The sequence below is a fragment of the Mus caroli genome, unplaced genomic scaffold (genome assembly GCF_978045245.1).
Source record: "Mus caroli unplaced genomic scaffold, Mus_caroli_1 scaffold_16, whole genome shotgun sequence".
Taxonomy (NCBI): domain Eukaryota; kingdom Metazoa; phylum Chordata; class Mammalia; order Rodentia; family Muridae; genus Mus; species Mus caroli.
Window position 1 is genome coordinate 36133313 of NW_028227271.1, and position 72089 is coordinate 36205401.

Consider the following 72089-nt stretch of genomic DNA (forward strand, 5'->3'; position numbering starts at 1 on the left):
GGACAGAAGGAAAAGGCAGCACCATGGTTTTAAATATACAGAGTCCTTAGCCGGAAACTCTTTAACCAAGTTTTCCAAAAGACAAGTCACAATACTCCAAGGCAATAATAATATTCAAACAAAATGGAAAAACTGGAAAAATGCTATAGTCTTTTATCAAAGAAGGCAGGAAATAAAGGCAAGCCTTTAATAATCCAATGAACATAGAATCTAAATCTAACATTACTCTGTTTGTGAATGATATTGTTTTTATTGTTGCAGAGTAGAATAAAGGTTATGAAAGACAAAAATAAATCCTTAAGGGAGCTCTGTCCTCAAGCAGCAAGTAGCTTTTCTGAGCTAATCTTTGGTATGCACAGGAAGCCCAGGCTTCCATCTCCATCCAAGCTCCATCACCCATCAGCACGATTGACTGGCAAACTAACCTTTCTTGCACTCAGCTTTAACAGACAGCCTACCTTTCCTAGCAAGCTGAGCTAGTCCTGAAAAGACTTAAGCAGAGGCAGCACAAATTAACTCACCTCAAGGGAACAACAACAACAAAATCATCTAAGCGTGGGATTGTTTTCCCCTCTATTTTCCCCCATAAAATTTCTAAGACTACTTCACACTTCAAAAATAGGGGCTGCATATGGCTTGTACTCCATTTTCCCAAGCTGAGGCAGGAATAAAACGGTCTCATCCACAAATTACTCCTCTCTTCCCGTATGCTTTGTTTTGGTAGATGCTGCAGGTAGCAGGTAGGGCAAGAAGGTAGGTTATTGGACACCACACCCCCATTATACAGCATGATTTTCAATCTTCCTTCTGTGTTCTATTTTCAAAGTTTCACACCAAGGGGGCTAAGCATCAGAGAAAAGGAATGCTAGCAATCATATATATATTACATATATATCTGTATATATATATATATATATATATATATATATATATATATATATATATGTATAATTTAAAATACACTGCAGTATCTCCTAGCACCTATTTCAAATTTAAGTTACTTTATCTCAACATTGTCAATACATCTACATTTTAAGTGCAAAAGTTTCTCTCTAAACAAGTCAATCCTGGAAGTAATCTTTTTTTTTTCCCATTGTGTGTTTGTTTATTTAATATTCAATTTATATTCCAATCCCTAAACTCCTTCCTCCCAGTCCCTACCCCCTTCTCCCTCCCCTTCTTCTCTGAGAGGGTGGAGGCCTCCCACCCAAACCTATATCCCCTCCTGTACCTCTCACCCCAATCCACTCCAACCATGGCACATCAAGTCTCCTACTGAGGCTGGACAAGGCAGCCCAGTTAAGGGAACAGGATCCACAGACAGGCAACAAATTTATGGATAGCCCCCACTCTAGTTGTTGGAGGGACCCACATGAAGACCAAGCTTCACATCTGCTACATATGTGTGAGGACTCTAGGTACAGCCCATGTATGCTATTTGATTGATGGTTCAGTCTCTGAGAGCCTACAAGATTCCAGGTTATCACTTGAGTTTTTGATCTTAGCCATTCTTACCAGTGTGAGCTGGAATCTCAGAGTCGTTTTGTTTCTCATTTCCTTGATGACTAAGGACCTTGAACATTTACCATTTACGTGCTTCTTGGCCATTCAAGATTCCTTTGTTGAGAATTTTCTGTTTAGATCTATACCCCATTTTTTAATTGGGTCATTGGTTTGTTGGTGTCTAACTTCTTGATATATTTTGGATATTAGCCCTCTGTCATATGTAGGGTTGGTGAAGATCTTTTCCCAATCTGTAGGCTGCCATTTTGTCCTCTTGAGAATGTTCTTTGTCTTACAGAAGCTTTTCAGTTTCATGAGGTCCCATTTATGAACTGTTGGTTTTAAGTCCTGACTTTTTGATGTTCTGTTCAGGGAGTTGTGTCCTGTACCAACAAGTTCAAGGCTATTTCCCTTTTCTTTTCTATTAGATTTAGCATATCCAGTTTTATGTTGAGGTCATTGATCCACTTCAATGTGCTAAAACCATTTGTCTCTGTTTTTTTTTTTGGGGGGGGGGTTGGAGAATTTTAAAGATTGCTTTCATTTCCATAGGGGTTATAGGACTATTTAAACAATTTACTTGATCTTTATTTAAATTTTGATAAGTTATATCTGTCTTGAAAATCATGCATTTTGCTTAGATTTTCCAATTTTGTGGAGTATAGGCTTTTCAAGTAAGACCTAATGATTTATTTAATTTCCTCAGTATTCTGTTGTTATATCTCCCTTTTCATTCTGATTTTGTTAATTTGGATAGTGTCTTGTCTCTTTGTCTTTTAGTTAGTTTGACTAAAGGTTTGACTATTTTGTTGATTTTCTCAAAGAACCAGCTCTTGGCTTTGTTGATTCTTTGCATTGTTCTCTGGTTTCTAACTGATTAATTTCAGCCAAGTTTGATTATGTCCTGCTGTCTCCCCCTCTTGTGTGTGTTTGCTTCTTTTTGTTTTAGAGCTTTTAGGTGTGCTGTTAAGTTGCTAGTAGAGTTTGGGAATGTTGTGCCTTCATTTTCATTGAATTCTGTAAATGCTTTGATTTCTTTCTTTCTTTCTTCTTTGACATAGTGGTCATTGAGATTCCATGAGTTTGTAGGGTTTTGGTGGTTTTTGTTGTTGAAGAAGTCCAGCTTTAATCTTGGTGGTAAGATATAAGGCATTATTTCACTTTTCTTATATCTGTTGAGGCTTGCTTTGTGACTGATTATATAGTCAGTTTTGGAAAAGGTTCCATGAGATGCTGAGAAGAACAGTCTGAGAATATCTGTTAGGTCCATTTGATTTATAACATCTGTGTTGTTGTTGTTGTTTCTCTGTTTAGTTTCTGTTTTGATGACCTGTCCATTGGTAAGAGTAGGGTGCTGAAATCTCCCACTATTAATATGTGGGGTTTAATGTGTGATTTAAGCTTTACTAATGTTTCCTTTATGAATGTGGGTGCCTTTGCATTTGGAGCATAGATGTTCAGAGTTGAGATGTCATATTGGTGGACTCTTCCTTTGATGAGGATTTTTCTTTTGATTTTTTTTTATTAAAACTCTATTTTATTAGATATTAGAGTTGCTACTCCAGCTTTTTTCTTGGTTCCATTTGCTTGGAAAAGCTTTTTCCAGCTCTTGCTCTGATGAGTGTCTTTGCTGCTGTAGTGTTTCTTTTATGCAGCAGAATGATGGATCCTGTTTACACATCCATTCTGTTAGCCTGTGTCTTTTTATTGGTGAATTGAATCCATTGATCTTGATTGTTAATTCCTGTTATTTTGATGTTGGTGGTGTTAGTGTGTGTGTGTATGTATGTATGTATGTATGTATGTATGTATGTATGTATTTTAGTTTTGCTGTGAAATTATTAAATTTTTGTGCTTTCTTGAGTGTAGTTTTTCTCCTTGTGTTGGAGTTTTCCTTCAGGTATCTTCTATAGGGATTGATTAGTTAAAAGATATTGCTTAAATTTGATTTTGTCATAGACTATTTTGATTTCCTCATCTATGATGATTGAAAGATTTGCTGAGTATAGATAGCCGTCTGGGTTGATCTCTGTGGTCTGTTAGGGCTTGCAAGACTTATATCTGTTCAGACCTTTCTGGATTTTAAAGTCTGTGTTGAAAAGTCAGATGTAAGGCTTTTAATATTCTTTCTTTGTTCTGTATATTTAGTGTTTTGATTATCATGTGGCAAGAGGATTTTCTTTTCTGGTCCAATGTATTTGGTGTTCCATAAGCTTCTTGTATGTTTATAGCCATCTCTTTCTTTAGGTTATTGGAGTTTTCTTCCATGATTTTGTTGAAGACACTTTCGGGGCCTTCAATCTGGTAATCTTTTCCTTCGTCTATTGCTATTATTCTTAGGTTTTGTCTTTTCATAGTGTCCCAAATTTTGTGGATGTTTTGTGTTAGAAACATTTTATATTTAATATTGTCTTTGACTTCTGTATCAATTTCTTCTGTTGTATCTTACACACCTGTGAAGTTCTCTCTTCCATGTCTTATGTTCTGTTGGTGATGCTTATGTTTGTATTTCCTGTTCTTTTTCCTAAGTTTCCATCTCCAGGGTTACCTCCATTTGTGTTTTTTGTTTGTTTGTTTTGTTTTTTTTGTTTGTTTGTTTTTTTACTGCTTCTATTTCCAGTTTTAAGTTTTGAGCAGTTTTATGCATTTCCTTCTCATTTTAATTGTATTTTCCTGTATTACCTTTTATTTATTGGTTTCCTCTTTAAAGAACTCTACCTGTTTGATTGTATTTTCCTGTATTTCTTTTAAGAAATTTATTTATATATTTCCTCTTTAAAGGCCTCTATCATCTTTGTAAGATGAGATTTAAGGTCATTATCTTGCTCTGTAGCTGTATTAGGATATCCAGAACTTGCTGTAATAGGAAAGCTGGGTTCTGATGGTACCACATTGTTAACTGTGTTTTTGTTCTGGCCTTTAACCATCTGGTTATGTCTAGTATTGGCTGGCGTGATAGTCCCTAATGGCAGCATGACTCTGGTTGCTCTGGGTGGCAACAGGTCCCCACAGAAGCAAGTAGAGCTGCTTATTGTAGGTGTCAGCAGGCCTCCAAAGAGGCAGTCATGGCTGTGGCCCTGGGGGTGAAGTGCAGATCCGGGATTGTAGGTAGAGGTGTGGCTCATAAGATGGAACACAGAAGGAATAGGGCAGACCTCAAGGATGCTAGGTTTTCTGGTGACCCAGCAAGTTGGGAGTTGGGGAACAGGTATCTTACCTGGCTGTCCCAGGTGGCATCTTTTAACTTTACACTTTGAGATTAGCCAAAAGAGTCCAGGTTTCTTTCTTTCTTTACTTTACTTTTCTTTTTCCACCCAATTTTTTTTTAAAGTTTAACAATCTTTAGCTGATCTCTTAAATTTTGTAATTAGATTTTCTGTCTATGCCCATGAATTAGTTAATATTTGAAAGCACCAGACATATGTTCAGCCTGAGAAGTGTAAGTAAAAAAGACCAAATCCATAACTGTCCAATTAAAGCAAGGTGTAGTTGGAGGTATACCAGGGATTGCCCATTTGGCTGTCTCATTGTAAATTGGGATTAGAGAGCAGTACCTTCTGGCCTCTTGAAAGATAATTTATAAGAGAGATATAGTATTTACAGGTGCAAGAAAGTTGGTGTTAAATAATGTTAGAAAGAAGCAACAGGTGAGATTTATGCATTGAACTGTGAACTGTCCTTATTATCTGGTCTTTTGGGTCTGTGGATTGTAGCATGGTTATCCTGTACTTTATGGATAATGTTCACTTATAAGTGGGTACATACCATGTAGGTCTTTCTGGGTCTGCATTTCCTCACTTAGGATGATATTCTTAAGTTCTGTCCATTTGCCTGAAAATTTCATGATGTCTTTGTTTTTGATAGCTGAATAGTGCTCCATTGTGTAGATGTACCACATTTTCTTTATCCATTCTTCAGTTAAAGGATATCTAAGTTATTTCCAGTTTCATGTCATTAAGGATAAACCTGCTATGAACATAGTCAAGTAATTATACCTGTGGTAATAGTCACTGGAGGTGAATGGAGAGAGGGAAATAAGTGGAAAAAGGAGTGAGGAGGGGTATGAGGTTGGCAATCAGATGTATGGGGAGGGAAGAATAACAGAGGTCCAGGAATGAGAAAGGAAATCAAGGGGGGCATGTCTAAAACTACCTGGAGTCCTGGGATAGGGGAGGCTACAAAGGGGCCTATAGGGGTTGCCCTAGCTGAGATTCCTACCAGTGGGGGATATAGAGACTGAAGTGGCCACCTCCTGTAGTCAGAAAGGACACAGTGGAAGGAGGGGATGATTAACCCACCCACAAAACCTTCAACCCAAAATTTGTTCTTCCTACAAGATGTGCAGGGATAAAGATGGAGCATCCAACCAATGATTGGCCCAACTTGAGAACTGTCCCATGGCAGAAAGCCAACCCATGACACTATTAATGATACTCTGCTATGCCTGCAGGCAGGAACGTAGCATAACTGTTTTCTGAGAGGCTTCATCCAGCAGTGGATAAAAACAGATGCAGAGGTCTACAGCCAAATATCAGGAGGAGACCGTGGAATCTTGTGAAAGGGTTGGGGATAGAATGAGCAAGCTAGAGGAGTCAAGGACACTACAAGAATACCTACAGAGTCAATGAACCTGGGCCTATGGTGGCTCACAGAGACAAAACCACCAACAAAAGAACATGCAGAGGCTGGAACTAGGCCCCCTACATATTTGGAACAGATGCACAGCTTGTTCTTCTTGTGAGTCACCTAACAATTAGAGCAGGAGCTGTCTCTGACTTGCTTGTCTGCCATTGGATAACTTTCCCCTACCTGGACTGCCTGGTTGGGCTTCAGTGGGAGAGAAGTTGCTTAGTCTTGCTAGGACTAGATGTCCCAGGGTCAAATGGTACCCAAGGGGGCCTTCCCCTTCTCTGGGGAGAAGGAGAATGGGTAATGTAAGTGATTTGTAAGGGCAGGACTGGGAGGAAAGGAGGGAATGAGGGCTGTGGTTGGGATGTAAAGTGAATAAGAAAAATAAATTATGGGCAAAAAGGAAGAAAAAGAAAGATGCAATGAAATGGAAGGAACACATGTAAGGATATATATTGTGTGTATGTTGTGCTAAATCTAGTATAGGCTGAAAAACATGTTTTATAAATTTATATTAGATCTAAGAAACAGGAACTTATTCTTAATTACAAATTAGAAAACTTCACTTTCACAGAATTAACACAGGACAAACAGGAACTTAAATCTTCTTTAACTACAAACACAAATCATATCCTGCACAGGACAAACAGGAACCTACTGTTAACTTCCTACTATCTTAACTGCAAACCAAAATCTTAGCCTGCAAGTTATATTGTTCCTTTTTTGGTCTTACCTCTAAATCATTTTAAGGAGTAAACTTAAATTTAGCATTTCAATTAAGTTTTGATAAGCCTGCCAGGGGTAAAGTCCAGGAACTGGTTTCTTTTTCTTAAATTTTCCAAAATCATCAGTCTTAGCTTAAAAAAAAAATTAGGCAAAGAAGCAATTGCTCTTGTATAATCCAAAGTGACCCCAGACACATTCATACTGATTACACATTTTCAAGGCATGATAATCGTGATTCTCTACATGCAATGAATTTTTTAAAAAGAAATGCCCAATTTTCTGAGGAACCGCCAAACTGATTTCCAGAGTGGTTGTACCAGCAATCCAACCAGCAATGGAGGAGTGTTCCTCTTTCTCCACATCCTTGCCAGCATCTGCTGTCACCTGAGGTTTTGATTTTAGCCATTCTGACTGGTGTGAGGTGGAATCTCAAGGTGCTTCTCAGCCATTCAATATTCCTCAGGTAAGAATTCTTTGTTTAGCTCTGTACCCCATTTTTAATAGGGTTATTTGGTTCTCTGGAGTCTAACTTCTTGAGTTCTTTGTATATATTGGATATTAGCCCTCTCTCAGATGTAGGGTTGGTAAAGATCTTTTCCCAATCTGTGGGTTGCCTTTTTGTCCTATTGACAGTGTCCTTTGCCTTACAGAAGTTTTGCAATTCTAAGAGGTCCCATTTGTTAATTCTTGATCTTATAGCATACTCCATTGGTGTTCTGTTCAGGAATATTTCCCCTGTGTCCATTTATTCAAGGCTTTTCCCCACTTTCTCCTCTATAAGTTTCAGTGTATTTGGTTTTATGCAGAGGTCCTTGATCCACTTGGACTTGAGCTTTGTACAAGGAGATAATAATGGATCAATTTGCACTTTTCTACATGCTGACCACCAGCTGAACCAGCACCATTCGTTAAAAGTGCTGTCTTTTTTCCACTGGATGGTTTTAGTTCCTTTGTCAAAGATCAAGTGATCATATGTGTGTGGGTTCAGTTTTGAGTCTTCAATTCTACTCTATTGATCTTCCTACCTGTCTCAGGTGTCTCCAATAGAGGAGGTAGAGAAAAGACTGAAGGATATTGAAGGGGTTTGCAACCCCATAGGAAGAACAACAATATCAACCAACCAGACACCCTATCCCTACCCCAGAACTCCTAGGGACTAAGCCATCAACAAAGGAGATTACAGGACTCCAGCTGTGTATGTAGTAAAGGTTGGCCTTGTCATGCATCAATGGGAGGAGAGGTCCTTGGTCCTATAACGGCTCAATGGATGCCCTAGTGTAGGGGAATCAAGGGCAGGGAGGTGGAAATGGGTAGGTGGGTAGAGGAACACCCTTCTAGAAGCAGGGGGAGGGCAGATGTGATAGGATGTTTCTGGGAGGGAGGGAAACTGGGAAAGGGAATAACATTTGAAATACAAATATAAATAAAGAAAATATCCAATAAAAAAAGAAAAGAAAAGGAAAGCAAAGAAAAGAAATTCAACAGTGAAATGGCCCTAGTTTTCTCTTCTGGGGCCCCAGAGACAGAGTTTTTCATTGTTTGTTTGTTTTGTTTTATTGTGTTTTGTTTTGTCTTTTCCCATTACTGTCTTAGAAATCATCCTAGGTTTATGCAAGGTCTGCTTGCTTCAGTTCTTCCTGGGAGGGGCCGTGCTAACAATGACTCAACACATTCAAGGTTACGTAAATCAAGACTCATCTCCCCCAGCACCCTGTCTCTCTTCCAAATGGGCCCACAGAACCCCAGGACACAAGAGAACCTTAAAATTTCCTGTCATGAAGCAGATGCCCGAATAGTTCAAGGGAACTCCAGATTTACTCAGAGGAGCTTCCAATTTGACAAGACCTGTCCTACAGGTAGCCTTATTGCTAGGTTATGGATTTAGACCCTCTTTAAAGCACTTTAAAAATACTCTAGGAAGTTAAGTCACATATTCTCCAAGGGCTAGAAGGACGCTATCTACATATGTCACAGCAGGGAAAAGACAAACTGAGACAAAGGAGACCTCTAACCATGGCTCTCTGAAGCCTCTAACTTTAGGAATATCAGAGCGTACCTCCCTATTTCTGCAGTCCATGCCTGAGTTACAGTCAGGTTCCCAATCTCTTTGTCAGCTCTCCAAACTGCCTCCATGGCCATTTTGTTTCTCTATTTTTGATAATACTCCAATAATGTTTAATGGAAAAACTTTGAAAGAGAAAGGAGGTCACAAATGGCAACTATGCCATGGGTTCAGAAGAGTCCCAAGTTGCTCAAAGGAGTCAAAGGGAAACAGGTGAGCTAAGCTGCTAGGCAGAAACTTCCTCAGGGTCAGAATTTCTAGAAAATCCCAACACAAAGTCCAAACTGTTTTTTCTGTTTCACTGATAAAGGTCAAAAGCAGCTAATGTTGTTGAAGTGGGAAGAGAAAGATGTCCCTGAAGTAAATGGCTCCAGCAATTGCTAGGAACTTCCTACCTTCCTCCCCACCTAGGGTCAGTTCACTGTGGCTGGAAGACACCCTTAAATATGCCTGATCGCTTTCATTTGTGATTAGCATGTTGTTATTGAACACGTTTATAAATTGTATCTGAATTTATGTAAGGCTACCAGTCCTCAATCAGCCAAAAATAAAATATAAATCAGAAAGAGGGGATTGATTCAAAGTTGTCACGTGGGAAATAGGGAAAAGAAATCCTGAAGACCCCTCAAGTTTTAGGATTTTATTATTTTTAAGTGTCTTTAAAGACTGAGCCAAGTATAGACAAAACCCAGCCTCCACTTCTCACAGGGATATCTCTTCATATTATAGACCATAGTGGGAGGGAAGAAAGGACTCTTAAATATTCCAAAATTCAGGTGATATGGTATCTTATCTTTTTGGAGAGGCTGGAAGATGCTAGAACACATACAAATAGTTAAATCCTTTTAAATGGTTTTAAAGCATTTTTGAAATAAGGTAAAATATAAATAAAAGCAAGTTGACATCTATAAGCACAGATAAACTAAAACTAAATAGTGGCTCCTTTACAAAGAAAAATAGCTGCTTGTAAGTGGTGATAAATACCATTTTAAAATCCTGTGACATTTTCTGTACAAGGGATTTCTTTCAAATAGGCTTTAGGCAAAGTTCACCTTTTCATTTTAGGCATAATCAAGTGGTACATGTAAGCCTGCATGATTGCTTTCTGGTTACCAAAAGTATCTGTCATCTCATTTGATTCCAACAATGGAGTAAATTGTGACCATTTACCCAGTGTGTCATATGTGCACATACTCGTGGGCGGCAAAAGATTCAGGTTCAAAGAGATCTTAGTTCTAGCTTTAAGAGGCTCAGATTCTAGTTGCATCATGGATATTAATAAGACTCTGTAGCCAGAGAAGGGACTGGAACTGGAGAGGCAGGAGTGTGTGTATGTGTGTGCATGTGCATGCATACTTGCATCTCTCTCTCTCTCTCTCTCTCTCTCTCTCTCTCTCTCTCTGGTGTGTGTGTGTGTGTGTGTGTGTGTGTAGGTTGGAGGAAAAATATGCTGAGATGGAAGCATGAAGAAATATGGAAATTTGGGAAGTAAAACATGAAGGGTGAGGTTGCATATGTAGAAGTAATCAATAGGATTCCTGGAGGCAGGTATATATATATGGGAGTAAGTGACAAGGTATGTATGGCTGACCACATCCTGACCAGTGATCTTAGTAAGACATAGGGGCCAGTTTTAAGTTCTGAGATCAGTGCAGAGTGTTGAAGTTAGGTAGATTCTAAGATGGGGGTGGTAGAGTGGGTATTAGGTGATGGTGGTATCAAAGGGTGAGTGCTTACATGAAGAGGCATGGCATGAATGGAGCTTGTGTTCTGATCCTCTGTATTCTACGCCATTTGCTTTCCTTCTTACTGCTAAGACTTTCTTTTCTCTAAGGCGATACCTCCCCCATTCAATTCAGCTGTGTCTACAGCCTTTGTGGGTGGAGGAACTTGCCGAAGAGGAACTGTCTTGCCAAGAGGAACTGTAGATATGTCACAGGCTGTTAAAAGGTCAAAGTAATGGCTTCTGTGGGCCTGTCACTTGAGTTTTCTCATTTTCCTGTGAGTCCAGAAGACACTCAAGGCAGCACCAGACTTCAGATTGCCTTTCAGAGGAGTCTAGAACCCATCGTAGACTTCTGCAAATCCTTGTTCCAGGGCTCCGTTCATAGAGTCAGATGGAGGGAATGGCAATCTCCACTCCCTTTGATGCCAAGGTGGCTGAAAAAGGAATTCTGTGAGAGGGAAGAGTACCTGCTACACGATGCCATGTGTCTGTGTCTCTGCATTCAAAGGTCTTTGAGTGGTTTTGAAACATAGGATCAGTTGCCAGTCTTCCTAAGTTGAAATTCTGACTTTGTTACTTAGTCTTCACATTGAAATAGGGTATTTAATCAACCCTCAATTTTCTCATTGGTAAAATCGGGATGACACAGGGTCAGTGAATATGAAATGCTTGCATATGCATCAGCCAGTTACCAGGTATGAGAGCCAAGCTTTGCTCTCTACTTGCAAAAGCACAGAGACCTGTGTTTGGATTTGTCAGTCTAAGAGCCCATTGTCCTTAAAGTCCAGAGATGTGGTTTTGAATCACCTTTTCTGTGGGTGACCTTTGTGACTTGGGATGTATTACTTAATCTCTTTAAGACTTGCAGTGTCCTTAAAAGATCATAGCCACACACACTAGAACTATCTCTCAGTTGAAAGGATTGATTGTGACAGTACCAGAGACGTGCTCAGAATGCAGCCTAGCTTAATGTGATTATTTGTGTGTGTGTGTGTGTGTGTGTGTGTGTGTGTATGTGTGATTATGTCTGGTAATGCATGCTTTAAATGGCTTATTCATTCATTTACTCACTCACTCAAGAAACATCTTTTGATCATTTGTTTTATATTTTGTTTTATCCATTGACTTTTGGGTCAGAGATAAATAAAAATTTATTTTCTCAAGTAATTCTAATCGTGATCACTTAGATTCCATCACAGCCCTCTACAAGAGGGATTTATTTCTTAGTTTTTCAATATGGAAATCTAAGGCTAAGAATGGTGAAGTATTTTAATTATAGTAGTCAGGGTCAAACTTTGGAAAACTGGAAATAGAGCCAGGATTCCAACCAAAGACTTCTGAGCGTGCCTTTTTTGATTGAAGTCAGCATGTCTAAACCCATCCGTGTGAATGACAGTTACAAAGCAGGCTAGTGTCTGTCATCCTCATTTTGAATTTTTGCTGAGATTCTTGCTGTAACAGTGAGAGCATGTTCTTCTTCACACACATGAGGATGCTGAGGACACAGGATGTTATAAGCACCATAGTTTACAGACCTAGAAAGAGGCAGAGCCAGGAGACAATGCAGGAATCTGTCCTGTGCTCCATGGGGCTGCCTCTATGCTGAATATCTTATCCAATGGCCACTTCTGCAATGCCACTACCCTCTCCTGACCTAGGCCCAGATCTGCTTGTTGATTCCCTGGCAGTGAATTTCTTCCACAGCTTGCCTTTGAGGTTGGGAAGAAGAGTGACAGACAGGAGTTTTCTCCTCTCTCTGTATGTTCACTTTGGCCAAGCTGACTCATGATATTCATACAGGGTGGGGAACCAGAAAGAGCTGACTCCACCAGCAGCTGCACATGGTCCCAATCAGCACCAGGAGGTGCTGGGGGGGGGTCTTCCTTCCTTTGCCAATCTACAAACAGATTGACATGAACTTGGCTGGCTTGTCCTCTCCAAGTCCGGTGGGACAAGAGATGGGGCGTCATTCTCCCAACTTCTTTTCCAGATGGTTGAATCCAAGACAGAAAATGAAATGAGCCTGAAAATATGCTCCTTGGAAGAGCCCCAGGGTTCTGGAACATCATGATGGCTGGGCAAGAATGGTTCTCTCCCACGGAGTCAGGCTCGGTGGGACAGCCAGTGAGAAGAATAGATCATGCAATGAGAATGAAATTGCTTCTGGACGCAGGGCTTCAGCTCTGTGGTTTCAGCTCCCATCAGCCAGCAGCATTGCGGCTTTACTCAAGCAGCACACTGTGCCATCCACTAAGCGAGTGCAAGAAGAGTCGGCAGAGGCGAAGTCTTCCTGATGAGTCCACAGCTGCATTTGGCAAGAGCACATTAGCTTGTGGAATCGGGCCGAAGAAGAGCCTCAAAATAATAAAAGGCAAGAATTTTGTTTTTTTCTACAAAGTGAGTATGTTCTACTTATTTCACAGGTGAGAATGGTTTGAAGGTTAGCCATACTGAGGACCTACTGTGTGCTTACACAGGCCTATTAAGGATCTCGTCATTCTTTTAGAAAAGATGTTGTCATCAAGTGAATACACACTCAGTTACAGAAAAATCGATGTTAGGTTACCCTGACCTAAAACAGCCAATCCTTGGCTGGGGTTTAAAGAATCAGAGGCAGAGTTCTGATGATAACAACCGTGGCCTTGGATTCAGCTCTCTCCATAGTCGGACTCTTTCTTAAGATATTTCAATGTCTTTATTCAATCAGTATGAAGGGTGAGTGAGCTGAAAGCAGACTTGATGCAAAGGACAGAGCCAACTTCAGACAGTATACTTTTTCCAGCACCAAAGATCTTCCTGCTGCTTCTGAATAGCCCTCCTGACCCCTGTGGCCAGTGCTGCCATGCTCAAAGAAAACGAAACACTCAATCTTTCTAAGATTTGCATGGGCTGGAATTTCCAGGAAACACTCTTTCTTCCTAGGAGCAGCTCTTAAGCTGTGGGGAATATGAGAGGACATATAAAGACCTCAGCCCTCTTCTGCCTAGGGTTGGGATGATTCTGAGGTTGGCTTTTAACTGTACTCCTCAGTTTTTTCATGGGACTAAGCTCTAGTGGCTCACTTTAGCAACTGTCTTAAAAACAACTCTTTCTGGTCCCTGATCCCATCCTGAATCATGGTCCGTATTCCCTATCAATGTACCTTGTATTGACAATAGGCAGTTTGTTCTTCAATTCATTATGTAAAGCAACACTCACCAAACTGTCATGCATGGAATGAATCCAGTCTGCTGCTTGATTTAAATAAATAAGGTGTGGTTGCTTCAGTTATTTTTCTAGTGGCTGGAAAGAAGCAACTTAAGAGAGAAAGGATTTTGATCTCATGTTTAGATCCCACAGCTCATTACACCAGAGAGGGCATGGGTACCGAGGGACGACCATGCTTCATCTGCAGCAGCTGCAAGGTGAGAAAGCATCTCTTTCACATCTGGGCTGATTGGGAAGCAGAAAGCATGGGATCTGGATCGAAAGCAGGGCCTGGCCATAACCCTTTAAGGCTAACCCCTAGGGTTCCACTACTGCTGGCCAGACCCCACACTCCCAAAGGAGCAGCACCAGCTGGAAACAGGACCAGATGTCTAAACTCGGGAGCCTGCAAGCAGGGATAATGTCATATGGTGACCAAGGCCATGCATGGAGGGGATACTGATGAAATCACTACAATCACTAGTTCACAATGATGATGAATGGTTAAAAAGCCTTGAGAAGAGAGAATTTTTATAAAGGGAACTGACTTTGGAGGAAGAGCTGAAACCTCTAGTCACTGCTGAAGGAGAATCCTAAGAGTATACTCACTGCCTCACCTACTTCCTGTTTATTTTTGATGAAGTAATAATAATTATTCCCCAAAGCTCTGTGAAAATGTTGCGATCCTTGCACCTCCATGGGCTTTTCTTAATCTTTAAGCCCCCGACTCCCACTCCTGTTATGTTCCTTCCCTTTCCCAGCCTTCATAGGACACAAACCTCTGGCTCCTTTCATTTATCAGCCTGGGAACTTCTGGAAGACTGAGCCCAGGCCTCACTCCACTCTCTCTGCTAGCTCCTCTAAGTTGAGAGGCATAATATTTTCAGCTAGCAGCTCAACCAATGCTCTTTAAATTAAATAATGTTACAATTCACCCACACCTGCCAGCTTTCTCTTTTGGCAACCAGTGCTGTATGCAGACAGAGCCAATGAGGCTGGAGGCAATCCAACTGCCATGGCCTCTGGCTTACCCACCACTCTCCCCAAGCTAGTTGGCTTGGATGTACATGAACTTGATCCTATGACCTTGAATTCATTATCTCTGCATGCCAGCTCCCTGAGTTAGTCAATTTGAGACAGATGGATGTTCGAAACCAGTCACTGGCATCTTCAGCAACCATTGCCTAGAGTTTAAATTTTCTTCTAATTGATTCTGATTATCCCTGCCTTGGCCTATTCAGGGTGTGAGGCTTGAGAAAGGCTTTCTCAGTTCCCAGAGGCTTTTCCAAAGCCTGGAGGATAATCTAAACATTTAATCTAAAGATTTCCAGAAGGGCAACTTTTCATATGCACCAGGAAGTCTTCTGAAATGTGTTAAGCAATCACCCCATTCCTGCTGATGGATGAAATGCTGGCATCATTATCATAATGTCGTGCTGTATTATTTTGGCTGAAGATTATATTGGGTTTTTGACAAGAGGAGCAAAGTGGCAAATTGCAATAGACCACAAGAGAAATTAGTTATAATTCATTAGATACAGGCACCCCTTGAGAGAATAATAACAATAACAGTAATATAGACAGCCCCCTACTAAGTTTCTCATCAGGATGTAGGACTCAGGGTGGATAATGTTCAGATTACACTGCTGGGTTGATAGATCAAATCTTGACTCCATTGATGAATGAACATCAATCATGCTGGCATATCTGATGGAGCCAAATCACCTGTCAATTTGATGGTTGCTTTGAAAAATTTATCATCCCTCCAAGAACAGTCACTCATTCCAACACCTGCATCTCAACAACCAAGGCTGTCAATGGGTTTTGAACACTTTTGTGTATGTGTGTGTGTGTGTGTGTGTGTGTGTGTGTACCAGTATCCCTACTCTATGGAAATGACCATTTTCTCCTGAGGGTTCGGCAGTGATGGCTTAGAGTTGCTTTGATCCTTGCATGTGTGAATCTGGGCCAAACACTGTGCAATTAAAGAATTAATTTGTGGAAGATGTCTTTCAAATATAAATATGAATTTTGTCTCATTTAGCTCAAGTAGAAAGACAAAGCTGGATTCTAATGTACAAGGCTTTAATCTAAAACCTATTGCTGAGAAAAAAAGGAAGTTTGGTGTGATGTGTGCATATATGTATATGAGTGTGTGTGTGTGTGTGTATAGTGTAAGTATGTGTGAATATCCATGTGTACGCATATATTGTATATTTATGCATATGCATTGTTGCATGTATTTGGTTTTAGTGATAAGGTTATGTCTATTGACATACATGAACTTTTAGTTTTTCTCTATCTGTACCCCTGTGTGCATGTATGCACTCATACACACATATATAAATATACTCATACAAACATAGAACATATACATGTACATATAATTATACAAATATACCAGTACATTTTCATAATTTATTCATTCATACATGCAGTATAAACATATACATGTAAATATGCCTTCACATAGTATTTACATGATACACATACATGATAAGCATATATTTGTCTACTTACACAAGTATACATGTGCACATAAACAAGTATACAGATATGCACACTTATAGATACTATACACATATGTGAGTCATACATATCACAAAATCATGCCTATGATGCACATAACACATCTTTTCCTACATACACATATGCTCACCCATGCATCTGCACACTCATGCATATACATACACAAAATATATGCACATAAACCAGTGTACACACACACATACACATACAGAGAGAGAGAGAGAGAGAGAGAATGCATGCATCACTCTGATCACTCTGTCTGGACATGATTTTCTTTCCTGTGATATTTATACTCTCCTCTCCATGCACAGCACTGTACCCAGATAACTGTTTCTTTCCTCTGTGGTGAGGCTGCTCAGGAGATTCTGGTCTCAATGAGTTTCTATTTTTCCCAGCTAGTTGGGTCGGGGGGGATTTATTTCTCTCCCAGGGTCTTTTGGCCTCCTGATTTCCACTATCAGTTTATTGCACCCTTCAGCATGTCTGGACTGCCTATGAGTCTTTTCTCCATCAATAACTTGCACGATCCTATTCCTAAGCATATCTGCTAGCCTGGAGGGAGAGAGAAGTCAGCACACTCAAAAGCCTGTTTTATATTTTCAGCTGCATTTGGTGCCAGTCCTCAGATAGTCTATTAACATTTCCAAGCTTGTCAGAGCATTTCTAGCTCAACAAAGGAGGAAGTACATGGTTTTTAAAAATAAGGAAAAATTGAATCTGGGTGTGCCAACCCATCTTCCTAGTGCTGTCTTGTCTAACAACTTCAGGCCTGCCTTCTCTACTGATCAGCTGCCTGCTCCAACCAGTGTATCCTTCTCTTCCAGACCTTGAGTTCTTTATCTACAAAAATGATCAGGTTCAATTGCTAACAGTTCTCTGAGTTCTATCAAGCTTTTGGTGATCTTCGATTACCTGCATTAAAGTCAAAAGTTAGGGTTTCAAAGAGCAGTTGTAGGCTTGCCTCATATCCCTTCATTGAAAACAATTATGTGGTCCTGGTGGAGAAGGGGAAGAGTAAAGATTTTCTTTGAAGAACTTCTTACATGAGCACTGCTCCTCTATTACCTCCCAACTCCTTCCATGTCCCTCCATTCTCTTTCAAATTCATGAACTCTTTACAGTTTTTGTATGTGTGTGTGCATATGCACATGCACATATGTGCACACATGCAGGCACTCATGTTTTCATTTTATGTGCATGAGGATTTTGTCTACATGTGTGATTACATGTGCATGTCTGATGCTCACTGAGGTCAGAAGAAGGGCAACAGATCTGGAATTGAAGTGACAGCTCATTTTTAATCTGAAATATGATGCTGGGAATTGAACCCATGTCCCCAGGAAGAGAAATAAGTGCTCTTAACTGCTGCTTATCTCTAGCGCCCTCTACCCCGGTATACAAGCTCAGAGAATCATTGGCAATTGAACCTGGATATTTTAAAGCAGGCTGAGCAGCATCTTAATTGCAGTTGTGCTACATTTCAAGTGTGAAATCTTGGTTAAGGTGGCTAGCATTTCTGGACTAGGGAAAATAGAAACACCTTCTCAGACTGAGCAAAGTGGGAATGCTGTGAAGTTCATTACAGCTCACTTCAGTGTAGAAACTACCCTACACATGGGTCAGTAACATTGAGAGAGAGAGAGAGACAGAGAGACAGAGAGAGAGAGAGAGACAGAGACAGAGACACAGAGACACAGAGACAGAGACACAGAGAGAATATGAGAGGATTTATACCTCTTGGCATCAGCAGGAAATCTTAGTTGCTTTCTAACTTTCTTTAATAACTCACTATAAACTTTACATTTTTCCATTATCTAAAATTTGAAAAGTGATGTCTTTTAAGCATGTTCCAAGTCTTCTGATATTGTATGTTTGCTGCCTACAATGGTTAACAGAACTGGCTGCTCTTCTGGAGGACCAAGATTCAATTTGTAGCACCCACATGGTGGCATATGTCTATAACTTCAGTTTCAGGGACTCCAATGCCCTCTTCTGGCATTTGTGTGTACCCAGTATCCAAGGCATTTGCTGCCTACAATGGTTAACAGAACTGGCTGCTCTTCTGGAGGACCAAGATTCAATTTGTAGCACCCACATGGTGGCATATGTCTATAACTTCAGTTTCAGGGACTCCAATGCCCTCTTCTGGCATTTGTGTGTACCCAGTATCCAAGTAGTGCTCAGACACACATACAGTCAAAATACACGCACACACACACACACACACACACACACACACACACACACACACACACTCACTCACACACACACACACACACACACACACACACACACACACAAGTAAATTTCCATCTTCTTCTGTTTTTTAGTAAATTATCTCTGAATAAACTTACCCTTTACCTCTACTATCTCCATGCTTAGCTCCTAAGACTAAGGATATGATCTTATGTTGACTCAATATTATTGCAAAATTCTAGAACTGTAGGAAAAATAAAATGTCTCCTCTGAAGTTTATATCCATGCTTTCCTAATTATTATAATAATGGCACAGAAAATGTGCTCTTTCAATCTTGGTCCCAATCCATGAGCTTGCTTGCAACGATGGCTGAGCCTCCTTCAGTCCTCTTTAGCGTGCCCATCAGGCTCCTCATTTGTTGCCCATGACAGTGTTAGATTAGATTTTTCCAGAGCAGCTACCAAGCCAGGAATCTGAATGCAACTAGATATTTGAAATATGATTCAAGGGAACATGATTAGGAGTGGGCAGAGGGAGCAGGAAAAGGGAAGAAAGAGAATATATAAGCATGTTACCAAGCAATTAGCCGGTACAGCAAGATTCAAGTGATGACGACAACAATGCAGATTCTAGGAACTCTAGGAGACAAAGTAGAAAATGCTCCATAGTTACCTCTATCTTTGGCTAAGAAACTGAATGCTTCATTGTTGAATGGAGACTGGTCCAGGGCATTCGCTTCCCAGTGTTCCTGGTAGCTTTTAGTGCTGGTAGGTTAAGTGCTGAGAGCAAATGTGATGAGTAACTACTACAGCTTCTTGGGATCCTTTGAAGAGTCTAGACTGAGGTTGTCTGAAAGGTTCCTCCATTATAATTGGTGTCAATGTTTTCTCTTGTCTAGATTGGAAAGAACTCTTAGCACATCATATCAGGAGGGGCACAGTACCATAATTGGTGACAATGGCTATGCTAAGGTGCTGTCTACCAGATAATTTCATTTTTAATGATGTTTATTTTCTCCTAATAAATAATCTGAAAAAAAAAGTATACTGAGATATTCTGTTATACTTGCAGACAGGAGCCTAGCATAGTTTCATTCATGGAGGCTTCATCCAGCAGCCAATGGAGCCAGATGCTGAGATTCACAGCCAAAGGTTAGGTAGAACTTGGGGAATCTTGCTGAAGAGGGGGAGGAATGATTATAGGAGCCAGAGGGGCTGAGGACACCACAAGAAAACCCACAGAATCAGCTAACCTGAACTCACAAGGGCTTAAGAGACTGGACTGAAAGTCAAGGAGCCTGCAGGGGTTTGACCTAGGTCCTACACATGTTATGGTTGTATAATTTGATGTTCTTGTGGGGCTCCTAATGGTGGAAGTACAGGACTGTCTCTGACTCTTTTGCCTGCTTTTGGGACCCTTTCCCTCCTATTGGGTTGCATCTTCCAGCTTTAATATGAGGGGAGGTGTCTATTATTACAACTCGTTATGCCCTTTTTGGTTGATATCCCTGAGATGCCTGCTCTTTTCTGAAGGAAAACAGAGGAGAAGTGGACGGAGAGGGGTCAGGGAGGACACTGTTGGGGGGGAGGAGGAAGAGGAAATGACAGGATATAATATGTGGCAGAAGAATAAATAAAAACAATAAGAGGATAATTAAAAGAAGTACATTGAGAATAAATATATTTTCCCCATTAAATTCCTAGCCAGTGATGTTAACAGATGTAACAGTGTGACCTAGGAAGTCCTGGAGACTTTTCCCATTGAGAGCATGGTCTACTTTCTCTCTCTTGTATTTTTTAAAGTATTTTAAAAATGTATTTTATATGCATTGGCATTTTGACCGCATGTATATTTGTGCACCCTATGCACGGTGCCCATGGAAGACAGAAAAGTACATAGTATCCTCTGGGACCTGAGTTCCAGATAGTTATGAGCCACCATGTGGGTGTGGGGAATTGAATACAGTGGTCAATTTAATCTCTGATCTGTATCTCCAGTTCCTCCCTTGTGCCTTCATGAAGTTGGGGTGGCTTTACTCATTCAAGTTCAAGAAAATTCTGTACTGTTAACTCCGAGGCTGCCTTGCTAAGTCACAAAGCTTCTGCTTTGTCATCTGAGGGTGTCTGTCAGGATTAGGAAACGGAGGGGCTGCTGCTGTGTGAGAGGGCTGACTGCCTAAGATTGCTGTGTTGTATGGGCCTTGAGTAGCTGGCCATATTAGTTACTGCCCCATTACTGTGATCAAACACCTAAAGGGAATCAACTTAAGGGAGAAAGAGGATTCACTTTTGTTCTTAGATTGAGAAGTAGAGTCCACCACGGTGGGGAAGGCATGTTGTTCGGTGTGATTCTCAATGGTATGGAGGCAGCTTGCTCACATCTGGATGAGTCAGAAAGTTGGGGAGAGAGACTGTTGCAGCTGGGGCCAGACTGTAGCCAAAATTCCCGGAGTGACCTACTTCTGCCAGTGAGGTCTTACCTGTTAATGGTTTACAATCTCCCCATTCAGTACTACCAGCTAGGAACCAAGTGTTTAAAATACAGGTAGGTGTCTGTGAAGGGATATTTTACATTCAGACCAGTACACTACTCAAAAGATGATCTTAGCTGCCAGGCACTGGGAAACATAGACTGTCCTCACCTAAGTGAGCCTCAGTGGGTTGTGCAGCCTGGGCACCTTAAGGATGTTGACACCAGACTGCAACGGTATGAATGTCTGGAAGGACAGCCTGAATAAGCACATTGTGAATTTATGATCCACAAAATTCAGATGAAATTTAAAACCTCAGTGATCTGGAAAAATGGCTAGAAGCGATAGTAAGTGGGATAAAATCAATTGGTGATTTTTCCTAGAATCAATTATTCTGTCAGTTACTGCTAAAGGGCCATTTTTTAATTCAGTCCATCTTAATTTATTACATGGACATTGCAGGTTACTCTCTCAGCTAGCTGGATCCCTCTTACTGCCAAATCCTCAAAATCATTTTCGAATTACATCTTATCATACTATTTCCCCAAAGGGCTACAGGGAGAGAGAAACCATTTCTTATTAATCTCTAACTAATAGTCTAGGGGCTACAGTGTCAGCTTCTTCTGAAGAAATGGCCTTTTGTCCTTCATTTTACTAAGTACCAGTTGTAGATCCCATCAGTAAACACCACAGATCCTAGAAGCGCCTCTTTCCCTTTTCTCTGATCACACCGTCTTTATGTTGTCACATCTAATTCATGTCATTTTCTCAATTGAGGGAGGTGCCTTTAAAATGGCCTTTTTGAAGGGCAACTATCATAAACAGACCATTAACCAGCCCCTGGTCCCCTTCCACCCCCACTGTATCTGCTAACCAAGGACTCAGAAGCTGGCCTCCCGGGTCTGAATGAATTGTCTTTATAATGTGTATCTGGCTATCTTTTGACAGGGTTAGCACATGAAAGTGACCTCAAATTATGCTTCTTCTTTGTAAATTAGCTGGGAAGATGTATGAAGGAAATAAAAGAGGATAGGACTCTCCAGATCTGTTAGGGATGTGTGCTACAATAATAAATCTGAGTTTTAAAATAGCTGGTGGGCTTGAAACTCTAAAGAATCTCAAGGGGAAAATATCCATCAGTTGGAAGAGAAACTTGTGTATTATCTGGAGCAAACAAATATCACTTCCTCTCATGTGGCTCACATGCAAAAAGTCAGGCTTCTGTAGAGGTATACCTTATAGTCAGTAAGCAGAATTAAGAACCTACTATGTACTTGGCTTTGTGATAAGAGTTGGGAGGAGTGGTTTAATTTAGAAGATGTGGGGCTGGAAAGAGCACAGTGGTTAAGAGCACCGTTGCTCTTGCAGAGGGCTAGGATTCAATTCCCAGCATCCACATGGTGATTCACAGTAATCTATAACTCCAGTTCCAGGAGTCCCAGTGCTCTGTTATGCCCTATTCAAGTACCAGACATGGACATGGAGTACATGCATACACACAGTCAAAAAAATCACACAGACACAGGACAAATAAATCTCAATTTTAAATAACGACAAAAGTTGTTTTTTCTTGGCTTCAACAAATAACCCATGTACCTGAGGATACACACACCGACATTGGGGTACTTCTTTACATTCTTCTCTTATCTCTCCTTTCCTACCTTAGATGTCCACCTTCCAGCTCCAGTCCTAGTCCTAGTCTAAGCCCCAGCCCCAGCCCCAGCCCAGCCCCAGCCCCAGCCCCAGCCCCAGCCCCAGCCCCAGCCCCAGCCCCAGCCCCAGCCCCAACCCCAGCCCCAGCCCCAGCCCCAGCTCAGCCCCAGTCCCAGTCCCAGCCCCAGCTCAGCCCCAGCCACAGTCCCAGCTCCAGCTCAGCCCCAGCCCCAGCCCTAACCCCAGCTCCAGCCCCAGCCCCAACTCAGCCCCAGCCCCAGCTCAGCTCCAGCCCCAGCCCCAGCCCTAGCCCCAACCCCAGCCCCAGCCCCAGCCCCAGCTCAGCCCCAGTCCCAGTCCCAGCCCCAGCTCAGCCCCAGCCACAGTCCCAGCTCCAGCTCAGCCCCAGCCCCAGCCCTAACCCCAGCTCCAGCCCCAGCCCCAACTCAGCCCCAGCCCCAGCTCAGCTCCAGCCCCAGCCCCAACCCCAGCCCCAACTCAGCCCCAACCCTAGCCCCAGCCCTAACCCCTACCTCAGCCCCAGCCCCAGCCCCAACTCAGCCCCAACCCTAGCCCAAGCCCTAGCCCTAGCCCCAGCCCCAGCCCCAACTCAGCCCCAGCCCCAACTCAGCCCCAGCTCAGCCCCAGCTCCAGTCCCATCCCTAGCCCCAACTCAGCCCCAGCCCCAACCCCAGCCCCAGCCACAACTCAGCCCCAGCTCAGCCCTAGCCCCAGTCCCAGCCCCAGCCGCAGCTCCAGCCCCAGCCCCAACCCCAGCCTCAACCCCAGCCCTAGCCCAACCCCAATCCTAGTCCCAGCCCAGCCCCAACCCCAGCCCTAGTCCTAGCCCCATTCTAGCCTTATCCCCAGCTCCAGTTGCAGGGACAAAGAAATCAAGTTCAAAGCTGGATGACCTTAGATGAATTATTCATTCTTATATACCGTCTGTAGCAGTCAAACGGCATATCTAGCAGATAAATGCATATCGTTCCTGATGGTGATTTGAAGACCAGTCTCCACATGTTAGATCTAATATGTGACTACGCATAAATAGTAAAACCCCATAAAAAGCTAGTTTCAACCTCATTTTCCTCTTCTGTCCTGCCTTTCTCTCTGTGAAGGTCATAGGGCTGAGTGCCTGTATTCAGTTTCATCTCATCTAATACAATAGAGAAGGCTATTGTCTACAAGTCAGCGACCTTGCTCCCAAGGGACTGATAAAAGTATTGAGCTCATGGAAGGCTGTAGGGATCTATGAATTCATGCATGTAAAATCACCTTAACAGGGCCTCAGCATTTGCTCACACTATGGCTTTCCTTTCATTCACATATATTACAAGCATAATTAGCATTCTTCATTTATGTGTCTCATTTATACTATTCATTACTGCTATTATTACAAACAAATAGGTTCTGTAGGAGGAGGATGCATGAAAGGTGTGACCTGATTTAGTTTTTCTTCAGCTAGATTACAGCCCTGCTTATGGTGTTTCTTGTTATAAATGGGGAAGTGAGAAGAATTAACAAGGTATTTCAGAGTGGTCAGGTTGTCACGTTGTGTTCAGTTTGCTTAAATATCAGTAAATACCCACTCTAAAATGTTTTCTAGGGAGGAGGAGGCTGCGGTGGAATCTGCTGCCTATGGACCACACAGAGCACCGTTCTTCAGGCTTTCATGGTCAGGTTCTGCCTACCATCCCAACTTTCCACACTGACATTTCTTCTTGACCCAGGGGTCAGGTCTGAGCCAAGGAAGGCAGAGCACTTGAAGGAAGAAAGAGAAAAGGCTTACTTCCCTTATGACACCACATTTTTGGTTATCACCTATCCAAGGGGAGTGAGCTACAATGTTAGCCACACTTGCAAAATTTTATTTCCAATATCCTTGTTTAAAAAAAAAAGTGAGAGGCAACAGTAAAATTAACTTTACTAACCCATTTTATTAAACCCAGTATGCAAAGATATTATCAAATCAGCTTGTAGACAGAATAAATGTTACTGACTTATTTTATGGTCTTGTTTCTGTATTAGTTTTGAAATCTGTGTTTGTTTTACAAATCTTAGTGGGGGTTCAGTTTTTAAATGGTCAGAATATTGTTCTGGAGAACTGGCTACTGTTCTGGAGAGTGTAGCTTTGGAGGTAGTCAGAGCAGGAGGTTCAAACCAAAGTTCTAACTGGTAGTTGGGGGTCTCAAGCAAGTGGCTTATTCTCTGAGTCTGCCTTAGTTTCTTCATTTATACACTGAAAATAATCTCATGCAGGTATTAAGAAACATAGAAATAGTAAGACACTGTGCACAGAACCTGGCATGTGGCAGGTGCCTAGTAAATGCTCATCTAGCTTTCCTGTATAACTTTCAGAGGGGGTTACAGTTACAGTTCACAGGATACGCAGCATATAGAGGATGGTGCTTTTGCTCCATATTTCATCTTCTGCTCAGCATTTCTTCTTCTCTCATAATTATATCAGCAGAAACATGCAGGGAAACAAAGAAGCACATGTACAAACAAACAGAAAGTAACATACAGCATGCATGTTTCTGATAGAGCAATGGGTGGTCATGAAAGGTAAGAGAACTTTTCACAAGGACTGGGCCTTCAGTCCTATATCTTCTTGCCTTTGGCATTTCTACTTTCTGCTTCCTGTTTCTAATAGGATGAAGAAGCTCCTTTACAGCACACACGGACTGCCATGTTCTCTTTCACACTTGTGGTATGAGCACTGTGTGTCCTTCAGAAACATGAGCCTTGTGTTTATGGTTGTAGGTTTCCTATCTGTCAAGGAGAGTGTTTTACACATACTTTAAATGCTCCAAAGATGAGCACTAAATGAAATTGCTCAGCCCCGGAGTTGTTATATGTCACTAATCACTGTCCTATCGTTTCTAGAGCCATGGACAAATTATTCTACCTTCACCTGCCATTTTGTATGTATAACATTACATCTGAACTGCTTCCATTACTGAGGGGGTTCTTAAAGGTACTGGTAAATGCTCCTTTGATCCTCCTCTAGCTTTCCTGTGTAGCCCTCAATGTCCCTGACAGGAGAGACCAGGTTTATGGGAAGAATAGAATCTTGTTAAAAGGCATTTGCATAAATTAGTGTCATACAACACCTAGGCCCAGTTCTGGGACTCATGAGAGAAAGGTAGGAGGAAGGGAAGGAAAGACAAAGGCTGCTAAAATGTGCTTCTCCCATCTCTAATTTTGTCAAGATCCAGCCTCCATATATATCCCTGTTAGCACTTCTGAGTGGAAGCCTGCCTTCCAGATGGCTGGGGAAAGGATTATAAGGCAGCCACAAATAATTCTTGAAAAAATTCTCATTAAAAGTGAATGAAAGCATCAATTTTCAACATACCCATTTCAAACTCTAAGAATTTTTAAAGGAAATTAGATGTATGGGATCTGAAGCATACCAGAAGACATTGAAAACTCTGAAACTAGCTCCTCATTCACCCACACGTTGATGATGTGTTCTCTCCCCGTGTGAGCATGGCTTGGGTGTTGTAGAGGTCATGTCTCATGAAGGAGGATCTCCATGCCCACATAGAGATAGGATCTCTATGGCACTTGTAATGGTATCCACACGCAGGGACATTCTAAGGGATAATCTTATCACAACTAAAAAGTGTATCAAATTGCATTTTTTCTGGATAGTATTATAAATCATGGTACAGAGCTTCTTTTCTGCCTCAGACCATTTATTTTCCCAGGGAAAGACACACACAGCCTTATAATTTTAAATATGCCTTAAACAGCATAGCTGGGCAGCTGCCTGCCCTCCATGCTGTAAGATTCTACTTTTTGATCAATAACCCCAACCCATTACTTACTATTTTATTGACTATGTTCCATCTGGGCTGCACTTAACTCCAACTGAGCAGCCCTCTGGGCCAGTTTCTCTTGGCCCTTAGTCTATGGTGGCTCTCCTTTTTCCTCCTGCTCATTCTGCCTTTATCCCATGGTGGTTCTCCTCCCTATCCTAGTGGTCCTCTTTTCCCCAAGCCCAGGAAATGTCAATCCCACCTATGTCTCTTCTGCCCAGCTATTGGATTTCATCATCTTTATTCACCAATCAGAATTAATTTGGAGGCAGAGACCCAGAGGCTATACACAGACTGCAGGTCTTGGGGGCCACACAATAGACAGTAAAAGACAAAACCTCAACGTGAGACTTTTAGGACTTGCTACTCCACGGGTCTAAAAAATTCCCTTGTGCTTTTTTAGCCACTCAATGGATCTGGTATTAAATCAGACTGATGCTTTGAGTGGCTGCTGAGGTAACAAAGCCCTAAGCTCATGGTAAGGCCCATGCAGAGATCCCGTTCTGTTTTCCCTCCACACTGTCTTCCTCTTGCTCTACACATCCTGTTAGAAAAATGTCCCTATGAGTCTACCTCTGATGTCTCTTGTGCATTTTCTTCTACTCTTTTCTAGCTCCCTTCCTCACTCCATTGTGGGTAATCTCAAAAGAGCCTCTTAGCCCATCTCTCTTCCTTATTGTCCTCTAATTTGCTCTCTGCCCTGTTAGAAAACTGACTTGATAAAATGCACAGATGCTTTTGAGCTTTAATATGCATAAACAAATGGTCATTTGTTTATGCATATAAAATGACAACAAGCTCAGTGAGTTAAGCCAACACATATTTGTTGCCTCACAATTTTTGTGAGCTTAATATCTTATCTCAGCACAGGAGCTGGGCATTTAATCCCAGCACTCGGGAGGCAGAGGCAGGCAGATTTCTGAGATCAACCTGGTCTACAAAGTGAGTTCCAGGACAGCCAGGGCTATACAGAGAAACCCTGTCTTGAAAAACCATATATATATATATATATATATATATATATATATATATATATATATATATATATAACGGATATCTCAGCACAGACCTGCTGGAGACCTTCTATATCATGGTCTCTCAAAGCTGTAATTGGTTTGGCTAGGACTAGGATTTTGATTGAAGAGAATTTGTGTAACATGTAATCTTGAAGAAGAGCCCAAAGAAATTAGGAATGATTTCTTAGTAACTCTATACATCAAACTCAACATTTCATATTATTTCTTACCTGGTCTGCTCCATACATGATTCCTGGAACTCCAGGCCCAATTAAATCCCTGATGTACTCCTAACATGCTGGGGTATTGAGTCTAGCAGCAGCTTTACCAATGACCTTCTCACTCACTACATTGTCTTTCCTTCTTTCCCCCAGGAATCAACTGTGTAATCAAATCACATTATTTTGTGAATCCTTTATTCCCCCCTGGATAGCAGAGTATCTGTACTTCATCAACATATGAACTATGGCCCTACAGGATCCCCCTTCCTCCTTGTTAATATATATGTCTTTTTCTACTAGAACAGAGTCTATGTCTTTTTTTTCCATGTCAGTTGTCAATCTAAATAAATGACACCTATATGTGCTTAGTTGTGGTTCTGTAAAGAATAAATCATGGTGAAAACTATTTTCATTGTAGAATATAAGTGCTATTGTCAGGGAAGGTAACCAAAGTAAAACTCAGAGAAATTGCAATTTATCTCACAGCCATGTCACAAATGCTGACCCTGAACTTTTGTTTCATTTAGACACCCTTGGGGGACAATATTGGTTTTTTTTTTTTTTTTTTTGAGGAGAGAATAGACAGCTATTCTCTAGATCATTTTGGTCAGAGTTAAAAAGAACAAGAGAACTCTCAGAAAACTCAAGGTCCAGTGCTTGGTTGGTCAGTGAGCTGCCTGCTTATTTGGAGTAAGGGGTACATGACATCATGTCCCAAGAAGCCCACATCTGTACCGTCTGGAGGGGCTGATGGGGCAGACACTACTCATACATTGCCATCAGTATTTCCTCTGAATGGTCCAATTATTCCACGGCTCCTCTGTTGAGTGGAAACAAGTAATAAACAGGGATGAGGGGAAGGAAAAGGCTCTTCAGCTAGTTAGCATGCTGTGTGGTCCCCAGGAACAGGGCAGCGATTCATGAGTCTTCCGAACCATATGTTAATAGGACTCTGTAATCAACTTAAGAAAGGAGCAATCTCATGAATGCTTAACTTAAAGTAGCTTCATAGTTTTAGAGCACAGAGGACCCCTTTTCCTATGTTAAACACCATTGATTTTTTTTATTATTTTATTTATTTTATTTAAAAATTTATTTGTTCTATTTTTATCTCTAGAAAATCACATAGCAACTGTACTACCAGAATGCATTATAGACAAACTAAAAAGCATATTATATAAACCTTAGTGGATCTGTCTTTATTAGCTAATTCTACCCATTAGTCCTTACATTAGTATGCATCTACTTTTATTCCACTCTGGTTATTTCAATATTGATAATTCTATGCTAGACTCCTTCAGAACTTAGGATTTTCAGGGTAGGTTTGACAATAAACCTAGCATGGCAATATATTCAGACATATGTTATAGTATATGGCAGGACTTTGTAACACTAATGAGGAAGCTTGGCTCTTCTCTCTAGGATGGAAAAGACTGAGTAGAAGAGCTAACATGAGTGGGAAACCTACTCTTCAAAATTTCTGCCATTTGTTGACTTGTAGAGCATGCTATATACCTTTACTCCTAGCTTCTTTTGTTACCCCGACCAAAAGTAACACTGGGACGAAAGGATTTATTTCAGTTTACTGGTTATAGCTCATTATTGAGGGAAGTCAGGGTGGAGACTCAAGCAGGAACTTGAAGCAGAAACCTCAGAGGAACTTTAATTATTGGCTTGCTCACAGACTCAGGCTTAGATTTTAAAAAATAAGACAGTCCAGGACCACCTGACCAGAGAATGGTGCTATTGGGAGGGAGAGCCTCCTACATTAATTAATAAATAAGATACTTACAGACTCAGCCTCAGACCAATGTGAACTGGACAGTCCCCAAACTGAGATTCTCTTCTTAGGCAAGGTAGCAGTTAAAGCTAGCCAGAACATTTCCCATGCATTGTTTCAGTTAATCATCACAATGGCTTAATAGAGTGGAACTTGCATTACTGGTGTTAATATAGATGAGGGAGATGGCTTTATCAATGTTACCCTGGATACGTGCTCAAGGTCTATGGGGAGAAACAGTGATACTTTGAGAATTGGAAAGTTAAAGGTTTTCATAAACCTAGGGATTCTGACACTGTTTCTTCTTTTGGGGAGTTGGGGAGTGAGGCAAAGTATTACTGTGTTTCCCGAATGGCTTGGGAATTGCAATCTTTCTGCCTCAGCTTCCTAAGTACTTGGACTACAAGTGTGTATTACTATACCTAATTCTGTTGTGAATAGATATATAGACAGACAGACAGACAGACAGACAGACAGAGAGACAGATGATAAAAGCCTAGTTTTGGAAAATGAAGACCAACTTGTGCCCAGGAGTACACAATCACAGTTTACAGCTGAATAGCCACGTGTTTGTACTCAAAAGCTGTAGTGTTCTTGTCTTTCAAATAGAAGGAATATCAGACCAGATTTAATACATTAATGTGAAGATTGGGTTATATATTTAGAAAGAATAATAAAAACCATCAAGCCAACTTTTGCTCTATTTCAGAGATCAGCAAGCTGCATGATAAATATACTTTTCCGGTAACATGGCTATAGAAATACCTATTCATTATTTATTGCCTATGGCTATTTTCTCTATATAATCACTGAATTGAGAAACTGTAGCAGACAGAATGGATCTACAAATCCCAAGTATTTACTATTTGGTTCTTTAAAAAGTATTGGTCAGGAGTTAGGGAAGCAGAAACCAGCCTGAGTAGGGCCACAGGCCTCATCCTGCCGGATCAGTGTCGGGGTAGCTGGAGCGCAGGGTTGCCTGACACCCGCCAGCTACCCACGACCCCCACCGCAGGATTTTGGGACTGCTGGTGAGTGGAACACAGCTTCTGCTCCAGTCCAATCACGCGGGACCTGAGACTGCTCTGGTTGGGGAGAGAGAAATCCGGCCTACATAGGGCCACAAGCCTCTTCCGGTCAGAAAAGCACCGGGGCAGCTGGGGCGCAGGGTCGGCTGACACTCGCCAGCTACCCACAACACCCGCCACAGGATCTTAAGACTTCTGGTGAGTGGAGCACAGCTTCTGCTCCAATCCAATTGCACGCGGGACCAGAGACTGCATTAGTTAGGGAAGCAGAAAACCGGCCTGAGTAGGACCACAGGCCTCTTCCGGCTGGACCAGCACCGGGGTACCGTCAGCTACCCACAACCCCCACTGCAGGATTTAGAGACTGCTGGTGAGTGGAACACAGCTTCTGCTCCAATCTTTAAACAGTGACAACGATAACAACTAACCCCAGAGATTACCAGATGGCAAAAGGTAAACGTAATAATCTTACTAACAGAAACCAAGACCACTCACCATCATCAGAACCCAGCACCCCCACTTCGCCCAGTCCAGGGCACCCCAACACACCGGAAAAGCTAGACACGGATCTAAAAGCATATCTCCTGATGATGGTAGAGGACTTCAAGAAGGACTTTAATAACACACTTAAAGAAATACAGGAGAACACTGCTAAACAGGCAGAAGACAATAAAGAGAAAGCACAAAAATCCCTTAAAGAATTGCAGGAGAACACTGCTAAAGAGTTACAAATCCTTAAAGAAAAACAGGATAACATAATCAAACAGGTAGAAGTCCTTACAGAAAAACAGGAAAACACATCCAAACAGATGATGGAAATGAACAAAACCATACTAGACCTAAAAAGGGAAGTAGACACAATAAAGAAAACCCAAAATGAGGCAACACTGGAGATAGAAACCCTAGGAAAGAAATCTGGAACCATAGATACGAGCATCAGCAACAGAATACAAGAGATGGAAGAGAGAATCTCAGGTGCAGAAGATTCCATAGAGAACATCGGCACAACAATCAAGGAAAATGTAAAATGCAAAAAGATCCTAACTCAAACCATCCAAGAAATACAGGACACAATGAGAAGACCAAACCTACGGATAATAGGAGTGGATGAGAATGAAGACATTCAACTCAAAGGACCAGCAAACATCTTCAACAAAATTATAGAAGAAAACTTCCCAAATCTAAAGAAAGAGATGCCCATGAACATACAAGAAGCCTACAGAACTCCAAATAGACTGGACCAGAAAAGAAATACCTCCCGACACATAATAATCAGAGCAACAAATGCTCTAAATAAAGATAGAATACTAAAAGCAGTAAGAGAAAAAGGCCAAGTAACATATAAAGGCAAGCCTATCAGAATTACACCAGATTTTTCACCAGAGACTATGAAAGCCAGAAGATCCTGGACAGATGTTATACAGACACTAAAAGAACACAAATTCCAGCCCAGGCTACTATACCCAGCCAAACTCTCAATTAACATAGATGGAGAAACCAAAGTATTCCACGACAAAACCAAATTCACACATTATCTCTCCACGAATCCAGCCCTTCAAAGGATAATAACAGAAAAAAACCAATACAAGGACAGGAACCACACCCTAGAAACAACAGGAAGGTAATCCCTCAACAAACCTAAAAGAAGACAGCCACAAGAACAAAATGCCAACTTTAACAACAAAAATAACAGGAAACAACAATTACTTTTCCTTAATATCTCTTAATATCAATGGACTCAACTCCCCGATAAAAAGACATAGACTAACAAACTGGCTACACAAACAAGACCCAACATTTTGCTGCTTACAGGAAACTCATCTCAGAGAAAAGGATAGACACTACCTCAGAATGAAAGGCTGGAAAACAATTTTCCAAGCAAATGGCATGAAGAAACAAGCTGGAGTAACCATTCTAATATCTGATAAGATTGACTTCCAACCCAAAGTCATTAAAAAAGACAGGGAAGGACACTTCATACTCATCAAAGGTAAAATCCTCCAAGAGGAACTATCAATCCTGAATATCTATGCTCCAAATACAAAGGCAGCCACATTCATTAAAGAAACTTTAGTAAATCTCAAAGCACACATTGCACCTCATACAATAATAGTGGGAGACTTCAACACACCACTTTCACCAATGGACAGATCATGGAAACAGAAACTAAACAGGGACACAGAGAAACTAAGAGAAATTATGAATCAAATGGATCTGGCAGATATCTACAGAACATTCTATCCTAAATCAAAAGGATATACCTTCTTCTCAGCACCTCATGGTACCTTCTCCAAAATTGACCACATAATTGGTCACAAAACAGGCCTCAACAGATACAAAAATATTGAAATTGTCCCATGCATCCTATCAGATCACCATGGACTAAGGCTGATCTTCAATAACAAAATAAATAATAGAAAGCCAACCTTCACGTGGAAACTGAACAACACTCTTCTCAATGATACCTTGGTCAAGGAAGGAATAAAGAAAGAAAATAAGGACTTTTTAGAGTTCAATGAAAATGAAGCCACAACATACACAAACTCATGGGACGCAATGAAAGCATTTCTAAGAGGAAAACTTATAGCTCTGAGTGCCTCCAAAAGGAAACTAGAGAGAGCACACATTAGCAGCTTGACAACACACCTAAAAGCACTAGAACAAAAGGAAGCAAATTCACCCAAAAGGAGTAGACGGCAGGAAATAATCAAACTCAGGGGTGAAATCAACCAAGTGGAAACAAGGAAAACTATTCAAAGAATCAACCAATCAAGGAGCTGGTTCTTTGAGAAAATCAACAAGATAGATAAACCCTTAGCCAGACTCACTAGAGGGCACAGGGAAAGCATCCTAATTAACAAAATCAGAAATGAAAAAGGAGACATAACAACAGATCCTGAAGACATCCAAAACACCATCAGATCCTTCTACCAAAGGCTATACTCAACAAAACTGGAGAACCTGGATGAAATGGAGAAGTTCCTAGACAGATACCAGGTACCAAAGTTGAATCAAGATCAGGTTAATGATCTAAACAGCCCTATATCCCCCAAAGAAATAGAAGCAGTCATTAATAGTCTCCCAACTAAAAAAAGCCCAGGACCAGATGGGTTTAGTGCAGAGTTCTATCAGACCTTCAAAGAAGATCTAATCCCAGTTCTTCACAAACTATTCCACAAAATAGAAACAGAAGGTACTCTACCCAACTCATTCTATGAAGCCACAATTACTCTGATACCTAAACCACAAAAAGACCCAACAAAGATAGAAAACTTCAGACCAATATCCCTTATGAATATTGATGCAAAAATCCTCAATAAAGTTCTTGCTAACCGAATCCAAGAACACATCAAAACAATCATCCATCCTGACCAAGTAGGTTTCATCCCAGGGATGCAGGGATGGTTCAATATACGGAAATCCATCAACGTAATCCAGTATATAAACAAACTCAAAGACAAAAACCACATGGTCATCTTGTTAGATGCGGAAAAAGCATTTGACAAGATCCAACACCCATTCATGATAAAAGTCTTGGAAAGATCAGGAATTCAAGGCCCATACCTAAACATGATAAAAGCAATCTACAGCAAACCAGTAGCCAACATCAAAGTAAATGGTGAGAAGCTTGAAGCAATCCCTCTAAAATCAGGGACTAGACAAGGCTGTCCACTTTCTCCATACCTATTCAACATTGTACTTGAAGTCCTAGCCAGAGCAATTCGACAACAAAAGGAGATCAAAGGGATACAAATTGGAAAAGATGAAGTCAAAATATCACTTTTTGCAGATGATATGATAGTATATATAAGTGACCCTAAAAATTCCACCAGAGAACTCCTAAGCCTGATAAACAGCTTCGGTGAAGTAGCTGGATATAAAATTAACTCAAACAAATCAATGGCCTTTCTCTACACAAAGAATAAACAGGCTGAGAAAGAAATTAGGGAAACAACACCCTTCTCAATAGTCACAAATAATATAAAATATCTTGGCGTGACTCTAACTAAGGAAGTGAAAGATCTGTATAATAAAAACTTCAAGTCTCTGAAGAAAGAAATTCTAGAAGATCTCAGAAGATGGAAAGATCTCCCATGCTCATGGATTGGCAGGATCAACATTGTAAAAATGGCTATCTTGCCAAAAGCAATCTACAGATTCAATGCAATCCCCATCAAAATTCCAAATCAATTCTTCAACGAATTAGAAAGTGCAATCTGCAAATTCATCTGGAATAACAAAAAACCTAGGATAGCAAAAACTCTTCTCAAGGATAAAAGAACCTCTGGTGGAATCACCATGCCGGACCTAAAGCTCTACTACAGAGCAATTGTGATAAAAACTGCATGGTACTGGTATAGTGACAGACAAATAGACCAATGGAATAGAATTGAAGACCCAGAAATGAACCCACACACCTATGGTCACTTGATCTTCGACAAGGGAGCTAAAAACATCCAGTGGAAGAAAGACAGCATTTTCAACAAATGGTGCTGGCACAACTGGTTGTTAACATGTAGAAGAATGCGAATCGATCCATTCCTATCTCCTTGTACTAAGGTCAAGTCTAAGTGGATCAAGGAACTTCACATAAAACCAGAGACACTGAAACTTATAGAGGAGAAAGTGGGGAAAAGCCTTGAAGATATGGGCACAGGGGAAAAATTCCTGAATCGAACAGTAATGGCTTGTGCTGTAAGATCGAGAATTGACAAGTGGGACCTCATGAAACTACAAAGCTTCTGCAAGGCTAAAGACACCATCAATAAGACAAAAAAACCACCAACAGATTGGGAAAGGATCTTCACCTATCCTAAATCAGATAAGGGACTAATATCCAATATATATAAAGAACTCAAGAAGGTGGACTCCAGAAAGTCAAATAACCCCATTAAAAAATGGGGCTCAGAACTGAACAAAGAATTCTCACCTGAGGAACACCGAATGGCAGAGAAACACCTGAAAAAATGTTCAACATCCTTAATCATCAGGGAAATGCTAATCAAAACAACCCTGAGATTCCACCTCACACCAGTCAGAATGGCTAAGATCAAAAATTCAGGTGACAGCAGATGCTGGCGAGGATGTGGAGAAAGAGGAACACTCCTCCATTGTTGGTGGGATTGCAAGCTTGTACAACCACTCTGGAAATCAGTCTGGCGGTTCCTCAGAAAATTGGACATAGTACTACCGGAGGATCCAGCAATACCTCTCCTGGGCATATATCCAGAAGATGTCCCAACCGGTAAAAAGGACACATGCTCCACTATGTTCATAGCAGCCCTATTTATAATAGCCAGAAGCTGGAAAGAACCCAGATGTCCCTCAACAGAGGAATGGATACAGAAATTATGGTACATTTACACAATGGAGTACTACTCAGCTATTAAAAAGAATGAATTTATGAAATTCCTAGCCAAATGGATGGACCTGGAGGGCATCATCTTGAGTGAAGTAACACAATCACAAAAGAACTCACACAATATGTATTCATTGATAAGTGGATATTAGCCCAAAACTTAGGATACCCAAGATATAAGATACAATTTGATAAACGCATGAAACTCAAGAAGACTGAAGACCAAAGTGTGGACACTGTGCACCTTCTTAGAATTGGGAACAAAACACCCAGGGAAGGAGTTACAGAGACAAAGTTCGTAGCTATGATGAAAGGATGGACCATTTAGAGACGGCTGTATCCAGGGATCCGTCCCATAATCAGCTTCTAAACGCTGACACCATTGCATACACTAGCAAGATTTTGCTGAAAGGACCCAAATATAGCTGTCTCTTGTGAGAAGATGCCGGGGCCTAGCAAACACAGGAGTGGATGTTCACAGTCAGCTATTGTATGTATCACAGGGCTCCCAATGGAGAAGCTAGAGAAAGTACCCAAGGAGCTAAAGGGATCTGCAACCCTATTGTTGGAACAACATGATGTACTAACCAGAACCCTGGAGCTCTTGTCTCTAGCTGCATATGTATCGAAAGATGGCCTAGTCGGCCATCAATGGAAAGAGAGGCCCATTGGACTTGCAAACTTTATATGCCCCAATATAGGGGAATGCCTGGGCCAATAGAATGGGAAGGGGTGGGTAGGGAAGTGGGGGGCGCTATGGGGGACTTTTGGGATAGCATTGGAAATGTAATTGAGGAAAATATGTAATAAAAATATTAAAAATCAAAAACAAAAAACAAAAAAACAAACAAACAAAAAAAAGAAACCTGCGACCCTGTAGGTGCAACAATATTATGAACTAACCAGTACCCCCGAGCTCTTGACTCTAGCTGCATATGTATCAAAAGATGGCCTAGTCGACCATCACTGGAAAGAGAGGCCCATTGGACATGCAAATTTTATATGCCCCAGTACAGGGGAATGCCAGGGCCAAAATGTGGGAATGGGTGGGTAGGGGAGTGGGGGTGAGGGTATGGGGGACTTTTGGGATAGCATTGGAAATGTAATTGAGGAAAATACGTAATAAAAAATATATTTAAAAAAAAAAGTATTGGTCAGTCTCAGTGGTATAAATTCAAATTTCATCAACCAGTTGCCAGAAGGCTGAAATTTTCGACAGGCAATAACAAGAGCAGAACTACATCTTTTGAGGACTGTTCATCTGACTCTGGTCAGTTTGTTCAAGAGATCTGTAATAGAAGTCCAAACACTTGACTTTATTGCCCTGTGATCTAACAGCAAAACAAGTATGCTTAGGGGGCAAATGAAGACTGAATCAGGTCCTTTATACCTGCAAAGTGACTTGCAGATGCTCACCACCTTGAATCTTGTTTTGTTACCTGGAAGCAGAAGAAATGAACCCTATGGCATTGCCATGGACATTAAAGACATCTGACTAGTGACTGCCATCATTGTGCATATTCTCCTTCTCTGTGTTGGATGAATATTTTGGGAGGTCCCATGAAAACCTTTGGCTCATAGGAAAGACTTTAAGTACTGAGAAACATGTGGTTGGAGAGGAGAAAGGAGATAGAGAATGGATTCCAGGGAATCAAGTAGAAAGGACATTTTTTATCTTTAACTGTGGGACCTTGGGAAGGTTGAACTGAACACTGTGGCAGTCTTCAGTTAGTTCGCTAGTCTGCACAGGCTGTGAAGCAGAGAAAGTCTGGGAGTAGTAGCTTCTGTGAAGGTCAAGTGTAGACAAGAACTAAGGGAGGTACTTTTGTGGGTCCCATCTCATTCATGAGGATTTTGCTTTTGTTGACTGGAGCAGCTGAGCCATTATACCGCAACAAAATTGCCACCTAATGGGTCTGTTTTTTTTACATTCATCCATTCATTCATTCATTCAATGTGCATGTAATGTTTTCCATGGGCCAGACACTTTGTGAGCAACAACAAAACAAATAGAAATAAGAAATGCATGATCTTTATCATCACAGATGGGACATGGATAAAAGAGAATTTCAAGTGAGATATGAATATGTATGCCAAGAGATATGGATCTTTCTCTAGAATCCAAAGAAGGCCACACACCTTGACAAGGGAGATGTTAAAGAAAGTTCAGGGTCCCAGCAACAGTTAGTAAGTAGGGAAAAGAAGCCTGGGCATTCTGTAGAGACTAAAGGAGATGCATAAGAGAAACATTTGAGAAGTGGAGAAAACCCACTAGCAAGAAAATAGCAAACATGAAATCCTGTAAGTATGCGGTCATAGTCTAGATTTGGAAAGAGGGAGATGCTTTCAGTTTGAAAGACTCAAATGTTCCAGTTTGTCCAATTTACATAACAAGGCATGTTATACAATGCTTTGCAAAACATATATTAATTGAAAAGGTTAATGTCGAAAAGGATTAATCTCTTCTTCCATAGCAACACAGACCTAATTAAATCTTCCAGAAGCAGATGGACAATTTTACTTTCCAAATCGAGATATTTATGTAAATATCACTGAACTAATTGATACTCAGCCGAATCAAAGGAAGGTAAACAACACGCTTTCATGGTGTCAACAGTTGTGGGTTTGATTTGCTGCATTAATGACTTCCTGCAACGAGCTATTATCCAGAGAAGATTCTAGGATCTAATTTATTTTCCTGATTGTCAGAGTTGCACTGAAAGAAAGTCCTGTTTAAAGGAAGTTGCAGGATGGAGACAGATTTGGTCCAGTATGAAAAGAGCCCCCACAAAGGTGCTATGGTTCTGCACAGATATTGGAGACTTAGAGAAGATAAAGATTAAACCTTTGGACCCATGTTGTTGCTGAGTCAAGGCAGCCTGAACAAGATGAAAGGGTCAAGACTGGAATTGTATAGTCTAAGTGTCCTGCTTGATTGGCTTCACAGAAACTATTTTGGTTGTCTCAGTTTGTGTGGACTAGGTATTGAGGCAAGCTTCACAGGAGACCCTTGTGCTTCAGGTTGTCTAACCAAGTGACTGCTATGGAGTTGGCTAAGGCTGAGGTCTCACGTGGCTGTAGATCAAATGCCAAAGTCATTAAAATATTCTCCTGTGCATAGAAGTTGCAGTACCTTATCATTCTGGATATGGTCGTGTGCAGGAAGTTTGACAAGAAATTCCCTTATATCATTTTCTTCTCCAGGTCATACAATCTCTTGTAAAATGGATGCCTTATATTTCTTTGCTTTCTTCAGGTCTCCTGGAATACTCCCATTCTCCATGGACTTCCTTATAACCGTATCCTTTTCACTTTCTGGTCTTTATTTGTTCAAGGCACCATGAAACATCAATTGTTCTGGGCCCAAATCCTCCTCAGTTTCTTTGCATGATTTAACTAGCTGGGCACAGATTGCATGTCAAACACTCTTAGCAGGGCAAATGGAATATAGTTTCATGGTTCTCTTGAAACAAAACTTGGTGACAGTATCTGAGGCCTCTGTAAACTTGCTAGATTCCAGCCTATTCCCTTCTTCTTGGGACCCACATCCAGTATCTCATTCTAAGTCTGTTTCTTCTAGGGGCCTGGTTGTATAGGATGACAGTTAAGACTATACAATGCAAGGAAGATACCTTGGGCTCAAATATCTTAATTTCATAGTGGATAGAAAAAATGGAATAGAAAATACCAGGCATGGTTAGTCAGGGGCTGCTTAGTCAGTAAAATGCTCTGAGTTTGTTTCGCAGATACCTCAAGCAAATACTAAGCATAGTGGAGTATCTTGTAATCCCATCACTTGGATGATGGAGACAGGAGGATCCATGATACTGGTGAACTGGTCTCCCTAGCATAATCAGGGAGCATTAGGCTAGTGATGGACCATGTCTCAAATGTGTGGATGGCCTTCCTAAGAAATGGAACACAGAGTTGTTCTCTGGCCTCCACATGTACACATATATATCCACATGTACACACATAAACACAAATGTGTATTAAGAAAAATCCAGCCATATGAAAAGCAACCAGTCAATACATGCCATTGATCCTCTGTCACCAGAGTGCAGAGTGACCCGTCCCTCCTATAGACCCCTTTTGCTTAGGGAGAGCCTTCTGCATTCATGTTCTAACTTTACAGTTCAGCCAGCTGCCTTTTACTTCTTTATAAATGTTCCTGGTAAAGGTTAGATCTATGTACCCATTCTTGCATCCACTTTCCAGTGGAGTCAGTGATCTCCCAGGGAAGTCAGATGACTTGTTAAGCACACCCACACTGTCGAGTCTCCAATTGAAATACAATTGCTGTGTTCCTATGGATGTACTTTGCCTCATCTGTTCTCTGCGAAGAGCACTTATCCGCCAATTTTTCTGTCATCATTATGGGTTTCTGACCAACTCCCAGGCTATAATTCTCCCCTTTTCTACCCCCTAATTGACCTTGTCTGCCTCTAATTCACTTGAAGATGTTGTAATATTACAGGCAAGTTCTCTGCCCTTCTGCTATCAGTGCTTACAAGGAACTGGGGAGAATTCTGATAGCTTTATTCTCAGCTGATGTCTCTGTGACCTTGCTTATATTACAGAAGCCACCTGATATGGGTACTAGGAGGGGTAACCTGCAGACTGAAAAAATCCATCTGCACTCCTACATTGCATATAAGGGAGAACAAGTGTCAGGCATAAAGGAAAGCAAGTACCTTCATAAGGTTATGAGCTAGTAACTGACCTGAGGACCAGAAAAACACCAAGGTTACAATAGTGGCCACAGAAGCAAGTACCACCCATGTATCCTGTGTGGAGGCATCAGACAAGTCGTGAATCCCAGGACTCTGCCTCTCAATGTTTGTTGTTCTATTTGTTAAATTCACTTTGAATGAAACCTTCTTTGGAGCACTACCATGAAGACTTCATGAGACGGTGCATACCATCTCATGAGGCATAATTCCATGCAGTGCCCAGCAACTGAATCGTAATACTATGCCCCACCCCATCCCAGGCAGCATACTTGCTGGCTCTCCCTTGTTTCTGCCATTCCTCAGGCATGTTCACATCATTCATACAGTCCTATGCCTTGAAAATGTCCTGACCTCTGCCCAGGTCAGAATGGCTCTGTCTATATTCTTCACAATCCCCTTCCTGCCACCTTGATGTTAACATGACATTTACTTTACTCAATTTCCTGCCTGTCTCATCCACACATTGTGGGTCCCTCTAGGGCACTGACTAGGTCATTTGTAAGCTGAGATGCCATCAGTGAACTTGATAATGGACAGGCTGGGTGGAAAGAAGGCTGTTGCTCTGATGTGGGTTCAAGGATGCTTACATCCTCCCACATGATCTTTGGAGATTAAGGGCATCATCACCTTGTATCTTTTACTTTCTCAGTTTTAAAACAGAACTTGCATTAGCTCCTTACAGCCTGCATAACAAATATCACAAACTGAGTTGCTTACTATGGCAAAGCTATTCCCTCTGGCTTACAGAGGACAGGTGTCTTGTCTGAACTGCATCCTTCTTGGGGCTTGATGAAAAAAACTCTGTTCTGTGTCTCTTTGCTCATTTCTGCTGTTTCCTGGTGATTCTCAACATTTCTCATTTTGTGGCAGCATCCTATCACATGGCAGTCCTTGTGATTTGCCTCCCATCCAACCTTTCCTCTTCTTTTAAGAACATCAGTCATAGGATTATGGCCTATTCACAACCACCGCGACCTCATCTTCACTTTATAAAACCTCTGAAAATACTCTAATTCCAAGTTAGACTGGGTGCTAGTACATCAGTTCATGAAACACCACACACCCCTAACAGTGCATAAAGAATAATAATTATGAGATCTATTGCATAATAATCATTTGCATATATTTCATCATTTCTTATGTCCCATTTCATAAAGATTTTACTTGGAGCTGAGGAAACAAAGAGCTACATAGGTTCAGATACTTGTTAAAGGTTACATGGAAAGGAAGTGGAGATACAAGCTGGCTATAAATGTATGAGTTGACATAATACCTTACTCTTTAGGCTTATATCATTCAGAAAGTTATATCTCCCTAACACTGTGTGAAAAATGAGATACTGCACATGAGTGAATGTTGACTCTGGCTTTAAGAACGCTTGTTTTTCAGCATGAGTACCCAGGGTCAAGTCCCAACATGCCAATAGCTGCTTACAACTTTGTAACTACAGTCCCAATTGTTCTGATGTCCTCTTCATGGGCACTGTGTACAAACATGGTCCACATACATGTATGCATGGGAAATAATTCCTTCTCATGAAAAAATAAAAAGAAAAATATAAAAAGATTTAAAAAATAGGGTTAGGTAAGATAGCCCAAGCCTTTAGTCCCAACACTCAGGAGAAAGAGGCAGGTGGATCTCTGTGAGTTCGAGGCCAGACTGGTCTACAAAGTATGTTTCAGGACAGATAGTGCTGTTAGAGAGAGAAACCCTGGTCAAATGCCTGATATACAACATATCAGCATCAAAACTAGTGATTTTGCTCTGCAAGCCAGTTTGACTCTCCTAAGTTTCCTTTTCCTTAATAAAGAACATTGCCATCCACCAAGGTACTCAAGCTTCAGGCCTTGAAATTATCTTTATTTGTCCTACAAATATCCAGTTCTCCTCTATTAAGATGTCCTATCACTGAAACTTATAGAGGAGAAAGTGGGGAAAAGCCTTGAAGATATGGGCACAGGGGAAAAATTCCTGAACAGAACAGCAATGGCTTGCACGGTAAGATCAAGAATTGATAAATGGGACCTCATGAAACTGCAAAGCTTCTGCAAGGCAAAAGACACTGTCAACAAGACAAAAAGACCACCAACAGATTGGGAAAGGATCTTTACCTATCCTAAATCAGATAGGGGACTAATATCCAATATATATAAAGAACTCAAGAAGGTGGACTCCAGAAAATCAAATAACCCCATTAAAAAATGGGGCTCAGAACTGAACAAAGAATTCTCACCTGAGGAATACTGAATGGCTGAGAAGCACCTGAAAAAAATGTTCAACATCCTTAATCATCAGGGAAATGCAAATCAAAACAACCCTGAGATTCCACCTCACACCAGTCAGAATGGCTAAGATCAAAAATTCAGGTGACAGCAGATGCTGGCGAGGATGTGAAGAAAGAGGAACACTCCCCCATTGTTGGTGGGATTGCAAGCTTGTCTGGCGGTTCCTTAGAAAATTGGACATAGTACTACCGGAGGATCCAGCAATACCTCTCCTGGGCATATATCGAGAAGATGTTCCAACCAGTAAGAAGGACACATGCTCCACTATGTTCATAGCAGCCTATTTATAATAGCCAGAAGCTGGAAAGAACCCAGATGCCCCTCAACAGAGGAATGGATACAGAAAATGTGGTACATTTACACAATGGAGTACTACTCAGCTATTAAAAAGAATGAATTTATGAAATTCCTAGGCAAATGGATGGACCTGGAGGGCATCATCCTGAGTGAGGGAACACAATCACAAAGGAACTCACGCAATATGTACTCACTGATAAGTGGATATTAGCCCAAAACTTAGGTTACCCAAGATATATAATACAATCTGCTAAACACATGAAACTCAAGAAGAATGAAGACCAAAGTGGGGTCACTGTACCCCTTCTTAGAATTGGGAACAAAACATCCATGGAAAGAGTTACAGAAACAAAGATTGGAGCTGTGACGAAAGGATGGACCATCTAGAGACTGCCATACCCAGGAATCCATCCCATAATCAGCTTCCAAACGCTGACACCATTGCATACACTAGCAAGATTTTGCTGAAAGGACCCTGATACAGCTATCTCTTGTGAGACTATGCCGGGGCCTAGCAAACACAGAAGTGGATGTTCACAGTCAGCTAGTGGATGGATCACAGGGCTCCCAATGGAGGAGCTGGAGAAACTACCCAAGGAGCTAAAGGGTCCTGCAACCATATAGGTTGTACAACATTATGAACTAACCAGTACCCCTGAGCTCTTGACTCTAGCTGCATATGTATCAAAAGATGGCCTAGTCAGCCATCACTGGAAAGAGAGGCCTATTGAACACACAAACTTTATATGCCCCAGTACAGGGGAATTCCAGGCCCCCCCCCAAAAAAAAGGGAATGGGTGGGTAGGGAAATGGGGGAGAGGGGGGAGGGTATGGGGGACTTTTGGGATAGCATTGGAAATGTAATTGAGGAAAATACGTAATAAAATATATTAAAAAAAAAAAAGATGTCCTATCTGCTTCCCTGACTCAGTCACTTCTCACCATATCTCTCACAACATTCCTGACCACACTGCCCTACTTCTCACTGACCACAGCAATAGTTCTAACTGGAGTCCTTGCTCCAAACCTGGATTCTGAGCATCTGGGCATTGACCAGATAGTCTTCCCTATCATTTTCTGACACTCATAAAACTCTAGTTTCCTCTTAACATCTTCCTGTCATGTATATGATAAGATATAGTTGTAACTGCTGTCACTTCCTAGTACTGTCCAGACACTACCACCATTCTTTCCCCACACTGCCCCTTGCTTTTCCCTGAGCATGAAGAGTTATTTCTGTCTTGGAGCTCATGTGACCACTATTTTTCATATTTAGATAGTTCTTTCTCCAAATTTGGCCCCCAGAGGCTTAAGACATACTTGCCTGAGACATACAGGTTAGGCTTTCCATCTCAGTGCTTTGTCCCTGGGACACCCTTACAATCAGAACGTAAGAGGTATTGAATGATATCCTAGATTGCTTTCTATTGATGTGATAAAAACAGTGATCAAAGCTGACTTGGAGTAAAGGGCATATTTCATCATATAGCTTATAGTCCATCGTGAAGGAAAGTCAGAGCAGGAACTCAAGCCTGGAACTCAAACAGAGGGCATGGGGGGACTGATGCTTTCTGGCTTTCTTAGCCTAATACAACTTGAGAGTACCTGCCCAGGGGTGACAATTCTTAGAGTGGGCTAGGTCCTCCCAGACCAATCACCAATCAGGAAAATGTTCCACAGGCTTGCCTAGAAGCCATATGATAGAGGTATTTTCCCAATTGAGTTTTCCTCTTCTCAGAAGACCTTACTTTGTGTTGATGTGACAAAAACCAAAACAATACACTTGAACTCATAGAATAGAATAGAATAGAATAGAATAGAATAGAATAGAATAGAATAGAATAGAATAGAATAAAAAATTCAGAGACTAATGCATTTTTAATTCTTAATGAAATGTGGATGGCTCATAGTAGGTTCATGTTAGTGAGTTTTGAAATCCAGGAATAATGTGTGAGACATGGCATTACCAACTGGAGACCTAGCTAAGGAGATTAAGATCCTTCTCAATTTTCCAGTCAGCATTTGTGGCAGAGCTTCTGTCTTATTGAAGACCAAATATCTCCTAATTTTTAGCCTCCTACTTAACAGTGGCATCTCTAATCCCCCGCTCCTTGCCTGCTAGGCAGGATTTAGTGTAAGCTAGAGTGGGAGAATTGGAATGGGCTGCCCTTCATCCAGTGTGGGAAGTTATGATCTGGTCTGGCTCATGCATCCATTTCTGGCCATAGCTTGGTAATCTTATCCCCAGCCAAATAGACAGACAATGGGACTGATGAAATGAAGATATTCATGTAAATATCACAGCACAAATTGATGCTCAGCTGAACCAAAAGACGGCAAACAGGACAGTGTGTGATATTAACAGCTGGGAAGATAATTTACTGCATTAACGACTTTTCCAGGCAAGCTGCTGTCTGGAGGACAGAGATCTAGGATCAAACTCATTTTCTTGATCAGCGAAGCTGAATACAGAGGTGACACCTGGTACACAGAGCCTGATGAATCATACAACTCGTAAATCACATGGCTGTGATAGAAAAATCCTGGGTGCTTACACTGGAAGCTGCTCTCTTGGAAGGCAGCTTCCAGAAAATTTTAAGTAGCTTTGTTTTCATTTATCATAGCTTGAGGGTCTACATGTGTCATCGTGCTGGTGCTGAGGCAAGAGATGCGATGCAGATTGAATGTAGTCTATTTAGAGGGGCAAAGTCTTAACAAAGCATTGTAGAGGCACTTGCTAGGAATGTTCAAAATGGGAGTAGGTCTAAATGCTAATACTGGGTTAGAAATTCTGTAGGATCCATAAGGAAGATATTTAACAAAAAATAATGTTGGTCTAGGCAAGAAAAGAGTGTGAGCAGTAGAATGAAATTTGGAGAACTTTGAGTAGTAGACTCACAAACAAACTTAGGGATGCAAAAGTGCACTCAAAGGTGAGGCTGGGGTAGGAGCCAGAGATCTCTTATGGGTTTGGGGGAGATGGGTTTGTATACTTTCAGATGATTTCACATAGAGATGGATTTAGACAAGGAGGCGGGCTTCAGGTAGAAAGTTCATTGAGAAGGTTACTTAAGAGTGAGAGTAGGAAAATCACTGAACATGAAGCACGGATGACCCATGCAGAGCCTGATGAAGAAGGATGGATGCATCATCGGTGAATAAAATTGCCACAGGTCATGTGACACAAACGTATACAGCTGCACATTGACAAATGACATTTGCCATGGTTTAGTTGAAGCCCACCATCCCTCAGATTAAAGGAGAGCTTCAGATTAAAGGGGGAAAATCTGTTTCTTGAACCACACAGCAAATGATACCCAAGAGTGCGGGTTTCTCTTCCTCTAAAGTCATGCAGCAAGCAGTTCAAATTGTCGTTGGCCTGTGATACGTACCTCTCTAGGGTACTGTGGAGCCATCAGTCTGTTCCTGTTGCCTGCCTTCAGAGCAGGTCAGTAATTTCCAGCCAGACTACAGTTCTTAAATACCCACACTTATTGTTTCAAACTCTGGAGAACATTCAAAGCTTTGGGTCCATCTTCCCTCCATCCTCTCTCCAAACCCAGTTTCTACCCTTTCTAAGTCTTACAGCTTCTGTTAACTAGTTACAGGGCATTCTTTTTCTCACCCACCTGCTCTTTATGTCCTTTATGGTTAACTTTCTAGGACTGCTGTAACAGAATACCATTAATTAGGGCTTAAAAACCACAGAAGTTATTTCTTCAGTTCTGGAGGTTGGTGTCTGAGGCCATTTTTATGTCCGCAAGCCTTGCTTCCTCAGAAGACTTGAATTACATAGCTTCTTGGGATGCAGGCACCCCCTATAATTCTTATCACATGCCATCTTCCTGTGTGTCCCTCCAATCAACATTCCCTCTTCCTCTGAGACACTGGCTTAGAGGCCACCATCACTAATGACTGACTTTTAACTTGATTATATCTATAAAGACATTGTTTCTAAGTAATGCTGAAGAGCATATATACTGCAGATTAAGACTTGAACTTAGGTTAAGAGCACTGACTGCTCTTCTGAAGGTCCTGAGTTCAAGTCCCAGCAACCACATGGTGGCTCACAACCATCTGTAATGAGATCTGGCGCCCTCTTCTGGAGTGTCTAAAGACAGCTACAGTGTACGTACATACAATAATATATAAATCTTAAAAAGAAAAAAAGTAGACTTTGAAAAAATTATAAAAGCAAACAAACAAACAACAACAACAAAAACCAAACAGCCAGGTGTGGTGGCACATGCCTTTAATCTCAGCACTTGGGAGGCAGAGGCAGATGGATTTCTCAGTTCGAGGCCAACCTGGTCTACAAAGTGAGTTCCAGGACAGCCAGAGCTATACAGAGAAACCCTGTCTTGAAAAACAAAAACAAAAACAAACAAGCAAGCAAACAAAAGACTTGAACTTATCTTTTGCCCAGTTGGAGTTTGACTTACATTACACCATTTTGGTTCTAACTCCACTGACTCCCGACAGGAGAAACACATTTGCTTGCCATATATTCTCCATCTCTCCAGAACCATACTGCCTTCTTTAATTGGTATTCTCTCATAAATGTAGTAAGATAACTGAAATACATGACTCAAAGGAGAAAGGGTTTACTTTGTCTTACAGTTTAAGAAACAATATACTACATAATGGTAAGGAAGGCAAGATATCAGGAAGGTCACACTGGACACACAGTCAGAAAGCAGAGAGCTGACTGAAAGTGGGTCTCACCTCTAAACTCCAAGACCCACCCTCAGCAACTTGTCTTGTAAAGGTTCTATGAGCTCTAGAGCCAATGCCATTATCTAGAGACCAAGTGCTCAAATATGTGAACATGCAGAGGGCATTTCACATTCAATGTCCACGTTGTAATAACTTTCTCTTGTCCCACGAGAGAGCACACCCCACAATATGAATTATCTCCTTCTTCCTTGGTGCTTTTCCTTCTGCCTTATCCAGGCGATCACACTTAAAGATAGAGTATACGATTATCTGGTACCAATGCATCTTTCTGTGTCCACTTCTCAAATTTTGTGCTTTAGAAAAGACCCATTGATATCTACCTTTTTATGTCCCCAAGCCATTGAATTTCCAATTTTCCCTGTTTGAAGTGCTTAAGTTGGTTCAACTTCTCAGCAATTTTTAATCATACTACTCATCATGGCCATGGTGTCTTATTACTGCAATAGAAAATAATCAAGACATGCTCAGGGACATATGTATTTTTAAACAATTTACTGCTACCACCACCACCACCTCCAGCACCACCACCACCACCACCACCACCACCAACTTTACCTCCACCACCCCCTCTACCTCCACCACCACCACCACAACCACCACCACCACCATCATCATCATTTTGAACCAGTCACCTTTTATTGGACATTAGTTCTCAGTCAATATGAAGATTCAGCCACAGTTAACTTTGTCACCAATGAAAGCTGGGCAACTAGTTTTGCTCTGAGGTACAGTGTCCTGTATAGTGAGCTCTTGTCATTAGTACTTGCACTGCCAATTATGTTTGAGTTCCTTGTCAGAAAGGCAGTATCTGAAAGGTAGGTAGGCCGCCATCATCATGTTGAGCCCCACAGGGCAGTACTACAAAATGTTAATGTACATATTGTAATACCAGTAGTAAACTCTCGGAAAAGCTCCCACAATGCCCTTGGGGGTGAAATCTCACATCGATATCCAACTTGGGAGCTATCCAAGTTTAACCTCCATGAGCCTCTTCAGTTGCACAAATGATGCTATCTTGAAGTCCTGGTTCAAACCCATAATTTTGTTTTAAAAATTATTTGAATATATGTATGTCTATGTATGAGTATGTGAGGTTGGATGCAAGTGCCCTAGTAGACCAGAGGTAAAGATTTCTCAGAAGTAGGAGTTACAGGAGGTTGTGTGCACCTGATATGCATCCTGGGAACTGAACTTGGATCCTCTAGAAGAGCAGATCGTGCTCTTAACTACTGAGCCATCTTTCCACTCCCAAGAAAGACACATTTTTAATAGTCTTTCCCAATGACATTCCACTCATTTACTTAGAACTTCTAGCCTCCACCACACAGGGACTCGGTATGCTTGATGATCATAAGATTGAAGTAAGGTAGCAAATCTTGCTCTCAGATTTAACAAATATGGCTGGTTAGGAGAAGAGTACAGACAAAGGGATCATACCGAGCCTGCCCTGTATCTTCTTCAGCTTTGTCCTTGCACCAAAAGAATACTACGGGTGCATTTCCTTGCAGTTGTTCACCGTGTGATGAGATTAAGCTTTATAATTATTTCCATAAGCTATATAATTGCCATGGGAATAAGCCAAGGAGCAGGGTGGCCTGACTACCCTTGATACCTTGATCTATGAGGAACACTACATTTCTCAGTGAGTTATGACCGACTGGAACAGCCTGTAAGACCTCTTCTTAAATCTAACTGCAGGAAATTTTCTTTGTTTTCACACTGAATCATTTAAAATGTATATGTCTTAAGCCTTGACTGAGCATTGCATTTTCATCTCCAATACAGAAGGATAAAAGCCTTTTCAGGTTTTTAATCTGGTGGCTTAATTTCTAAAGAACCTTCAACTATCCTCCATTGCTGGTGGAATTGCAAGCTGGTACAACTAGTCTGGAAATCAGTCTGGCGGTTCCTCAGAAAACTGGACATAGTACTACCAGTAGATCCAGCAATATCTCTTCTGGGCATAAACCCAGAAGATGTTCCAACTGGTAAGAAGGACACATGATCTACTATGTTCATAGCAGCCCTATTTATAATAGCCAGAAGCTAGAAAGAACCCAGATGTCCCTCAACAGAGGGATGGATACAGAAAATGTGGTACATTTACACAATGTAGTACTACTTAGCTATTAAAGCAATGAATTTATGAAATTCTTGAGCAAATGGATATATCTGGAGGATATCATCCTGAGTGAGGTAACCCAATCACAAAGGAACTCACACAATATGTACTCACTGATAAGTGGATATTAGCCCAGAAACCTAGAATACTAAGATTCAATTTCCAAAACACAAGAAAATCAAAACGGAAGACCAATGCATGGATACTTCATTCCTCCCTCGAATAGGGAATAAAATATCCATGGAAGGAGCTGCAGAGACAAAGTTTAGAGCTAAGACGAAAGGATGGACCATCCAGAGACTACCTCACCTGGGGGTCCATCTCATAATCAGACACTATTGCACATGCCAGAAAGATTTTGCTGAAAGGACCCTGATATAGCTGTCTCCTGTGAGGCTTTGCCAGTGCCTGGCAAATACAGAAGTAGATGCTTATAGTCATCTATAGGATGGAATACAGGGCCCCTAATGTAGGAGCTAGAGAAAGTACCCAAGAGCCGAAGGGGTCTGAAACTCTATAGGTGGAACAACAATATGAATTAATCAGTACCCCCAGAGCTCATGTCTCTAGCTGCATATGTGGCAGAAGATGACCTAGATGGTCATCATTGGGAAGAGAGACTCCTTGGTCTAGCAAACTTTATATGCCCCAGTACAGGGGAATGCCAGGGCAAAGAAGTTGGAGTGAGTAGGTAGGGGAGCGGGGCAGGGGGAGGGTATAGTGGACTTTTGGGATAGCATTTGAAATGTAAATGAAGAAAATATCTAATAAAAAAGTTTAAAAAAAACCTTCAACTATAGTTAAAGTACTGCATGGGGGAAGATGAAAAGTACCTGGTTTTATGCACTTGATAACTAGCAAGATAGTTGGGATAAATGTTGTTCTTTTCTCTTTTTTAAACATTGATTTAAAAATATTTTTCATACAATATATTTGATCATGTTTTTCCCATCCCACTACATCTCAAAGATACTCCCCTCCTCCTTACCTACTCAACTTTATGTTCTTTCTCTTTCGTTTTTTTGTTTTTCCTTTCAGTCTAAGTTCTTTTGTTTAATTTATTTTTTAATTGGGTATTTTTTCATTTACATTTCAAATGCTATCCCAAAAGTCCCCCAGACCACTCCCCCCACTCCCCTACCCACCAATTCCCACTTCTTAGCTCTGAATTTTCCCCATACTGGGGCATATAAAGTTTGCAAGACCAATGGGTCTCTCTTCCCAGTGATGGCCAACTAGGCCATCTTCTGCTACATATGTAACTAGAGACACAAGCTCTGGGGGTACTGGTTAGTTCATATTGTTGTGCCACCTATAGTCGTGCAGACCCATTTAGCTCCTTGGTTACTTTCTCTAGCTCCTCCATTGGGGGCTCTGTGTTCCATCCAATAGCTGACTGTGAGGATCCACTTCTGTGTTTGCTAGGCCCCAGCATAGCCTCACAAGAGACAGCTATATCAGGGTACTTTCAGCAAAATCTTGCTGGTGTATGCAATGGTGTCAGTGTTTGGAGGCTGATTATGGGATGAATCCCCGGGTATGGCAGTCTCTAGATGGTCCATCCTTTTGTCTCAGCTCCAAATTTTGTCTCTGTAACTTCTTCCATGGGTGTTTTGTTCCCAATTCTAAGAAGTGTTCTTAGTCCAAGTGTCCCACTTTGGTCTTCATTCTTCTTGAGTTTCATGTGTTTTCCAAATTGTATCTTGTATCTTGGGTATTCTAAGGTTCTGGGCTAATATCCACTTATCAGTGAGTATCTATCATGTGAGTTCTTTTGTGATTGGGTTACCTCACTCAGGATTATGCCCTCCATGTCCATCCATTTGCCTAGCAATTTCATAAATTCATTATTTAAAATTGCTGAGTAGTACTCCATTGTGTAAATCTACCACATTTTCTGTATCCATTCCTCTGTTGAGGGGCATCTGGGTTCTTTCCAGTATCTGGCTATTATAAATAAGGCTGCTATGAACATAGTGGAGCATGTGTCCTTCTTACCAGTTGGAACATATTCTGGATATATGCCCAGGAGAGGTATTGCAGGATCCTCTGGTAGTACTATGTCCAATTTTCTCAGGAACCGCCAGACTGATTTCCAGAGTGGTTGTACAAGCTTGCAATCCCACCAACAATGGAGGAATGTTCCTCTTTCTCCACATCCTCACCAGCATCTGCTGCCACCTGAATTTTTGATCTTAGCTATTCTGACTGGAGTGAGGTGGAATATCAGGGTTGTTTTGATTTTGACTGGAGTGAGGTGGAATATCAGGGTTGTTTTGATCTGCATTTCCCTGATGATTAAGGATGCTGAACAATTTTTCAGGTGATTCTCAGCCATTTGGTATTCCTCCGGTGAGAATTCTTTGTTTAGCTCTGAGCCCCATTTTTCAATGGGGTTATTTGATTTTCTGTAGTCCACCTTCTTGAGTTCTTTATATATATATATATATATATATATATATATATATATATATATTGGATATTAGTTCCCTATCTGATTTAGGATTGGTAAAGTCCTTTTCTAATCTGTTGGTGGTCTTTTTATTGTCTTGATGGTGTCTTTTGCCTTACAGAAGCTTTGTAATTTTATAAGGTCCTATTTGTTGATTCTTGATCTTATAGTAGAAGCCATTGATGTTCTATTCAGGATTTCTTCCCCTGTGCCCATAACTTTGAGGCTTTTCCCCACTTTCTCCTCTATAAGTTTCAGTGTCTCTGGTTTTATGTGGAGTTCCTTGATCCACTTAGATTTGGCCTTAGTACAAGGACATAGGAATGGAGCAATTCACATTCTTCTACATGAAAACTGCCAGTTGTGCCAGCACCATTTGTTGAAAATGCTGTCTTTTTTCCACTGGATGGTTTTAGCTCCCTTGTCAAAGATCAAGTGACTATAGGTGTTTGGTTCATTTCTGGATCTTCAATTCTATAACATTGATCTACTTGTCTCCTTATACCAGTATCATGCAGATTTATCACAATTGCTCTGTAGTACAGCTTTAGGTCATGCATGGTGATTCCACCAGAGGTTCTTTTATCATTGAAAAGGGTTTTTTTCTATCCTAGGTTTTTTGTTATTCTAGATGAATTTGCACATTGCCCTTTCTAATTTGTTGAAGAATTGAGTAGGAACTTTGATGGAGATTGCTTTCGGAAAGATAGCCATTTTTACTATGTTGATCCTGCCAATCCATGAGCATGGGAGATTTTTCCATCTTCTGAGATCATCTTTAATTTCTTCAGAGACTTGAAGTTCTTATCATACAGATCTTTCACTTCCTTAGTTAGAGTCACACCAAGGTATCTTATATTATTTGTGACTATTGAGAAGGGTGTTGTTTCCCTAATTTCCTTCTCAGCCTGTTTATCCTTTGTGAAGAGAAAGGCCATTGACATGTTTGAGTTAATTTCATATCCAGCTACTTCACTCAAGCTGTTTATCAGGTTTAGAAGTTCTTTGGTGGAATTTTTTAGGGTCACTTATATATACTATCATATCATCTGCAAAAAGTGGTATTTTGACTTCTTCCTTTCCAATTTGTATCCCCTTGATCTCCTTTTGTTGTCGAATTGCTCTGGCTAGGACTTCAAGTACTATGTTGAATAGGTATGGAGAAAGTGCACAGCCTTGTCTAGGCCCTGATTTTAGTGGGATTGGTTCCAGCTTCTCACCATTTACTTTGATGTTGGCTACTGGTTTGCTGTAGATTGCTTTTATCGTGTTTAGGTATGGGCCTTGAATTCTTGATCTTTCCAAGACTTTTATCATGAAGGCGTGTTAGATTTTGTCAAATGCTTTCTCTGCATCTAATGAGATGATCATGTGGTTTTTGTCTGAGTTTGTTTATATAGTGGATTATGTTGATGGACTTCCGTATATTGAACCATCCCTCCATCCCTGGAATGAAATCTACTTGGTCAAGATGGATGATTGTTTTGATGTGTTCTCGAATTCAGTTAGTGAAAATTTTATTGAGTATTTTTGCATAGATATTCATAAGGGAAATTGGTCTGAAGTTCTATATCTTTGTTGGGTCTTTCTATGGTTTAGTTTTCAGAGTAATTGTGGTTTCATAGAATGAATTGGGTAGAGTACCTCTGCTTCTATTTTGTGGAATAGTTTGTGAAGAAATGGAATTAGATCTTCTTTGAATGTCTGATAGAACTCTGCACTAAACCCATCTGCTCCTGGGCTTTTTTTTGGTTGGGAGATTATTAATGATTGCTTCTATTTCTTTAAGGGATATAGGACTGTTTAGATCATTTAATCTAATCCTGATTTAACTTTAGTACCTGGTATCTGTCTAGAAATTTGTCCATTTCATCCACGTCTTCCAATTTTGTTGAGTATAGCCTTTTGTAGAAGAATACGATGGTGTTTTGGATTTCTTCAAGATCTGTTATTATGTCTCCCTTTTCATTTCTGATTTTGTTAACTAGGAAGCTGTCCCTGTGCCCTCTTGTGAGTCTGGCTAAGGGTTTATCTATCTTGTTGATTTTCTCAAAGAACCAGCACCTCGTTTGGTTGATCCTTTGAATAGTTCTTGTTTGCACTTGGTTGATTTCACCCCTTGACTATTTCCTGTCATCTACTCCTCTTGGGTGAATTTGTTCTCTTTTGTTCTAGAGCTTTTTAGGTGTGTTGTCAAGCTGCTAGTGTGCTCTCACTGCAGTTTCTTTTTGGAGGCACTCAGAGCCATGAATTTTCCTCTTAGAAGTGATTTCACTGTGTCTTATAAGTTTGGATATGTTGTGGCTTCATTTTCATTAAACTCTAAAAAGTCTTTATGTTCTTTCTTTATTTCTTCCTTGACCAAGGTATCATTGAGTAGAGTGTTGTTCAGTTTCTATGTGAATGTAGGCTTTCAAATATTTATGTTGTTATTGAAGATCAGCCTTAGTCTATGGTGATCTGATAGGATGCATGGGACAATTTCAATATTTTTGTATCTGTTGAGGCCTGTTTTGTGACCAATTATATGGTCAATTTTGGAGAAGGTACCATGAGGTGCTGAGAAGAAGGTATATTCTTTTGTTTTAGGATAAAATGTTCTGTAGATATCTGTTAAATCCATTTGTTTCATAACTTCTGTTAGTTTCACTGTGTCCCTGTTTAGTTTCTGTTTCCACAATCTGTCCATTGATGAGAGTGGTGTGTTGAAGTCTTCCACTATTATTATGTGAGGTGCAATGTGTGCTTTGAGCTTTACTAAAGTTTCTTTAATGAATGTGGCTGCCCTTGCATTTGGAGCATAGATATTCAGAATTGAGAGTTCCTCTTGGAAGATTTTACCTTTGATGATTATGAAGTGCTCCTTATTGGTTTTTTTGGGTTTTTTGTTTTTTTGTTTTTTGATAGCTTTGGGTTGGAAGTCGATTTTATTCGATATTAGAATGGCTACTCCAGCTTGTTTCTTCAGACCATTTGCTTGGAAAATTGTTTTCCAGCCTTTCACTCTGAGGTAGTGTCTGTCTTTTTCTCTGAGATGGGTTTCCTGTAAGCAACAAAATGTTGGGTCCTGTTCGTGTAGCCAGTCTGTTAGTCTATCTCTTTTTATTGGGGAATTGAGTCCATTGATATTGAGATATTAAAGAAAAGTTATTGTTGCTTCCTATTATTTACTTCCTATTATTTTTGCTGTTAGAATTGGTATTCTGTTCTTGTGGCTGTTTTCTTTTAGGTTTGTTGAAGGATTACTTTCTTGCTTTTTCTAGGGCATAGTTTCTGTCCTTGTATTGTGTGTGTGGTTTTTTAAATTTTTTTCTGTTATTATCCTTTGAAGGGCTGGATTCGTAGAAAGATATTGTGTGAATTTGGTTTTGTCATGGAATACATTGTTTTCTCCATCTATGGTAATTGGATGTTTAGCTGGATATAGTAGCCTGGGCTGGCATTTGTGTTCTCTTAGTGTCTGTATAAACACCTGTCCAGGATCTTCTGGCTTTCATAGTTTCTGGTGAAAAATCTGGTGTAATTCTAATAGGCTTGCCTTTATATGTTACTCGACCTTTTTCCCTTACTGCTTTTAACATTCTATCTTTATTTAGTGCATTTGTTGTTCTGATTATTATGTGTCAGGAGGAATTTCTTTTCTGGTCCAGTCTATTTGGAATTCTGTAGACTTCTTGTATGTTCATGGGCATCTCTTTCTTTAGGTTTGGGAAGTTTTGTTCTATAAATTTGTTGAAGATATTTGCTGGCCCTTTAAGTTGAAAATCTTCATTCTCTTCTACTCCTATTATCCGTAGGTTTGGTCTTCTCATTGTGTCCTGGATTTCCTGGATGTTTTGAGTTAGGATCTTTTTGCGTTTTGTATTTTCTTTGATTGTTGTGCTGATGGTCTCTATGGAATCTTCTGCACCTGAGATTTTCTCTTCCATCTCTTGTATTCTGTTGCTGATGCTCACATCTATGGTTCCAGACTTCTTTCCTAGGATTTCTAGCTCCAGCGTTGCCTCACTTTGGGTTTTCTTTATTGTGTCTACTCCCCTTTTTAGGTCTTCGATGGTTTTATTAAATTCCATCACCTGTTTGTGAGACGGAGCCTGTCCCAGAAGCTGTGTAGCTTCTGTAGTTGGTACTCTCACCTACACAGTCTAGTCTCTGAGAGATCCCCGACCAGAGATGGCTCCCCCAAGTGCTCCATCAAAGCCCTCTCAGGCAGGGCAGACACTTCTCTGGCAGGGAAGGTGCCCAGGTATCAGAAGCCCAAAACGGGATCTGCCTCACAAGCTTTGTGACTTCTGTCTGTCCCAGAAGCTGTTAGCTTCTGTACTCCACACTCTCACCTGCACAGACTAGTCTCTGAGCGATCCTGGAACCAAGATGGCTCCCCCAGGTGCTCCAGGAAAGCCCTTTCAGGCAGGGTGGACACCTCTCCTCTCTCTTTCTCCTTCTTAAACACACACACACACACACACACACACACACACACACACACACACACGGAAAATCAAAACAATTAAGCAAAAGACCAATAAGACAAAAAAGATAGAACAAAAAGCAGCACACACCCACATACAAGCACTTACATGCACTTGCACATGCACACGCACAGGCATATAAGTAAACAAAATAAAACAAAAACCCAAGAAACAAAGCCATGGAGTTCACTCTGTGTTGGCCAACTGCTCCTGGCATAGGGCCTTCCCTGGAGTGTTGTTGATATACCCAGTGACACTCCATTGAAGAAAACTGATTTTCCCTTTTCCAGTAGGTAATAATTGAAAATAGTTTCTTGGTTAGGGTGTGACCCTTTCCTCACTTCCCTTTCTCAGAGCTAAGTCTCCGTCTTTCTAGTACCTGTGCAGGTCTTGTGCATTCTACCACAGGTGCTGTGAGCTCATATGTGTACCAGTCCTATTATGACTGGAAGAGAGTTGGAGTCTCCCATGACCTCTGGCTCTTTCAACCTCCCCATCTCCTCGTTTCTACAGATCCTTGAGCATGGAGGGGAGAAACTTGATGAAGGCAGAACTGAATATAGTTTGGGGTGGATTTCTCTTTCTTTTCCTTCTTCTTCTTTTTTTTTTTAAATTGTATATATTTTTTAATTTACATTTAAAATGTTTTCCCCTTTCCAGCTCTTCTTTTTGGAAGCCTCCTATCCTGTCTCCCTCTCCCCCTGCCTCTAAGAGGTTGCTCCCCCACCCATCTACCCACTCCCATCTTCCTGGGAGTCCTGGCATTTCCCTACACTTTGGCATCAAACACCCTTAGATGTTTGATGCCAACAGAGACCTCACCTCCCACTGATGTCCAACAAGGCCATATATGTGGCCAGCGCCATGGGTTACTTCACATGTATTCTTTGGTTGGTGGTCCAGTCCCTGGGAGCTCTGGGGTATCTGGCCTGTTGACGCTGTTGCTCCCTCCATAGGCCTGCAAATCCCCTCAGCTCCTTCAGTCCCATCTTCATCTCCTCCATTGGAGCTCAGTCCAATGGTTGGCTGTGAGTTTCTTCCTCTGTATTTGTCAGGCTATGTAGAGCCTCTCAGGAGACAGCCATATCAGGTTTCCATCAACAAGCACTTCCCAACACGGGACGGATTTGTTTACATATTGAGATATTGACTTTTTCCTCAGTGTTGTGGCAATTGTTACATAACATAACATGTGCAAGCCTGTGGTTCTGTACCTGACACAAGATAGGTTGTGGATAAATCTGAAAACTCTTGAAAATATTGATCAACTTCTTTAAAAAATTAAATTATTATTTTATTTTACGTGTATGAGTGTTTTGCTTATATGTCTGATCACAAAGACTGTCAGATTCCCTGGAACTAGAGGTATGGGTGGTTGTGGGTTATCATGTGGGTGCTGAGAATTGAATTTGGGTCTTCTGGAAGAGAAGTGAGTGCTCTTAACAGCTGACCATCTTTACCAGTCCCAAGGTGCCCTTCTTTTGTATGAATGTGTGTATGTGCACATTTATATGTTAGTGTGTGTGCACATGTGTGTGTACCTATATATATATATATATATATATATATATATATATATATATATGAATGTGTGTGTGTATATGTATATATATATATATATATATATATATATATATATATCAATGTTACTCATGTTTCTAAATTGTTCTCCACACTCTTTCTAGACAGTCTGCCCCTGAATCTGAAGCTTTGTTATTCTGCTTTGGACTCACCTGTGAGTTCCACAGATCTTCCTTTCTCTGCCTCCCCAGAACTGGGAGTATAGGAGTGTGCTACTATGTTCTTTTTATTCTTATTTGGAGGGATATAAACTCAGGCCCCAGATGTTTCCAGGATGTTTCCAGGCTCCTAATCATGGTTTATATTGAGGGAAATATCTCTATTGAGGAATCTTACATGTACCATAGGCCCTGTACTTTCTTCCTAGACTTCCTGACTACAGTTCCTTTCCATATGGGCAATCTTCCCTTAGACTACAACTTATTGCTTGGGACACGTAATTAGACAATGATCTCCTAGGAAGTCATCCCTATCTATTTTAAACTGCTGAGATTCATTGGCTGTTAAAACAGATGGCCCAGTTCCATGATTGCTACAGTGATATGTTAAGCTTTTCCCTTAGTCCTTGGGGTATGATGGTTAGAAATAGAATTTATTGTCCTGTATTACCAGTCTTTAAGCACCTTTAATTTGATAGCTTTAAAAAATATTTACATTTTGTGGCATCTGTCATTTGAAAACAGTTAAAAAACACTAAGAGGGACCTGTCTGAACTCAAGTCTTAGGAATCTCCAGCATCCCATTGTGGGCATTGTTGCAGTTTAGGATGTCACCTCTATCCATCTTCAAAACCTTTCTTTGCACCAGTTTTCTCAAGCATCCTGGCACCTAGTTCATGAGCCTATTTTATAAGCCTCATGCCTGTGAGCTTCAGTGAGCTGGGAAGTGTTATGGTAGAGTGGATTGAGTGTGATTGTTTGACAGGAGCAGAAAAGTTCTGAGGTAGACACAGCACACTGGATGCAGAGGTTAAAGAACAACCCAAAGTATCATCAGCCAGATCTACAAATCCGAAGTGGAACTCATCTTGAGAAATCAATTGGGTGTCATGGAATATTTATGGTCCTTGCTCCTGGCAAGCCTTTCATTCAGCTAATGTGCCCTTGTTTACAACCCTGCTGTCTGGGCTTGCGTGCTTTGCCCTCTCCATCTTACGATTATAAGCAAGGTTGCTGGCTACTTTCTGGTATTTTTCAATTCTCTTTGAATGTCCTGGGATAAGAGATTTTTTTCTTGCTCTTTAGACACCCTAGAATCTGTTGAGTTTTGGTACTGTCCTTGTGGGTGGAATCATTCAGGGACTGAGGTCTTCAAAGACAAAAACATATTTTGTAAAATAGTAGGATCATGCAATCACATGGTAGAGTGCTTAAGTGCCTTTGTGTTTGACCTCTTTGTTTTATAGACCAGGTTCCAGAAGGGAAAAGTCACATGTACCACTAGGACTTGCTAGCCCAGCTCTAAATTACAGAATGGGATCATCATAATTTGACCTCTATCTATCTATCTATCTATCTATCTATCTATCTATCTATCTATCTATCTATCTATTTACATCTCAAACCCTGTCCTCTTCCAGTCTTTCTTCCCAAAGTCCCTCCCCCATACCCACTCCCCTTCTCCTCTGAGAGAATGGGGGTCCCCTGGGTATCCTCTCTCTGGCACATCAAGTCTCTGCAGGATTAGATGCATCCTTTCCCGTGAGGCCAGGCAAGGCAGCCCTGTTGGGGAATGGATTCCATAGTCAAGCTACAATTTTAGGGACAGCCCCAACTTCAGCCATTGGGGGATTCAAATGAGGCCTGAGCTGCATGTCTGCTACATATGTGCCAGGGGCCTCAGCTCAGCTAATGTATGCTCTTTGTTTAGTCGCTCAGACTCTGAGAACTCCCAGAGGTACAGGTGAGTTTATCCTGTTGGTCTTTCTATGGAGCTCTTATCACCTTCAGGGCTTTTAAAACTTCCCCTAACTCTTCCATAAGAGTCCCTGACCTGCCGGGCGTGGTGGCGCACGCCTTTAATCCCAGCACTCGGGAGGCAGAGGCAGGAGGATTTCTGAGTTCGAGGCCAGCCTGGTCTACAAAGTGAGTTCCAGGACAGCCAAGGCTACACAGAGAAACCCTGCCTCGAAAAACCAAAAAAAAAAAAAAAAAAAAAAAAAAAAAAAAAAAAAAAAAAAGAGTCCCTGACCTATGTCCAATATTTGGTTGTGATATCTGCATCTGTTTGAATGAAGCCTCTAAGAGACAGTTATGCTAGTCTCCTGTCTGCAAGCAAAGCAGAGTATCATTAATAGTGTCAAAGTTTGGTGTTTGCTCATGGAATGGCAATTTATGCCAATGACAGGTGGACATCCAGTGTGTCACTGAAACTCTGCTAAGTCCCATTGGGCTTCTCCAAAGTGGGGAGGATCCAGTAAATGTTGCTGAAATGAAAATAACTTCTTCTTTTAGGTATATTGTAGCATCCTTCAGATAGGTATCATAAAATATTTAGAGAAATACAGAAAAATGTGTGTTATAATATTGAATAAAGCAGGAACACAATATTCTCTTAACTTTTTAGGTCTAGTTATTTTTAATATTCAATTTTATGCAAGACTTAGTCCCGAACACTGGGGAAAGAGCCAGTCAATTTTGCCAAATAAACTTGGCCCCATGGTTAGCAGCAATTTCTCATGTATTCATACATCTCATATTTGAAGCTGAATCGCATCTCAGTGATTGATCTTGAGTCTCCAGCAATTAGCACTATCATTGGCTCACAGTAAGTCTTCAACAAGTATAGCAGAGTGAATGAATAAAAGATGCCTCTAACTTCTCTACAATCATGAAATCAGAAGGGTATGGCATTGCTATCAGAATCCAGTAAACCTCATGGGGACACTGGATACCCTGGGTACCCTCTTAGGACATTTCCTTAGTCTCTATGTAGACTATCATTGATTGGAGGTGATGTAAACTCAAATGTTACATGTTCTCTTTACCTTCCCATGGACTACGTGGTATTTTGTGAGGAGTTGCAGCCTCTTAGTTCACTCCAGTATACTGAGGATCTAAGGGGGAAATTGACCCTCTTCAAACCATTGGGTTTTCCTGTCTGACTATTCATTATTTCCTCCAACTTTAATAACTATCTCAGCTGGAAATGAGAAAGAATAATGAACCATTAATTTACATTCAAGACGCTAATTAAAAAGGCACAGTTTTGTTTTTGTAAGTGGTGCTGATGACTTAATTATAGCAAGACTGTGAAAACAACTTCTCATTTTGATGCTTATAAGTGACTGCAACTTAAAAATGTGAAGTACTTGCCATAGGCAAGAAGAAGTATAGGGGAGAAAAAGGTAGGAAGAAGGCAAAGTCCCTAGAGTGGAGGTTAGCTAGCTTCTTGTTGAAGTTTTCTTTCTTTTTTTTTTTTTTTTTTTCAATTTTTTAGACATTTTGTTCAATTACATTTGTTCAATTACATATCCCAAAAGTCCCTTATGCCCCTCTTCCCTCCCCACCCACTCCCATTTCTTGGGTCTGTCATTTCCCTGTACTGGGGCATATAAAGTTTGCAAGACCAAGGGGCCTCTTTTCCCAATGATGGCCAACTAGGCCATCTTCTGCTACATATGCAGCTAGAGACACGAGCTCTGGGGATACTGGTTAGTTCATATTGTTGTTCCACCTATAGGGTTTCAGACACCTTCAGCTCCTTGGGTACTTTCTATAGCTTCTCCACTGGGAGCCCTGTGTTCCATCCAATAGATGACTGTGAGCATCCACTTCTGTATTTGCAAGTCACTGACTGGTCTAGCCTCACACAAGATAGCTATATCAGGGTCCTTTCAGCAAAATCTTTCTGGCATGTGCAATAGTGTCTGTGTTTGGTGGCTGATTATGGGATGGATCCCTGGGTGGGGTAGTCTCTGGATGGTCCATCCTTTCATCTTAGCTCCAAACTTTGTCTCTGTAACTCCTTCCATGGGTATTTTGTTCCCTATTCAAAGAAGGACTGAAGTATCCTCACGTTGGTCTTCCTTCTTCTTGATTTTCTTGTGTTTTGCAAATTGTATCTTGGGTATTTAAGTTTCTGGGCTAATATGCACTTATCAGTGAGTGCATGTCAAGTGATTTCTTTTGTGATTGGGTTACCTTATTCAGGATGATATCCTCTAGATACATCCATTTGCCCAAGAATTTCATGAATTCATTGTTTTTAATAACTGAGTAGTACTCCATTGTGTAAATGTACCACGTTTTCTGTATCCATTCCTCTGTTGAGGGACATCTGGGTTCTTTCCAGCTCTTGCTATTATAAATAAGGCCTCTGTGAACATAGTGGAGCATGTGTCCTTTTTACCAGTTCGAATATCTTCTGGAATTGCTGGATCTTTGGGTAGTATTATGTCCAATTTTCTGAGGGACCTCCAGACTGATTTCCAAAGTGGTTGTACAAGTTTGCAATAGCCAGCATCTGCTGTCACCTGAATTTTTTATCTTAGCCATTCTGACTGGTGTGAGATAGAATCTCAAGGTTGTTTTGATTTGCATTTCCCTGATGATTAAGGATGCTTCTCAGCCCTTCAGTATTCCTCAGTTGAGAATTCTTTTAGTTCTGTGCCCCATTTTTAAATGGGGTTATTTGAATTTCTGGAGTTCAGCTTCTTGAGCTCTTTGTATATATTGAATATTAGACCCCTATCAGATTTAGAATTGGTAAGAATTCTTTCCCAATCTGTTGGTGGCCTTTTTGTCTTATTGACAGTGTCTTTTGCCTTACAGAATCTACCTATTCAATATAGTAGTTGAAGTCCTAGCCAGAGCAATTCGCCAACAAAAGGACATCAAGGGGATACAAATTGTAAAGGAAGAAGTCAAAATATCACTATTTGCAGATGATATAATAGTACATTTAAGTGACCCTAAAAGTTTCACCAGAGAACTCCTAAATCTGATAAACAGCTTCAGTGAAGTATCTGGATATAAAATTAACTTAAGCAAATCAGTGACCTTTCTCTACACAACAGATAAACAGGATGAGAAAGAAATTAGTGAAACAATACCCTTTACAATAGTCACAAAAAATATAAAATACCTTGGTGTGACTCTAACTAAGGAAGTGAAAGATCTATATGACAAGAACTTCAAGTCTCTGAAGAGAGAAATTAAAGAAGATCTCAGAAGATGGAAAGATCTCCCATGCTCATGGATTGGCAGAATTAATATCGTAAAAATGGCTATCCTACCAAAAGCAATCTACAGATTCAATGCGATCCCCATCATAATTCCAACTCAATTCTTCACTGATGCAAATTCATCTGGAATAACAAAAAACCTAGAATACCAAAAACTCTTCTCAATGATAAAAGAAACTTTGGTGGAATCATCATGCCTGACCTCAAGCTGTACTACAGAGCAATTGTGATAAAAACGGCATGGTACTGGTACAGCAACAGACAGGTAGATCAATGGAATAAAATTGAAGACCCAGAAATGAATCCACACACCCATGGTCACTTGATCTTTGATAAGGGAGCTAAAACCATCCAGTGGAAAAAAGACAACATTTTCAACAAATGGTGCTGGCACAACTGGTGGTTATCATGTAGAGGAATGTGAATTGATCCATTCTTATCTCCTTGTACAAATCTCAAGTCTAAGTGGATCAAAGACCTCCACATAAATCCAGAGACACTGAAATTTATAGTTTAAGTTTTCTTTGTCATTGATTTGATGATGTCAGACAGACTCATCTCTGATTCTACTTCCTCATAATGGGGTACAGACACATACTACATCTTATGTGCTGTTAGAATTATATTTAATCTGTGTTGTGATATCAACAAAGTTTGTTACCTTTCAAATATCATTGATGTTGAAACTGCTCTACTTGGAGTTAGACCATAAATGACACTATAGTCTGGTCTAGTAGACTCAGTATCTGACATTCCAGAGTGGAAGATAACTCTTTTTGTAGGACTATAAGCTTGAACCAAAGCAAATAGGTTTGCATTAAATGGGACTGATATTTATTGAGTACCTCCCTTAAGCTGGGAATGTTCTAACCATCTCATTTAATCTTTACGTTGTGGCAGATATGCCTGCCTTATTTTGTCAATGAATACTCTTAGATTCTGAGAGTGTAAATGCTTTAACTAAAACAATACACTCAGCCCATGCAGAATTGAAGTTAGAATCATGGCAGGATGGATGGCTCTTAAGAAGATTCTTTCCATAACAGCAGATTGTCCCTCAGACTTACACTAGACAGATAGTGCCTCCTAACAATGGTAACCACCCATAAACAACATGACAGTTTTTTTCTTAGCAGCATAATCAATAAGCCTGGTTAAATCCATCAGATCTCGTTCCTTAAACCTTCAAGAGAACAATGTGAAAAATTTTCTTTCTACATCTGAAGTAGACTGTACCTCTCTTCATACTTCAGGGAAGAAATTTTTGAAATATTCATTCGTTTGCTAATATATTTAATATTTGTTGTCTGGAAAGTTGAGAGGCTTTGTGTTTCCCAGCCATGAACTTGTAAGAATAATGTTGTAATCATGGCTCTTCAGAATCTGGTGAGGCCAGAACCTTCAAATGGACACCTATTATTATATCCTTTTCAACTATGGGGGCTAGGCATTCTTATGAGCATTGAATAAACAAGCACATCCCAGTAACTCTCAGGGTGCTGCTTTTAATCCTTCAACCCTATGTACGGCAAAAAACCAAAATGAAGGGGTAGAAAAATTTACTAATATGAAACTATAGAACTATCAGGTATTTATTCTTAGGCTAGACACTGATATATCTTCAAAGCAAAGCTAGGAGAAGGAATATCACTCTCATGGGATCAGAAAAGGAAGGGCGTGACTCAAGAGAAGAAGATGATGAAGACACACAGAAAAACAGTGTGATGGACAGGCAAGAAACTATACACAGAGCTTCAGTAGGGAACACCACCCTTTATGCATATTCAACATATTAGGATATGGCCTATCATCTGCATGTAATAAAATATATGAAAATTGAATATGTACACATATATACAAATATATTTACTCTTTTTATGTAGTATATACATAATAGATAGTCATAGTAATAATATCATAGCAACAGGCATATCTTAATACCCTTACCACTCCATGTATTTCTTTATATGTATTTGCCTTTGGTTTTGCTGGATTGGTTTCCATTCTCTCCTTCTGCCGTATTTTGTTTCCTTTAAAAAAAAATTGAACAGAAAATACTTAACACTTGTGATGTTCTAGGTTTGATATCCTGTACTGAAACAAAATCAGTGTAGCATAATCTTATACTCAGAGATCAGAGAGCAATGAGATCCAGAATGCCCTCTACTCAAAGTAAATGGACACATCTCAGTGCAATCAATACTTGTCCTATTGCTGGTCTAACAAGAAAAGTCTTCAATGAATCTACCCAGGTTCTGTGGCCTAGATCTTGCCATCCTGTCTTTGGTGGGTCTCCAGGACTCAAATCTGTACAGGGCATCAAGACTACCAACCAAGGGGAGTCAGTCTAGGGATGTTTATACCTTGAGGGTAGAAAAAAAGAGTCTTTGTGTAGTACATCATATCACTTCTATTATCTTCCTTTTCCTGATTTCTTTTTTTTTCTTTTTTTAAATTTTAATTATGTATTTTCTTCATTTAAATTTCCAATGCTACCCAAAAAGTCCCCCATACCCTCCCCTCACACCCCTCTACCACCCCCACTCCGACTTCTTGGCCCTGGCGTTCCCCTGTACTGGGGCATATAAAGTTTGCAAGACCAATGGGCCTCTCTTTCCACTGATGGCCAACTAGGCCATCTTCTGATACATATGCAGCTAGAGACATGAGCTCTGGTGTACTGGTTAGTTCATATTGTTGTTCCACCTATAGGGCTGCAGACCCCTTTAGCTCCTTGGGTACTTTGTCTAGATCCTCCATTGGAGGTCCTGTGCTCCATCCAATATCTGACTGTGAGCATCCACTTCTGTGTTTGCTAGTCCCCAGCATAGTCTCACAAGAGACAGCTATATCAGGGTCCTTTCAGCAAAATCTTGCTAGTGTGTGTAATGGTGTCCTTTTGGAGACTAATTATGGAATGGATCCCTGGATATGGCAGTCTCTAGATGGTCCATCCTTTTGTCTCAGCTCCAAACTTGTCTCTGTAACTCCTTCCATGGGTGTTTTGTTACCAATTCTATGAAGGGGAAAAGTGTCCACACTTTGGTCTTCGTTCTCGAGTTTCATGTGTTTTGCAAGTTGTAACTTATATCTTGGGTATCCCAAGTTTTGGGCTAATATCCACTTATCAGTGAGTACATATCATTTGAGTTCTTTTGTGATTGGGTAACCTCACTCAGGATAATGCCCTCCAGGTCCAACCATTTGCTAGGAATTTCATAAATTCATTCTTTTTAATAGCTGAGTAGTACTCCATTGTGTAAATGTACCACATTTTCTGTATCCATTCCTCTGTTGAGGGGCATCTGGGTTCTTTCCAGCTTCTGGCTATTATAAATAAGGCTGCTATGAACATAGTGGAGCATGTTTCTTTCTTACTAGTTGGAACATCTTCTGGATATATGCCCAGGAGGGGTATTGCGGGATCCTCCTGTAGTACCATGTCCAATTTTCTGAGAAACCACCAGACTGATTTCCAGAGTGGTTGTACAAGCTTGCAATCTCACCAACAGTGGAGGAATGTTCCTCTTTCTCCACATCCTTGCCAGCATCTGCTGTCACCTGAATTTTTGATCTTAGCCATTCTGACTGGTGTGAGATGGAATCTCAGGGTTGTTTTGAGTTGCATTTCCCTGATGATTAAGGATGCTGAACATTTTTTTCAGGTGTTTCTCAGCAATTCGGTATTCCTCAGGTGAGAATTCTTTGTTTAGCTCTGAGCCCCATTTTTTAAAGGGGTTATTTGATTTTCTGGAGTCCACCTTCTTGAGTTCTTTATATGTATTGGATATTAGTCCTCTATCTGATTTAGGATAGGTGAAGATACTTTCAAAATCTATTGGTGGCCTTTTTGTCTTATTGATGGTGTCTTTTGCCTTACAGAAGTTTTGCAATTTTATGAGGTCCCATTTGTCGATTCTCAATCTTACAGCACAAGCCATTGCTGTTCTATTCAGGAATTTTTACCCTGTGCCCATATCTTCGAGGCTTTTCCCCACTTTCTCCTCTATAAACTTCACTGTCTCTGGTTTTATGTGGAGTTCCTTGATCCACTTAGATTTGACCTTAGTACATGGAGATAGGAATGGATCAATTCACATTCTTCTACATGATAACTGCCAGTTTGCCAGCACCATTTGTTGAAAATGCTGTCTTTTTTGCACTGGATGGCTTTATCTCCCTTGTCAAAGATCAAGTGAGCATAGGTGTGTGGATTGATTTCTGGGTCTTCAATTCTATTCCATTGGTCTACTTGTCTGTCGCTATACCAGTGCCATGCAGTTTTTTTTTTTTTTCACTATTGCTCTGTAGTACAGTTTTAGGTTAGGCATGGTCATTCCACCAGAGGTTCTTTTATCCTTGAGAAGAGTTTTTGCTATCCTAAGTTTTTTGTTATTCCAAAGGAATTTGCAGTTTACCCTTTCTAACTCGTTGAAGAATTGAGTTGGAATTTTGATGGGGATTGCATTGAATCTGTAGATTGCTTTTGGCAAGATAGCCATTTTTACTATAATGATCCTGCCCATCCATGAGCATGGGAGATCTTTCCATCTTCTGAGATTTTCTTTAATTTCTCTCTTCAGAGACTTGAAGTTCTTATCATACAGATCTTTCACTTCCTTAGTTAGAGTCACGCCAAGGTATTTTATATTATTTGTGACTATTGAGAAGGGTGTTGTTTCCTAATTTCTCTCTCAGCCTGTTTATTCTTTGTGTAAAGAAAGGCCATTGACTTGTTTGAGTTAATATGAGTTATATGCAGCTACTTCACTGAAGCTGTTTATCAGGTTTAGGAGTTCTCTGGTGGAATTTTTAGGGTCACTTATATACACTATCATATCATCTGCAAAAAGTGATATTTTGACTTCTTCCTTTCTAATTTGTTTCCCCTTGATCTCCTTTTGTTGTCGAATTGCTCTGGCTAGGACTTCAAGTACAATGTTGAATAGGTATGGAGAAAGTGCACAGCCTTGTTTTGTCCCTGATTTTAGTGGGATTGGTTCCAGCTTCTCACCATTTACTTTGATGTTGGCTACTGGTTTGCTGTAGATTGCTTTTATCATGTTTAGGTATGGGCCTAGAATTCCTGATCTTTCAAAGACTTTTAACATGAATGTGTGTTGGATTTTGTCAAATGCTTTCTCCGCATCTAATGAGATGATCATGTGGTTTTTGTCTTTGAGTTAGAATATATAGTAGATTACATTGATGGATTTCTGTATATTAAAACATCCCTGCATCCCTGGAATGAAACCTCCTTGGTCAGGATGGATGATTGTTTTGATGTGTTCTTGGATTTGGTTAGTGAAAATTTTATTGAGTATTTTTGTATCGATATTTATAAGGGAAATTGTTCTGAAGTTTTCTATCTTTGTTGGGTCTTTCTGTGGTTTAGGTATAAGAGTAATTGTACTTCATAGAATTAATTGGATAGGGTATCTTCTGCTTCTATTTTGTGGAATAGTTTGTGAAGAAATGGATTTAGATCTTCTTTGAAGGTCTCATAGAACTCTGCAGTAAAGCCATCTGGTCCTGGGATTTTTTTGGTTGGGAGACTATTAATGAATGCTTCTATTTCTTCAGGGGATATAGGACTGTTTAGATCATTAAACTGATCCTGATTTAACTTTGGTACCTGTTATCTGTCTAGAAATTTGTCCATTTCATCCATGTTTTCCAGATGGTGTTTTGGTTTTCTTCAGGATCTGTTGTTATGTCTCCCTTTTCATTTCCGTTTTTTTAAATTAGGATGCTGTCTCTGTGCCCTCTAGTAATTTTGGCTAAGGGTTTATCTATCTTGTTGATTTTCTCAAAGAACCAGCTCCTCATTTGGTTGATTCTTTGAATAGTTCTTGTTTCCACTTGGTTGATTTCACCCCTGAGTTTGATTATTTCCTGCCATCTAGTAGTCTTGGGTGAATTTGCTTCCTTTTGTTCTAAAGCTTATAGGTGTGTTGTCAAGCTGCTAGTGTGTGCTCTCTCTAGTTTCTTTTTGTAGGCACTCAGAGCTATGAGTTTTCCTCTTAGAAGTGCTTTCATTGTGTTCCATAAGTTTGGGTATGTTGTGGCTTATTATTGTGTGAGGTACACTGTGTGCTTTGAGCTTTACTAAAGTTTCTTTAATGAATGTGGCTTGCATTTGGAGCATAGATATTCAGAATTGAGAGTTCCTCTTGTAGGATTTTACCTTTGATGAGTATGAAGTGTCCCTCCTTGTCTTTTTTGATAACTTTGGGTTGGAAGTTGATTTTATTTGATATTAGAATGGCTACTCCAGCTTGTTTCTTCAGACCATTTGCTTGGAAATTTGTTTTCCTGCTTTTCACTCTGAGGTAGTGTTTGTCTTTTTCCCTTGATGGATTTCCTGTAAGTAGCAAAATGTTGGGTCCTGTTTGTGTAACCAGTCTGTTAGTCTGTGTCTTTTTATTGGGGAATTGATTTCATTGATATTAATAGATATTAAGGGAAAGTAATTGTTGCTTCCTATTATTTTTGTTGTTAGAGTTGGAGATCTGTTCTTGTGGCTGTCGTCTTTTAGGTTTGCTGAAGGATTACTTTCTTGCCTTTTCTAGGACGTGGTTTCTGTCCTTGTATTGTTTGTTTTGTTTTGTTTTGTTTTGTTTTGTTTTGTTTTTGTTATTGTCCTTTGACGGGCTGGATACGTGGAAAGATAATGTGTGAATTTGGTTTCCTCATGGAATACTTTGGTTTCTCCATCTATGGTAATTGAAAGTTTGGCTGGGTATAGTAGCCTGGGCTGGCATTTGTGTTCTCTTAGTGTCTGTATAACATCTGTCCAGGATCTTCTGGCTTTCATAGTCTCTGGTGAAAAGTCTGTTGTAATTCTGATAGGCCTGCCTTTATATGTTACTTGACCTTTTACCCTTACTGCTTTTAATATTCTATCTTTATTTAGTGAATTTGTTGTTCTGATTATTATGTGTCCGGAGGAATTTCTTTTCTGGTCCAGTCTATTTGGAGTTCTGTAGGCTTCCTGTATGTTCATGGGCATGCCATTATTTATGTTTGGGAAGTTTTCTTCTATAATTTTGTTGAAGATATTTGCCGGCCCTTTAAGTTGAAAATCTTCATTCTCATCTACTCCTACTATCCATAGGTTTGATCTTCTCATTGTGTCCTGGATTTCTTCGATGTTTTGAGTTAGGACCTTTTTGCATTTTGCATTTTCTTTGATTGTTGTGCCGATGTTCTCTATGGAATCTTCTGTACCTGAGATTCTCTCTTCCATCTCTTGTATTCTGTTGCTGATGCTCGCATCTATGTTTCCAGATTTCTTTTCTAGGTTTTCTATCTCCAGAGTTGTCTCACTTTGTGTTTTCTTTATTGTGTCTACTTCCCTTTTTAGGTCTAGTATCGTCTTGTCCATTTCCATCACCTGTTTGGATGTGTTTTCCTGTTTTTCTTTAAGGAATTGCACCACTTTGGCTGTGTTTTCCTGTTTTTCTTTAAGGACTTGTAACTCTTTAGCAGTGTTCTACTGTATTTCTTTAAGTGAGTTATGGAAGTCCTTCTTGATGTCCCCTACCATCATCATGAGATATGCTTTTAAATCCACGTCTAGCTTTTCGGGTGTGTTGGGGTGCCCAGGACTGGCTGAGGTTAGAGTGCTGGGTTCTGATGATGGTGAGTTGTCTTGTTTTCTGTTAGTAAGATTCTTATGTTTGCCTTTCGCCATCTGGTAATCTCTTGAGTTAGTTGTTATAGTTGTCTCTGGTTAGAGCTTGTTCCTCTTGTGATTCTGTTAGCCTCTATCAACAGACCTGGAAAACTAACTCTCTTCTGAGTTTCAGTCATTAGAGCACTCTCTGCAGGCAAGCTCTCCTCTTCTAGGGAAGGTGGACAGATATCTGGCGTTCAGACCTGCCTCCTGGCAGAAGATTAAGGCCAGAAACAGGGCTTGTCCTATAATCTGTTTAGCTTCTGTAGCCCACACTCTCACCTGTGCAGACTATTCTCAGGGGGATCCGGGAACCAAGATGGCTCCCCCAGATGCTGTGGCAAAGCCCTCCCAGGCTGGGAGTGGATACCTCTCCTCTGGCAGGGAAGGTGCCCAGGTGACTGGAGCTGGATATGCGGTCTGCCCCAGAAGAGCTGTGGCTTCCCCCTGTCCCAGAAGCTGTTAGCCTCTGCAGTCCACACTCTCACCTGTGCAGACCAGTCTTGTTGGAATACGGGAACCCAAGATGGCTCCCCCAGATGCTGTGGCAAAGCTTTCCCTGCCTTCTCCTTATTTCTTATGTTCCTTTTACAATCTATATCAGTTATACAGAATAATAGATTTCATTGTGATAT